Source organism: Cajanus cajan, chromosome 6 (assembly GCF_000230855.2).
Source record: "Cajanus cajan strain Asha chromosome 6, NIPB_CcT2T_4, whole genome shotgun sequence".
NCBI lineage: Eukaryota > Viridiplantae > Streptophyta > Magnoliopsida > Fabales > Fabaceae > Cajanus > Cajanus cajan.
The window spans coordinates 18,366,093-18,438,181 of record NC_138522.1 but is presented as its reverse complement, the minus strand read 5'-3'; the positions used below and the strand labels follow the sequence as shown (position 1 = coordinate 18,438,181).

General features: G+C 34.1%; 2 protein-coding genes across 8 annotated transcripts; one reads left to right on the top strand and one right to left on the bottom strand.

Annotated features, from left to right (window-relative positions):
* Nucleotides 1-28,182: 28,182 nt before the first annotated feature.
* On the bottom strand, nucleotides 28,183-46,932 carry LOC109805933 (protein argonaute PNH1). Of its 7 annotated transcripts, XR_002240359.3 has the most exons (25): nucleotides 46,607-46,932; nucleotides 45,254-45,383; nucleotides 36,309-36,580; nucleotides 35,891-36,099; nucleotides 35,359-35,505; nucleotides 35,126-35,259; nucleotides 34,910-35,019; nucleotides 34,180-34,286; nucleotides 33,953-34,091; nucleotides 33,759-33,875; nucleotides 33,446-33,553; nucleotides 33,281-33,352; nucleotides 33,051-33,173; nucleotides 32,349-32,508; nucleotides 31,941-32,062; nucleotides 31,645-31,782; nucleotides 31,428-31,570; nucleotides 31,016-31,078; nucleotides 30,862-30,925; nucleotides 30,643-30,778; nucleotides 30,357-30,430; nucleotides 29,049-29,143; nucleotides 28,935-28,966; nucleotides 28,502-28,737; nucleotides 28,183-28,418 (listed from the first exon to the last, which is right to left on the bottom strand). XR_002240359.3 is itself a non-coding variant. In XM_020368229.3 (24 exons), exons 3-24 carry the CDS (start codon nucleotides 36,564-36,566, stop codon nucleotides 28,571-28,573), a joined length of 2,718 nt encoding a protein of 905 aa, XP_020223818.2. In that variant the 5' UTR covers nucleotides 36,567-36,641; nucleotides 45,254-45,383; nucleotides 46,607-46,932; the 3' UTR covers nucleotides 28,183-28,570. The 7 variants fall into 7 exon arrangements, 6 of the variants coding, with proteins under 6 accessions (XP_020223818.2, XP_020223817.2, XP_082932969.1 ...); XM_020368229.3 differs by having other exon boundaries at nucleotides 28,183-28,737; nucleotides 36,309-36,641; XM_020368228.3 differs by having other exon boundaries at nucleotides 28,183-28,737.
* A 16-nt stretch (nucleotides 46,933-46,948) lies between these two features.
* Nucleotides 46,949-52,792, top strand: LOC114916403 (uncharacterized). The gene is made up of 3 exons (XM_083076844.1): nucleotides 46,949-47,619; nucleotides 48,338-50,839; nucleotides 50,944-52,792. The coding sequence occupies exon 2, from the start codon at nucleotides 49,884-49,886 to the stop codon at nucleotides 50,808-50,810; it is 927 nt and encodes a 308-aa protein (XP_082932970.1). The 5' UTR covers nucleotides 46,949-47,619; nucleotides 48,338-49,883; the 3' UTR covers nucleotides 50,811-50,839; nucleotides 50,944-52,792.
* Nucleotides 52,793-72,089: the final 19,297 nt, after the last annotated feature.

Here is a 72,089-nt window from a genome sequence, read left to right as displayed (position 1 = left end):
TGAAGTAGTTTTGTAGCTCAGCCTCTCCAAGCTGGACTGATATTCTAAGGCTTCAGTCGGCCTCCTCTAAGGTCAGGTAACCCACTTTTTTGTTGAAGTAGTTTCGTAGCTCAGCTTCTCCAAGCTGGACTGATATTTAATGCTTCAGCCGGCCTCCTCTAAGGTCAGGTAACCCACTTTGTTCTTGTGCTAGTTTTAGGGATCTAGCAACCCTTTCACTAAGGTCAGGTAACCCACTTTGTACTAGTTTTGGGGATCTAGTAACCCTTTCACTAAGGTCAGGTAACCCACTTTGTACTAGTTTTGGGGATCTAGCAACCCTTTCGCTAAGGTCAGGTAACCCACTTTGTACTAGTTTTGGGGATCTAGCAACCCTTTCCGTGTTTGTACTTGATGTCTTCTTGTTGGTGTTGTGAGATGAAAGTCTGCCCTAGGTGGATGGGCAGGAAATGTTTGATGTGCCCCTATGTTGGTGGGCAAAGATAGATGGATGACAAGGATTCTAGTGTTGCCCCTTCCATGTGAGTATTATGACGCCTCTCCATGCGTCTTCATTGTGGGATGGTTGGTAAGAGTTTGGTTTTGTTCTTGTCAAGGTGAGTATTTTAATGCCTCTCCAGGCATCTTCTTGTTGTAGGTTTTTTTCTTTTCATTTCTTTGTTTAGCTTCGGCTTTTTCACATTTGAAGCTTGCCTTTTTCTGCTATTTTCATAAATTGCTTCGGCTTTTTCAACATTTGTGAAGCTTGCCTTTTTCTGATGTTGTTTTTGCTTTTTTATTGTCATCACTGGTGGAGAGATCTATCCCCATGATGATGTTATATGCTGAATCTTTATTGATGAGTATTATTTTGGAAGCCACTCCTGGCTTTGGTAAGGAAACCATTCCTAGTCTTGGCATTCTTTTGGATCATCCTTCATTTAGTTGAGGAGTATGGCGCGATGGCCTCTTCATGCTTACAGACTTGCTTGTTTGATCGATTCTATTCTATTCCACTGTTGATATGTCTTTTCTTAGTGGGCACATAGAATCACTTGGGGTTGCCATTTGACACCGCTTCGACTCATGCTTGGCTATTGAGCTTTTACAAGTGCTTTGTCCTGATGAGTCTTCTTGACCCATAGCAAGTAGAATGCATGGATGCATGGATGCAAAGAAAATGCAAGACAAGAATGATTCTTTTATTTTTTTTGTGTAACGCCCTTCCATATGCCCCTAACTCATATGCATGCGATACAGTTTATGCTTGTGTTTGTTCCTAAAGATGCAATTCATTTTTTTTATATCGGGAAATTAACCTGTACGTGTTAAGGTTAATGATGACGATTCCTTTTCATTCATGTCGTTTATGATCATTGTTGGGATATGTTCTTTTGAACACGAGCTTCAGTGGCTCCTTGACTTTCCAGTCGATGTGTGGTCGGCCTTCCCTCTGTGAGTATTCACTGTGCATTTTCCGTGTATCTTTTCAGTGCTATTTTAATGCCATAAGGGTCAAGAGAAAAGAAGAAAAGGGATGTTTGTTTTTTTTTCCAAAAGGTTGTTAGAAGGGATTTTTTTTTCAAAAGGGGTTTTTAGAAGAATGGCTGGCCAAGGTAGGCATTGGTGTTTAGGGTTATTAAACAAAACGTAATTGCTACAAAGAAGCTATCATTGTGTGAAGTGATGACTCGGGGTCGTACTTTAATTGGATGATTCTTCTGAGCCGCCTTTGAGTTTTCAACTCAGGTTGCTGTTTTAACGTCCTAACTTTTGCCTAGGTCACTTGAGATGTGTTTCCTAGCGGACATTTTTCTTTTGATCTTTTTCTTTTGCCTAGGTTACCCATTTTTACTTGTGGATTGCCTAGCAGATCTTGCCCTAACTTTTGCGCAGCCCCCTTAGTGGGTTTCGTGCCGGGCCTTCTTTTTCGCAGCATTTGTGTGGGACGACTTTATTTTTATTGAACCCTAGTCATGTTCAGTTTTCTGATTGTTCTTTTGTTATCCTTTCCATGCTATTATCGAGTAACATCTTTGTCGCAAATATATTTTGTTTACTAAGGGTTGATGGATGAGGCCTAGAGTGAATATTTTAAAGGGAGAAGAGAAATGAAAGAATGTTATGGCATTTAAAACAGTACTTCCAATTTACACGTGCCCCTTTAGCAAAGCTCGGAGGCCCGGGCATGCCACGAGTTCGTGATTCATACACAGAGAGATTAACTGAGGTTGCCCCCTAGAGAGGCATGGTTGACGATTGGTTGAACTGCATTATGAATGCATTCCCACTTGCTTGAATGTGGGTGTTTCGACTTCGGAGTGAAACCTTTATGAATTCTTTCTTTCTAAAGGGAATACTCAAGTCGCCTTTCGTTTTTTAACTCAAGTAGGCATTAATTTTTTTTATTATTATTTTTTTATTTTTATGTATCCCTAACTTTTGCATAGGACGTATCCTATCGGGATTTTGATTTTTTTTCTTTACCCTAATTTTTGCCTAGGACACCCTTTACAGGTTTTCATCCTAGCGGGTTTTTGTCATGCAATGCCTTTATTCTTCAATTGAGTTTTGTTGTAATTCCCTAGAAGCAAGGATTCATTCATTCTTGATTGTTCCTCCTATCCCAACAGTTGTCATTTCCGCATGGGGAACTCTTGGTGTTTGAATCGTCAATTTGGGCGTGTTATGCCCCCCAGTCTTCTTGCACAATTACTGGTTTTTAAGTGCTTTCAATTTGATGTATCGAGTTTGCACTTGACTACCAGTGATCTCATTATTTGATTAACACGCACATGTTAGGTTTCCCTTTTTATTCTTATTTATTATTTACAAGGAAGACATATTATCTATATGAAGTGCAAAATAGGATGCAAAGATGATTGATAAATTCAACAAATATCATTCTCATTGATTTATTTGTTTAGAGAACATTCTTTGTACAAATATTTTGGTGCACTTTGATGATGTTGTTGAGGCTACAGAAGCTCATGCTTGAATGATGTCCCTATGGACATGCTTGCTCGTTCGTTGATTTGCAATTAGTTCTTGTTTCTTCTCAAATTCTCTTCTTGTTATTCCCATCAGAAGTAACCATCAATAGGATCTTCAAGTTCACCACTATTTTGGTGATTGCCAAAATTTTCATCTTTATTGACGAGGTTGATGAGTCAGAAAAGAAAGATGCAATTTGGAGTGATTTGATAACGAATTTGAGGATTAGGGGAGCTTATCATCAAAAAAAAATTTTCGCTTCAATTTCTTTTTTTTTTTTGCGTGCCTCCTTTTCGAAATTTCAAATAATCTCCTATTTGAGTTGAGGAATGACATCTTTTTAAATCGGAAGAAGTCTGAGAAGATGTAGACTTTGCCTTCTATTGAAAGGATGACGAGAGTCCAAAGCCTATTAGGCCTCTTTAGTGTGTGCACACGATTCTTGTACTTTAGAATGTTCTCCTTTCTCAAAAATCTTTACATACTATGTGTCTTCCATTTTCTAATGAATGTATATGCTAAACTAAAAGATGCATGATATTTGTTTTCTGCCTAAACTTTATCATTCATTTTTTTTACTAAAAGGAAATGATGCATGATTTTTGCTATATATTTATCTTTTTTTTTTAAATAAACTATCCTATATGATGCTTTGAAGTTTGGGTATATAGAAGGGAGTTAAAATTTTATCATATTTTTTATTAATATTTATTTGTTTGTAATTCTTATCTATTTGAAATAAATAAACACAAACAAATGCAACACACATATGCTCAAACAAATGTACACCCGCGAACAATCACGTTTAAATTCTTGGTCTGTGGTCCCTGCAAGAAAAGTGCATTGTATAGGATAGTTCTAATCTCGCTGGTCTTAAGGCCCCCAAGGTGCCCCCATTATAGGGACCCAGTATCTCTGTCGCCGTCACCTGGCAAACTCTAAGGTTTGTCGCAGTATTTCGGGCTAGAGTAACCGGTTATCACCTTGAGTGTGATTTCCGACAAGGCTCGCAGGCTCCAAGGCCAAACTTGGGCCGGTCGTACGTCAACCACTCCCTATGTTTATTACCCTCATGCCCCCGGGTGTAGGGGGAACTGTTGTGTGCAAAGGATTGTGTACAATTTTTATTTCAAACAAATGCTGAATTTAAAAAGGCAAACAAATATTAAAGCCAAACAAATAAAGCAAACAAAGTAAAGGGGAAAATATTTAAATTATTATTTTTATTTTATTAACTTCATCAATTAAATGGGCCTGACCCTCTTTAAACGTCCCCAGTGAAGTCGCCATCTGTCGCAACCCGAAAATTTTTGATCTTGCGACTAATGGTTTAAACATCCTTTTAAAGATCTCATCAATTAAGGAATGCCCGGACACCAGACTAATCCTTAATCAATGGTTTTGAAAATAAGTTCTATGGAGTCGCCACCAATGTTTTACTCAAAAACATTGGCAAAAGAAAAGATTTTTTTAAAAGATCCAATAATGGCCTTGATAACCAGAATTGGGTTCGGGGGTCGGTTACGTGTAAGGAAGGTATTAAGCACCCTTACAACGCCCTAAATCGGTACCCTATGATGAAGTTAATGCGATAAGAAATAATAAATTAAATATTATATCCCCTTTTATTGATGATTATTTACATGATTTAAAATTTAAATTAACAATTGACTCTAAAATATCTACATGATTGCTCTTATTATAAACAATATTTACAAAATGTAAGAAATAAAATAGAGAGAAGAAAATTGATTTGAATACCTCTTGAACGAGCTCTATTAATCTTCAAAGATGGAGATTTGGGTGCTTTTTGGCAACCCTTCACACTACAATGCCTCACAAAAATCTCAAGAAATACAAAAAAAGAGGGGAAGAGAGAAAAAGAGAGAAATTTCGAGTTATAGGAAGTCTGGACAAAATTTCTGGGTCCTGAGAAATGAGCCCCAACTGTCTATTTATAGATTTCGGGAAGGGGGTCCAGAACGGCCCGTTCCAAAATCAGAACGGCCGTTCTGGATATGGCCGTTGTGGGATAATTTGGACCCTGGAACGGCCCGTTCCAAAACCGGAACGGCTAGTTTCGGGGAACCAGAACGGCCCATTCTGGGTTCCAAATTAAGCACACATGATTGGTCTGGAACGGCCTTGGAATGGCCCGTTCCATTTTAGGAACGGCCCGTTCCAGCCCCGTTCCAAATAAACTTTTACCCCTTTTTGGAGGAGTTTGGAACGGCCCGTTCCAATATTGGAACGGCCCGTTCCAATCTCGGAACAACCCGTTCCAAATTAGGGCTTTTTGGCCTTTTAGGAGCCTCGGAACGGCCCGTTTCGGACCTTGGAATGGCTCGTTCCGATTTTGGAACGGCCCGTTCCGGGCCCATAAAAATATTTAATTTGTAATTTTGTGCCCTCTGAAGTCCTGTCTTCTTGTTGGCATGTTTCAGGAGCTCCTTCCCTTCGTAACAGAGGTCCATGTCCTTGTTTGTATGCCCCGGACGAAATTGGGTGTCTACATTAGGTACACCACCTTTGACGCAAGCCTTATAATCCTTTTTCGTTTAGGCTGAGGTGGTTCGACAAGTGGTGGAGGAGCCGTTCTTTTCAAAGCCTTCCCAATGGGTTGGCTGTCTTCAACATCAGATGTAGAGTCTTTGTCTGAATGCAGGATTATCCTCCTCTTTGTTGGTTATGCAACAATAACCAGAGTTTCATTTTCTTTGTGAGATGAAGGGTGATGGCGCTATCTTGTTGAGCACGTCAAAACTTGTCCTTCTCTGATCTCCTCCTTGACTTTTAAGGCTACTGTGGGGTTAGTAATTTTGTAGCTAATAGACATCTTCCCTAGGTTAGCCTTTCCAAAAACAATGGGTTACAATCTCTTGTTTCGTCCCATTGCCAATATCTTTTGCTTCTGACCGTCTTCAAGAGAGAAGAGTGTGTGATAGACATTGTGGTCCTAGAGGATTTTGTTGAGGAGCATGGTATGAACCACAACATCCTTGCAGTCCTTCAAGAACCCTCTCTAGTGCTGATAAATAGTTTGTGGTAGATTGAAGGCTCCCCCAGTCATCATTTGAAATAGGCAGAATTTATGCATGTCGGAGATGCTATCCTTGGCTCCCACTTTATGAAGAATTAACTTGTTTAAAATTTGCTAAAAGATTTTGGCTTTGTCGTCAAGTTTCCTGTAAATAATGGGTCCTTCATCTCCCTCCTTGTGAATTGTCTTGGTGACGTTGGTTAGTCCACCGGCATCAGACATTCATTCCTTGTGATAGAGAAGACTCGTTCTTTCGCACCCAATGGCTTGTGCGATAGAATTGGGACAGACTCTGACCTTTACTCCAAGCATGGTTCCCTCAAAGAATCCTGGAGATGCCCTCAGGGATTCATAGAATAGTTTTATCAGACCGGGGTATACGACCTCTTTAATGTTGAAGTAGCCAAGGATCCCACAATCAGCCAGGTTTTCATAAATGGGTATTCTCCATTCCTTCATCTGCTCAATGTTGAAGTGGTGTTCCAGGTAAATGACTGGTTTTTCCTCCGTAGAGAAAGTGTGGGTGCAGGTGGTGGCTTCACGCATTTCATCAGGAATGATGATAGATGCGACTCCTTCAGCTTGAGTGGCCATTGTAGTGAATGGGAAGGATTTGCGAGAAAAGGTTAGGTTTTAAGAAGGAGAGAGAGAGCTTGAGAGTTCAGGGTTCCAAAATTTTAAAGCGTAGATGATACGATAATGAGCGTGAGAGAGATGTAGTCTCTTAACACAATTTTTTATTTTAATTATCTATTATTGTTTATATGACGTGGCACCCTTTTTTTTGTGTAGAGTGTCGTACGGCTCACATTTAATTTTAGGGTAAAGGGTCTGTTTTTCCAACCCGAACCCCCAAATGATGGTTTTGTCATTTATCAATTTAAGTATTTTATCTTTTTAATGCAGAGAATGTTTGTCTCCGACTGATCTGCGTTCATTAATGACAATGTGACGAACTAAATTTTTAGACGTAAGAGAAGTAATTTCGTACTTCATCTAACGAGGAGTCTTAGACGCTGTAATTTCTTGCAGCATCCTTAGGGATATACAGACGCAATTATTTACTCTGTTTGTTTTTACTGCATTGAATGGTAAATGCATATGAATATTCTAGTATATCAGATGTTATCCATTCTAATGTAGCATATAACATGCTTCATTTAATTAAATAAAATGATACCTGTTTTACCTATACCAGTTGTTCATTTTTCTCCCTCTTCAGCTTTACTTTGTCCTTGTTCTTCCATGGATCGTTCTATACCCCTGAATTATTAGATGCTCAACCCAAGTGATTACGCTCTGATACCAATTGAGGTTAGATGAAAAATACATAGAAGGGGGGTTGAATATGTGTGTGTGTGAATAAGGAGAATTTTTAGAAAATTTTTCGTAATAGATAATTAGATTCGTCTAACAAGGTTTTAAAACATTAGACGATTATACAAGATTTGCCCAACTCAAGGTGTTAGCATCTGGGAGTTTTGTCGTCTGCTTCCAAAAGATGTTTCTTAAGGTGATAAATTAACATTGTGCATCTCCCATTCAAAGATAGTTGAGTTTTGAAAATGAGCAGTAAACGAAACTACAAGTTTGATAAATAAGCTGAACAGGGTTTGCGTCTGCATAAAAAAAATTGGATTCGATGAGAAATAAGCGATGGATGAAATTTCATAATGACAGTTAATTTGCGTCCAAAATATAGACAAGTAGTGCAGACGTTTTTATACTAGTTCACTCAAACTGAGCTATGTCTAGTCTCCTTTAACCGAAGGGTTCCACTAGATATTAAAATGAAGAACATTTGAGTATTATCATCCACTCCTGGACCTAAGTATTCTCGACCACTCTTGACCCGTCGACTTCACTCATTAATGCTAGTATTCTTAAACCAGTTCTGGTTCCCCAAGTATTCTTGACCACTCCTAGCCTGCCAACTTCACTCACCGGCGCTAGTATTCTCTTATCAGCCACTTCTGGCTAGCAGTGAGTATTCTTTGACAAGCCCCTCCGGGCTTTACAAGTATTCTTTGCTTATCCTCTCCAGGCTTCATAAAAAACTTAAGCTTTGACTTGAGTGCATATATAACTCTCACAGAGAGGGTTGGGAATTTTCTACACTCTCTAAGGTTGCTACCTTAGTCTTACAGAGACTTGTATTTTAGTGTTTGGGTTACTCTCATGGAGAGGATGCATAGGTTTATAGTACTCACTAAGGTTTTGTTCATAGCTACCATTTCAAACACCTTAGTCTACAAAGATAAAAATACAATATTACGTTGTACATATGATTATGAACGCTCATCTCTGGTCTCTCTATCTTGTGGGCTTGATATCATTTTCTTTTTTAAAACACCAGCCTTTTAAGGTTTGGGATAGTCATATATATATAGTCTCGTAGAATATGACCGTTGCTTGATCTTTAAATATATCTGTTGAAGCGAAGCTTCCTTTCGCAGGTGTCCGTTGCGATAGACATAGTCGTGCAAGATCAATTCATTTTGCTTATTTAATGCTTGAGCTCTTACATTAAATGTTGCTTCCTGTGATAGACCCTGCATGAAGTCTTCTTTGTCTTGTTAGCAACTATGTTTGCATATAGCAGAGACCTAGGAATCTTTTTGTCCTTTCCTGGTCACGTAGCTTGTAGAATGTTGTCCTTAACCGAAAAAGTGATGTACTTTTTCTAACACACGCATGCTTTTACTTCTGCACTTGATTTTCTTGTTTATTTCTTCTTCTATTTTCGCGCATTCACTTTAAAGTCCTTGTTTTTGTGTGGTTGTAGATAATGCCTTGATTTGTCCTTTGAGACTTGATTCTTCATATGCTTTCATGGTAGTCTTCGTTTGTGTCTGGTAGTCCTTGTGATGGACCATGGGTCAAGAGCCCAATTACTAGAGCTATGGCCAGGCGTATACAGGAAGAGTTGGACAACTTGAAGACTAGTGGTCTTTCTAAGCCCAAGGTACTCTTCACTTGGACTACTCTATCATGAAGAGAAGGCCTAGTTCTAATTGTATATAAAATATACATAGTTTCTTTGTATAGGCTTATTTTTGCCTTTGTATTTGTGAGGCACTTTATTTGCTTTTGTTTTTCATTGTATATTGTTTCTAGGGTAGGTTACTTGGAAACTTTGACTCCATTTAACCTAACCTTGAAGTACATTCTTTTTCTATTTTTCAGTAGTAGAAGTGGGGGTGGCAATTAGCAATGCTTGAGGGTGTGATTAGTAATTGGGCCAAAATTGGGCCTAGGCAAAATTTTACATATTAGACTAGTTTTGCTACTAATTTTTCAAGGATTTGATTTAGCTAGGTCTCATCAACATTAGATGAACCTAACTAAACCAAATCAACATTTTTTCAAAAATCGGATTTAAGTTAAACAAGCTAAATGGCCGCCTAGCTTAGTTCACCTTCTTGGCCGAGTTTCTTCTTCACTCTCTTAAGCTTGAGAAGCTTGTGCTACAAGCTTCTCCTTAGCTTGCTTCCCAAGCAAGCTAAGTGAGAAGCTTGCTCCACAAGTTTCTAGACCTACTTGGACGGTCAAGTGACCTTACCATGGTTCCTAGTGAACCATGGTTAAGGTTATCTTGCTCCCTAAGCTACCTCCCTATATATTTGTAACTCTCACCTATTACCTCACTTTTGATGAATGAAATAAAAAATTTGTCTTAGAATTCTCTTTTCTCAAAGTCACCAAAACCGTAGAGTTTCTTCTCCTTAGGTTTTCTCTCAAAGTTTCTTCAACCATTGAACAAGGGTTCCTCAAGCTTCTTCATCTTCTTAGAGTGGTCGAACCTCCTAACTGCTTCTCCACCATTGAAGACTTCTTCAAGGTGTTTCAAGCTTCTAATCCGAGTGTCCTCAAGAGTGAAAAGTCTTGGATAGATTGAATATTGAAGAACAACAATCCTCTTCAAGTTTCTTCCATCATTTTTGGTATCTAGAGCCTTGGTGCTCTTGAGGTTATGTGTTCTAACTTTTCTTCTTGAATCCGTGTTGTTTCTTCCTTGTGTATGTCACTTCTTGTGTTTTCTGAATGGATCTAGTTCTGATTTACATTTTTGATGGATCCTATATGTCACATGAGAGTTAATTGATTCATGTTTTGCTTGTTCCTATTTCCTTGAATCAATTCAGTTTGGTGCTTTTAGGTTTCATTGTGCTTGTGCATTTTTGGTTTTGTTTGAGTCTCTCTATTCCTTATAACATGAGTCCGTGATTGGACATTAATATTGTGTAGTATGAATTTTGCTTTTGAATCATATGTTTTGTCTAGAGTCATGTGTAGTCCTTTGTATGTCATAAATTCTTAAACTAACTTATTGAACGTTTTTGTTTTTGTGTCTACTATGTGTTTGAGTCTTGTTGAATTTTGTTTGATGCTTCTTGACTTGTCTATGTGACGCTTTCGTCTGTCGTATTGGGTCGTCTGATGCGTATGTTTGTTTTGTCGGATCCTTGTTTTGCTTGACCTTGCTTATTGACTTTCTCCTACTCTTATACATATCTGAAACACTACTACACTTTTTGTTAGTAACAATAATATGTATTATATATTTGTCTCATTCAAAACCTTGTTGGGAAGTGCTTTGTTTTTGTTTGACTTAACAAGAGAACCACCTGGAAGCAGGGGGGAGAATTACCCATAACGATGATCAAGTCAGATCACACCCAAGCACCACGCCTAGAGAGGCATCATAATACTCACCGGGTGAGAAAAACATGATTATCGCCACACACACATGCTCAGGGAAGACGCCTAGAGAGGCATCACAATACTCATTTTGGCAAGAACAACACCAAATTCTTCCCAACCATCTTACAACGAAGACGCTTGGAGAGGCATCACAATACTCGCATGGTAGGGGCAACACCAGAATCCCTATCATCCATCTATTTCTAACCACCAACACAAGGGCACATCAAGCATCTCCTGCCCATCTGCCTAGGGGTAGTCTTTCGTCCCACAACACCAACGAGGAGACACTATCAGAATCCTCTAGTACAAGATCGAAAAAGGTTGTTAGACCCTCAAAACTAGTACAAGATCGATAAAGGTTGATAGACCCTAAAAAATAGTACAAGATCGGTAAGGGTTGCTAGATCCCCAAAACTAGTACAAGATCGGAAAGGGTTGCTAGATCCCCAAAACTAGTACAAGATCGAAAAAGGTTAATAGACCCTCGAAACTAGCACAAGATCAGTAAAGGTTTCTAGACCCTCAAAACTAGTACAAGATCGGTAAAGATTGCTAGACCCTCAAAACTAGAACAAGATCGGTAAGGGTTGCTAGATCCCCAAAACTAGTACAAGATCGGTAAGGGTTGCTAGACCCCAAAACTAGCATTGGGCCGGCTGAAGCCCTAAATGTCAGTCCAGCCTGGAGAGGTTGAGCTTAGAATATACTCCCTTTTTAACAAGCTTTAAATAAAGATCACACTACCATGAGACAAGCAGAAGCAGCAGGAGGCATCTATACTAAGATCAGAAGCCTAGATGTCTCAGTTTACCATCATTGAACACCCGATGGGTATACAACCCAACGCTCAGTTGCCCCAAAGGACAAGGATACCGGTAAATGTCATCTACCCAAAGGAAGCAACGTAGAAGCGCTGGTACAAGAACACGAAGAGAAGACTTGGATAAAATGTCTACGTCTTTACTTGCCTTTGGAGAAGCAACACATAGCTATCCCAAAGGACAAGTAAAGAGGGGTAGTTGTAGACACCTAATTTTGTCTGGACAAGTAAATTGAGAAATAGACTTCTATTTTGTGAAGAAAATGAGCTCCCAAGCATGGAAACAGCGAGACATGACATCAGAAGGCCTAAAGCCCAACAAAAGCTGACTTAGTAGCCCAGAACGGGTTGTTCCCAAGCCAGAACGGCCCATTCCCAAATTGGAACGTGTTGTTCCCAAGCTGGAACGGCCTGTTCCCAACATGTAACGGGTCGTTCTTAAACTAGAACAGGTCATTTCAAACTACTAAAAAGGGTATAAAACCCTAGTCTGGGATGGGTCGTTCTAGCACAAGTAGTTATTTGTAAAACTCAACTCTAGAACAGGCCATTCTGGTTTAAGAACGGGCCATTCCAGATACTAAATTAACACATAACGCAAGGGTCCAGAATGGGCTGTTCTGGATCTAGAATGGGCCGTTCTGGCCACTTCTAATGTCTATAAATAGCAGACTCAGGCACTGTTCTTGGGGTCAGAAAAATTGATCTAGAATCCCTGATATCTCGAAATTTCTCTTCCTCTCTCTCTTTTGTGTTTCTGGAGATCTGTGAGGTATTTGTGTAGTGTGAAGGGTTGCCATAAAGCACATATCTCCATATCTATTTGAAGATTCAATACAGCTCGTCTAAGAGGTATTTCCATTAATTTTCCTCTCTCCTTTCTTTTATTTTCTCATATCTAATAACATCATTTTGCTTAAAGAAATCATGTAGACGTCTTAGGAACAACCGCGTAATTTAAGTTTTAAGAATTTAAATAACCATTAATAAAGGGGATTAGATATTTAATTATTTAATTCCTACTATGCTAACTTCATGAAGAGGGTACTGATTAAGGGTATTGTGGGGGTGCTTAATACCTTCCCTACACGTAACCGACCCTTGAACCCAATTTTGGTTATTAATGCCATGATTGGATCTTTTTTTTTATAAAAAAAATCATCCTTTTCCAATGTTTTGAGCAAAACATTGGTGGCGACTCCATGAACTTATTTTTCAAAATCATTAATTAGGGATTAGTCTGGCCTCTGGGCATTCCTTAATTGATAAGATTTTCAAAAGGATGTCTAAAGCATAGGTCGCAAGATCAGGAATTCTTCGGGTTATGCCACCGAGCTAATCCAAAAAGTGGGAACAAGACAGAAATAATCCAAGCTTACATCCAAAATTGGATGTCTGACTCAAATAAAAAAGTTTACTTAGCTCCTTACTTTTCTAAGTAAGTCTATTTGTATATAATTGATAATAAATTTTTAAAAAATGTATTTTTTATTATTGATAGTTTCTTAATGCAGTGCTCATTAGCACCTTTTGATTATTTGTCCTATGGACAATATATCTATATGTATTTGTTCGATGCACAAACCTCCTCCTACGGACTTTAAACAATTATTAGATAACTAAGTTGTTTTGAAAAAACTACTTTATTTTATTGATCATTACATTTCATTTTAAAATATAATAATAATGTCATCTTATCATTAGGACTATGGAAGGATACCATATACTTAAAGGTTCAAAGTTGAATAAAAAAAATGCTTTGGGTCTCTCATAAAATAAGTTATTTTATTTTAGTAATGATGTTTTTTCTAAGGTATTTTATTTGGAATTACCATTACTACTAAAATTAATTTTTATTCTTTTTGTAGTCTCATAAGCAAAAAGGAAACTATGAGTATTGGATACTATATAATGAAGGCAATGCATACTATTATTGATTGACAAATAGTATCTGGGTGAGCTGAAGTACGTTTTAGAATTTTGAAAATTTTTATTTTAAGTTTGCATTTTATCATATCTTTTATGAGTTACTTCTAATTGTTCTTAACAAATGTTTATAGATCGATCACCATTGTCGCTAGTAGACATAAACACCATTAGAGAGCAATGAGCTACATTTTTCATTGAAACATTGACTAGCTAGGACTTATGTTTATAGTTTTACTCATTTTGTAGTTTAGGATGCACAATAATTTGTAAGTTACTTAACTTATTATGTACACATTTATGCATTACATGTATTTTAAAAACATTTTGATTATATATATGGTTGACATTTACCAACTCTTGTCATTTGTATGTAATTTGGTCCATTGAAAACATATGAATTGTCTGGTATTTTATTAATTTGCAGGTTTTGTTCAGGGATCCTCCTAAAACAAGTCAATTATTTTAAAAAAAATTAACCACTTTTAACATCGGTCATGCCATAAATGATCTTGAAACTTGGACTTTTAAAATCGATTTTTGCGTGACCGATGTTAAAAATCTAAATTTTAACATTAGTTAATGATCAATGTTAAAAGTCCAGCTTTTTAAAATCGGTCAGAGAACCGATTTTAAAAGTAAAAAATGATCGATTTTAAAAGCGGATTTTTCACTAGTGCTTCAATGACTTTGAAGTAACAAAAAGATGTTGTAACCAGGTTAGGGTCTTTAGAAGTTAAGAAATCTTGACTCAACCACACCATAACCCCATTATGTTGCATTATACTTTTGAGATCTTCCTTTTTTTGGTAAAGAACCTAACATGTGACATCAAAGTTAGGCTCTGGTGCTAGCCATTTCAATGTTTCAAAAGTTTTATTGTCATTCTCAATTTGGTGTTTGAACCACTTTGAGAATGTTCTATTATGCTCATTAATCAACCATTTCTTAAGTATTCATGGATGATTTGTTTTGCAATGTACTTGTGAGTAGTTAAGTAAGGTACAACTTCATCAGTGTTATTCAATGTATAGAAATGTGCCTATAACACTTCTTCTCATGTGTAACTCACAATCTTCATACTTCGTAAACCCTTACTAAAAATTCTTCCTATTCTTAAGTAACCGTACAACTTCATCTTCCGAAAGATATTTGACACAAAACTCAATAACTTCCTCTACAATTGTCGCAACCCAAAAATTTCTGATCTTGCAACCTATGGTTTAGACATCCTTTTAAAGATCTCATCAATTAAGGAATGCCCGGACACCAGACTAATCCTTAATTAATGGTTTTGAAAATAGGTTCATGGAGTCGCCACCAATATTTTACTCAAAACATTGGAAAAAGAAAAGGTTTTTAAAAATCCAACAATGGCCTTGATAACCAGAATTGGGTTCGGGGGTCGGTTACATGTAGGGAAGGTATTAAGCACCTCTACAACTCCCTCAATCGGTACCCTATGATGAAGTTAACATGATAAGAATTAATAAATTAAATATTGAATCCCCTTTATTAATATTTATTTACATATTTAAAATTTAAATTATACGACTAGCCCTAAAATATGTACATGATTGTGTTTGTTATAAATAAAAGATAGAGATAAAGATGAGAAAAAATAAAAGATATAGAAGAAGATTGATTAAAATACCTCTTGAACGAGCTCTATTGAATCTTCAAATATGGAGAAGGTGTTTTATGGCAACCTTTCACACTACAATATGCCTCACAAATCTCAAGAAATACAATATGAGGGAGAGAGAGAGAAATTTCGAGCTCTAAGGAGTCTTGGACGAAATTTTGTGGCCTTGAGAACTGTGCCCAAGCTGTCTATTTATAGGCATCAGAAGGGTTCCAGAACGGTCCGTTCCAAAATTGGAACGGCTCGTTCTGGATCTGGCCGTTATGTGTTAATTTCGTATATTAGAACGACCCGTTCTGAAATCGGAACGGCCCGTTCCAGAGGTGCGTTTAACACATAATTGCTATGCTGGAACGACCTGTTCCAAATTAAGATTTGAGGCCTTTTTTGTCACTTGGAACTACCCGTTCTAATTTGGGAACGGCCCGTTCCAAATGTAGGTTTTAGCTTTTTTTAAGAGCTTGGAACGGCCCGTTCCAAACTAGGGTTTTAGGCCCTTTTTGTAAATTGGAACGGCCCGTTCCAGTTTTGGAACAGCTCGTTCCAGGATACTAAAAGCAACTTATTTAGGCTTTTAGCCTTCTGATGTCATGTCCTGTTATTTTCATGCTTTGGGAGTTCCTTTCCTTGATAATAGACGTCCATTTCGTTGTTTGTATACCCCCCAGACGAAATTGGGTGTCTACAACAATATATATATATATATATATATATATATATATATATATATATATATATATATTTCAACAATGGATGCTTCTGGATGATGTTAGTTCTTCTTTTACCCTTTTAATATCTTCATGTATCGTTCAATTGGGTACATCTATCATAAGAACACTAACCACAAAATCTAACTTCTCTAACTAAATGTACAATTAAATGAACTATGATGTCAAAAAATGATGAAGGAAAATATATCTCCAATTGACACAATATAAGAATTGCTTTAATTTCTAACTTATCCAAGTTTTTAGGACCAACCATTTTACTACAAATTGTATTAAAAAAGTACATCTAGTTATGACATATCTAACATTCTTAGGTAATATGTGCTGTATTTCCACATAGAGCAGCTGTTGCATCAAAATGTGACAATTGTGAGACTTTAAACCTAGTAATTTAAGATCTTTAATTGAAACAAACCTCTTGACATTTGAAGAATAACCATTTGGTACCTTTACACCTTGTAAACACTCACAAAAACTTTTCTTTTCTTCTTTAGACAATGTGTGACATGTTGGGAGAAAAAGTCCACTTACCATGAACTCGCGGAGGTAACTATTCTTTTATACCCATGTCCACCAAATCTAAACGAGCATTTAAACCATCCTTTGTATTCCCTTGAATGTTAAGAAGCATTCCAATAACACTGTCACACACATTTTTCTCAACATGCATGACATCTATACAATGTCTAACACCAAGCATTTTCTAGTACAACATATAAAAAAAAATATTGACCTTTTCTTCCATATGTTTTTCTCAATTGGTTGTTTTTATTCTTCCCAAGTATCTCTAAGTCCTCAACCAAGGGGCTAAGATAAACATCAATATTGTTTCCTAATTGTCTTGGATCCGAAATCATCATAGATAGCATCACATATTTACGTTTCATGCATGACCATGGAAGTAAGTTATAAATCACTACCAACACAGGCTATAAACTATGTTTACTAGTTAGGTTATCATATGGATTCATTCATCTATAACAAGTCCAAGCCTAAAGTTAAAATAATATACTAAAATATTTCATTGAAATAATGTATTTGAAAGACCATATTTTTGACACTTAATAAAAAAAGATCACATTGACAATATATAAAATCAAAAGACAAAACTTTTTGTCCATTATAATTTTTTTAGCAAGTTTAGTTTTCCTTTGTTTGTTGTAATTAAAATATTTGATAGTTTCAATTTGTTTCTTTGAACTAAAAATTATTACATCAGTAAAAAAAAGTATTTTAAAAAAGTTATATAGTTCAAACAAATGTTAGTTTGAATTTGTTTTATACTAATTGTGGATGATTGCAATTTTTTTATGTCACACTAATATTTTAAGACTTCACCTTAAATTAATTTGGTTCGATCAAGAGGTAAGTAAAGATTGACCAATGATGTTTCAGCCAAGGATCAAACTCAGGCACTACCCAAACAAGTAGATGATTGTAATTGAAGAATTATGTCATTGTCATTTCTTTAACTCTATAGAACATATGACAGTTATGTGATACTTCAATCTTGACATTTATCATTTTTTGAGTTCACCATAATATTGTGCCAAAGTATTGACTACCTTTACTAGTAAATAAGTTTTGTTAAGAAACTTGATTAAATACCTTAGAATCTCTCTTTCTATACATGTGTTTTTAATTCACAAAACTCGAATTCAAGCCATTAAATAAGAATTGCGAATATAATTTCACTTAAACTATAAACATAGTTAAACAATATTTTTAGCACATATAGTTACATCATTAGTTATTTACCCAATAAAATTTAAATCGTTGATCGACATCTACTATGATAATATAAGAAATAACACTTCTTGGTGTCCACAATTTATTTCCCATTCCCCCTTTAACTTACTACAATAAAAATAATTGTACATTACAAAAAAACCTACATATCATTTAACTAAAAAGAATGTTTCTCTTGAAGGCACTATTAGAAATCTTCATTAGAAATAGACTTTGCTGAAATATTGGTCTGTTAGTTTTTTTACATTTAATAAGTTATTTTTTTTAAGTTGGATAAGTATCTGAATTATTCTAGTTTGTTAGGTTTATTATTCCTATATTTTCTCTAAGGTTGTTTACATTATAGTTGTAAGGCTTATTTAAAGTCATCAGGGTTTGCATTTCAATATAATAAAAAGTTCCTATCACTACTTATACATTTCGCATCAAAGCTTCGCCATGGGGCCTGATAGAGTAAGTGAACTACACATGTTTGAGAGGAAAAACACGAGTAAGTGAGCTAAACACGAGTGTTTGAGAGGAAAAACACTAGAGTGAGTGAAGGAAGGGAAATTGCAAAATTAAGCAATTTCACCACACCATGTGTGCCCAAATTTGATAGCGACTATGATTACTAGAGTTTACTCATGTAGAATCTATTTCAATCAAATGAGTACTAGAGTGTTATTGAATCTAGAATCAAGGAACTAAAGGAGAATGAGTTGTTCAATGCATCACAACAGAAGGCATTGGATGAAGTAAAGCTCAAGGACTTGAAAGAAAAGAACTATTCATTTCAAGCCATTGATAAATCCATCCTCAACACTATTACTCAAAAAGAAACGACTAAATGACTATGGGAGTCCATGAAAGTCATCTACCAAGGAAGCACTAAGGTGAGACGCTTGCAGTTGCAGAGGTTTCGACAAACATTTGAAATATTAGAGATGAAGCCAGGTGAATCAATAAATGATTATTTTGGAAGGGTGATGGAAACAAAAAATAAAATGAGGAATTGTAGAGAGGATATGAACGATGTGAAAATCGTTGAGAAGATACTTAGATCCTTGACAAGCAACTTAAACTTCGTTGTATGCTCAATTGAAGAGTCTAAGGACATTGATCTCTTAACTGTGGATGAGTTGTAGAGTTCACTACTTATTCATGAATAAAAAGTAAGAGAGAAAGGGACTGAAGAACAAGTTCTGCAAGTTAAGCATGGCACACACTATGGATGTGGGAGAAGGAGAAACAACTCTCAAAAAGGAAGTAGCAGTTATGTGAGGGGACGAGGAAGAGCCAAAACATTTGTAAACAGAAATTTTATATGTTACCGGTGTCAAAAACAAGAACACTACCAGTTTGAATGCCCAAGTCTAGAAAAGGAAGAAAACTATGTAGAGTTTGATGAGGAAGATGAGCTACTCCTAATGAAATATGCTAAAGTTTAGGGTACTAAGGACAAAGGGATATGGTTCCTCGATTTTGGTTGTTTGAATCACATGATAGGAAATAAAAAATGGTTTGTTGAACTAGACGAAAGTTTTAGACATACTGTTAGATTGGGAAACAACTCGATAATGTTTGTACTAGGAAAAGGAAGTGTTAGGTTTGAAGTGGAAGGAATAACTCAAATTGTGAATGATGTTTACTTTGTGCCAAACCTAACCAACAAATTATTACGCATAGGTCAACTCCAAGAAAAATGCATGGTTATCCTAATAAAAGAAAGTACATGCAAAATTTATCATCCTTAGAGAAGAAAAATTGTAGACAGCAAGATGACCATGAACCAATGTTTGTGATTCATGCTACATTCAAACCACTTTCAAGGAGATGCTTAAAGGCTGAGGAGGAGAACTTGGAGGATTTATGGCATAAAAGGTATGGTCATGTAAATCATAAGTTCATTACTACCATGCAGAAGAAATAGATGGTGAAAGGGCTACCAAAATTCAAGGAAGTTGTTGGAGTTTGCAAGGTGTGTAATATTGGTAAGAAAAATCGAGACAAAATACCAAAGAGAAGTCACTGGAGAGCATCAAAAAAACTTGAATTGGTACATGGTGACTTGTGTGGTTCGACTTCTCCTATCTCTCATAGTGGTAAGAGATACTTGCTAGTATTTGTAGATGACTACCCTCGCAAAACTTGGATTTATTTTCTTGTGAAAAAAGGTGAAATGTTTGAAATATTCAAATGCTTCAAGAATCTGGTTGAGAAAGAAGCTGAGAAAGCAATATGTTTTTTACAAACAGATAGAGGAGGAGAATTCACCTCAAACAAGTTCAATTGGTTTTGCATAGAGCATGGAATCAAAAGGTAGTTAACAGATGCTTTCACACCACAACAAAATGGAGCAACTGAACAAAGAAATTGAACGATTATGAATATGGTGCGTTGCTTACTCACTAAGAAAGAGATGCCAAAGATCTTATGGGCAGAAGTTGCGAAGTGGACCAACCATGTGATCAACAGAAGCCTTACCAAAGTAGTAAAAGGGATGGTATTGAAAGAAAGATGGAGCGGACTGAAACCCAGAGTTGACTATTTCAGGGTGTTTGGATCCATTTCCCATGTCCATATACCTGAGCAGAAGAGAACTAAATTGGACAATAGAAGTCAAAAATGTGTCTTACTTAGAGTGAGTGATGAATTTAAGGCTTACAGGTTATATGATCTAGTGTTGAAGACAATCACAGTTAGCAGGGATGTCATATTTGAAGAAGGAGAAGAATGGAACTCACATGATGGATTCTGATGACAAATTAGATGTAGAAACAGAAGTGAGTAATGCTCAACCTTAAGCATACATTAGAGCCTGAGGAACAACCAAGAAGAATAAGAAGAACACCTAGTTGGTTGTAGGACTACGAAATTGGTGACGGCCTCTTTGAAGAGGAACAAGAGGCAGCTATGGTTTTGTTCATGTCAAATGATGATCCCTCAAATTATAACGAAGCTATGAATGATGAAAAATGGATAGAAGCAATGAAACTTGAAATAGATGCCATCGAAAAAAACAAGACATGGGAATTATAGTGACTCTACCAACACATGCAAAGAAAATTGGAGTGAAATGGGTTTACAAAACCAAATTGAATGAAGAAGGGAAGGTTGACAAATATAAGGCCCAACTTGTCGCAAAAGGGTACACACAAATTGATGGGATAGACTATAATGGAGTGTATGCTCTAGTAGCTCGATGGGACACATTTCGGATTTTGTTAGCTATGACAGCACAAGAAGGATGGAATGTGTACCAATTGGATGTGAAAAATGCCTTCTGTTGGTCAAAAGTTGCGGTGCCAACTTTCCAACTTTCGATGGCTCAAATTTTCAGCCAAACTCGGTGCAGCTTTCTTTGAATACAACATATTGTGTTCACACACATTTTCTTCATTTGTTGCTTGATTCTCGGTGCATTCTTTGCCTATAAAAGGCACTCATTGCTCACCACAATACACACCGAAGTTGAGAGAAAAAGGAGAGTTTTTTACTCATCTTAATATCTTTCTAGTTCCATTTGAGAGAGTATTTTTAGTCAGAAAATTTGAGAGATCATTTTTGTTTTAAGTCTTCATATTATTGGGGATTTATTAACTTTCTGTTCTCATCATATTAGAGAACTTTCTTGTACTCTCCTTTTTACATAGTGAAATAATTTTGCTCTCGTTCTTCCGTGGTTTTTCTCCAAATTTGGAGTTTTCCACGTAAATATTGTGTGTCAATATTTTTGTCTCTCTACTTCCTTCTCATTATCTCCAATTGACGCGATCCAGCGCTTCCGTATCACGCTGATTTCATAACAAGTGGTATCAGAGCTGCTTGTTCAATTGGAGATTCAAGATGTCTACAGTCACCAAATTTGACATTGAGAAGTTTGACGGCAAAATTAGCTTTTCTATTTGGAAAGTCCAAATGAGAGCCGTTCTTATCCAGAACGGATTAAGGAAAGCTTTATATGGAAAGTCAGAAAAACTGGATTCCATGACAGATGAGCAATGGGACGAGTTGGATGAAAAGGCGCTTTCAGCAATCCAATTATGTTTGTCGAAGGAGGTTCTCCGTGAAGTAGCCAACGAAACCACCGCTGCTGCTTTGTGGTTAAAGTTGGAATCTCTATATATGACTAAAAGTCTCGCAAACAAACTTCGTCTCAAAGAACGACTATACACACTCCGTATGATCGAAGGTACTCCTATTCAATCTCATCTTGATGAATTTAACTCTATTATTATGGATCTGGAAAATATCGATATTAAAATCGATGATGAAGATAAAGTTGTTTTGTTGGTTGTCTCTTTACCTTCTACCTATAAACACTTTAAAGAAATTATGTTGTATAGCAACAATGATACCTTATCCTTTGAAGATGTTAAATCTAATTTATTGTCTAAGGAAAAGTTTGATCTTGATATTCATTCTGAGGACAAGGGTGAGGGATTAAGTGTCAGAGGTAGAACTCAAGAAAAAGGGAGTACCAGTAACAAGAAGAGCAGATCCAAATCTAGAGGGCGTAAATCCAACAAAACCTGTCACTATTGCAAGAAATATGGGCATGATATCTCTAATTGTTTTATCTTGAAAAAGAAACAAGAAAAACAAGAGAAAAATAAACAACCTGCTGAAGCTGCTAATATTGAAACTGATTCTGATGGTGATGTTATGTTCTCTGTCTCTTCTGATAAGAGGAGCAAAGATGAGTGGATTCTTGATTCTGGATGTACTTTTCACATGTGTCCTTATAAGGACTTATTTACCACTCTTGAACCTGTTGATAGTGGTATTGTCTTAATGGGTAATGATACCCAATGCAAGATTGCAGGAATTGGTACCATTCAGATCAAGACTCATGATGGCATTGTTAGGACTCTTTCCAAAGTTCGCTTTATTCCTGACTTAAAGCGGAATCTAATTTCTCTTGGCACCCTCGAATCACTTGGGTGCAAGTATTCAGCTGAAGATGGAGTACTAAAAGTATCTAAAGGTGCCCTTACCTTATTAAAAGCTAACCGTGTTGGTAGTTTGTATATCTTGCAAGGATCTGTAGTGACAGGATCAGCAGCTGTTTCATCTTCTATGCATGATAAAGATGTCACCAAATTATGGCACATGCGCCTAGGCCATATGAGTGAAAAAGGCATGCACCTTCTGAGCAAGCAAGGTCTTCTTGGTAATCAAGGTATCGATAAGTTGGAGTTTTGTGAACATTGTGTCTTTGGGAAGCAGAAAAAAGTTAGCTTCTCCACTGCAACTCACCGTACAAAAGGTATCCTTGATTACATTCATTCTGATCTTTGGGGACCTTCTAAAGTTCCTTCTTATGGAGGACGTCGCTATATGATGACCATTATTGATGATTTTTCTCGAAAAGTCTGGGTTTATTTTCTAAGGCATAAAAATGAGACCTTCCCCACTTTCAAGAAGTGGAAAACTCTTGTTGAAACTCAGACATGAAAGAAAGTCAAGAAGCTCAGAACAGATAATGGTTTGGAGTTCTGTGAAGGTGACTTTAATGAGTTCTGCGCAAATCATGGTATTGCTAGACACAAAACCATTCCGGGCAAACCCCAGCAGAATGGTGTTGCAGAACGTTTGAACAGAACTATCCTTGAGAGAGCTCGTTGTATGCTCTCAAATGCTGGGTTGTGGCATCAACGTGAGCTGTGGGTTGAGGCAGCATCCACAGCTTGCTACTTGATCAACCGATCACCACACTCCTCACTTAACTTCAAAATTCCAGAAGAAATTTGGTCAGGTAATCCTGTTGATTATTCTAATTTAAGAATTTTTGGATGTCCTGCATATGCACATGTCAATGATGGAAAATTAGCTCCAAGAGCTATTAAGTGCATATTTCTTGGTTATGCATCTGAATCCAAAGGATATCGTTTATGGTGTTCAGATCCTAAGTCACGAAAAATAATTCTTAGTAGAGATGTGACTTTTAATGAGGATGCATTATTATCTTCTGGGAAACAATCTTCTGTCTCTTCTTCTAGTACTAATAATCTACAGGGTACTAGCGAGAAGGTGGAGTTGGAATTGAAGTCTGCAGCTCCTAATGTTGATGTTTCATCTTCCTCTACCACTGAGTCTAGCACTGATGATCATATTGATGATCACACTACTCATCCTATTCAACAACAGGATGATTATAATATTGCTCGAGATAGGCCAAGAAGACAAATCAAAAGGCCAGCTAGATACACTGGTGATGATAATTTGACTGCTTATGCATTGTCTATTGCACAAGAAGTAAATGATGATATTGAACCTGCCAGCTATACTGAAGCTGTTTCTTGTGCTGATTCGTCTAAGTGGCTAGTGGCTATGAATGAAGAAATTGAAAGTCTTCATAAGAACAACACTTGGAGTTTGACAAAGCTCCCTGAAGGCAAACGACCTCTAAGGTGCAAATGGATCTATAAAAAGAAAGATGGTATTCCTGGTGTTGAAGATCCTAGATGCAAGGCACGATTAGTTGTCAAAGGCTTTTATCAAAAGGAAGGCATTGACTTTAATGAGATCTTCTCACCTGTTGTACGTCATACCTCCATTCGTGTTTTGCTTGCTTTTGTTGCTCTGTTTGATTTGGAATTGGAGCAACTTGATGTAAAGACAGCTTTTCTACATGGAAAGCTGGAAGAAGAAATTTATATGCATCAGCCTGAGGGATTTGTTGTTCCTGGTAAGGAGCATCTTGTTTGTCAATTGAAGAAATCTTTATATGGACTCAAGCAAGCTCCTAGACAATGGTACAAAAGGTTTGATTCCTTTATGCTTCGGCAAGGTTATTCCAGGAGTCAATATGATGACTGTATATATTTCCAACAATTTTCTGATGGAACTTTCATATACTTGTTACTTTATGTTGATGATATGTTGATTGCATCACGTGATAAGTCTTTGATCAGGAAATTGAAAGCTCAACTCAACAGTGAGTTTGAGATGAAGGAATTAGGTGCAGCTAAGAAAATTCTTGGCATGGAGATTCACAGGGATCGTCAAGCTGGTAAATTGATCTTATCTCAACAAAAATATATTGTGAGATTGCTTGACAGATTTAATATGAGCAACAGCAAACCTGTTTCCACTCCACTTGCTGCACATTTCAAGTTATCATCAGACCTTTGTCCAGAAACAAAAGAAGAGATGGAGCGTATGTCACACGTTCCATATGCTAGTGCAGTTGGCAGTTTAATGTATGCTATGGTGTGCACTAGACCTGATATAGCATATGCTGTCAGCGTGGTGAGCAGATACATGCATAATCCTGGAAAGGATCACTGGAGTGCTGTCAAATGGATTTTTCGGTATCTTAAAAGTACTACAGATATTTGCTTGGTATTTGATAGATGCAAAGCTACAACCAATGATGTTGCAGGTTTTGTTGATTCAGATTATGGTGGTGATCTTGATAGAAGAAGATCTCTTTCTGGTTACATCTTTACTCTCTGCAATTCTGCTATTAGTTGGAAAGCATCACTTCAATCTATTGCTGCATTGTCAACAACTGAAGCAGAATATATTTCTGCAACAGAGGGTGTGAAAGAGGCTCTTTGGATTCGAGGTTTGGTCAATGAACTTGGTCTCACACAAAAGGTTCTTATTGTGTTTTGTGATAGCCAAAGTGCTATTCATTTGACCAAGAATAGTCGTTATCATGACAAGACCAAACACATAGATGTAAAACATCACTTTATCCGAGATATTGTTACTGTTGGTGAAGTTGTAGTAAAAAAGATTCATACTTCTGATAATCCAGCAGATATGCTTACTAAGCCACTTCCAAATGCTAAGTTTCAACATTGTTTGAACTTAGTTGGTCTTTACAGCACTTGAATATCCTTTGGGACTTTATCTGACGATGAGCAACTTATCAAATTTGAGCCAAGGTGGAGATTGTTGGTCAAAAGTTGCGGTGCCAACTTTCCAACTTTCGATGGCTCAAATTTGGAGCCAAACTCGGTGCAGCTTTCTTTGAATACAACATATTGTGTTCACACACATTTTCTTCATTTGTTGCTTGATTCTCGGTGCATTCTTTGCCTATAAAAGGCACTCATTGCTCACCACAATACACACCGAAGTTGAGAGAAAAAGGAGAGTTTTTTACTCATCTTAATATCTTTCTAGTTCCATTTGAGAGAGTATTTTTAGTCAGAAAATTTGAGAGATCATTTTTGTTTTAAGTCTTCATATTATTGGGGATTTATTAACTTTCTGTTCTCATCATATTAGAGAACTTTCTTGTACTCTCCTTTTTACATAGTGAAATAATTTTGCTCTCGTTCTTCCGTGGTTTTTCTCCAAATTTGGAGTTTTCCACGTAAATATTGTGTGTCAATATTTTTGTCTCTCTACTTCCTTCTCATTATCTCCAATTGACGCGATCCAGCGCTTCCGTATCACGCTGATTTCATAACACCTTCTTATATGGAGAATTGAAGGAAGCAGTATATATGGATCAATCTGAGGGCTTCATCAAACAGGGAGAAGAAGATAAGGTATATAAGCTGAACAAAGCCTTGTACGGGTTAAAGTAGGCACCAAGAACATGGTTTAGCAGAATTGAAAGTTATTTCCAAAGAGAAGGATTTATAAATAGTAGTCATGACTATATACATCAAGAGAAGAGAAGAAAGACTAATCATGGTAAGTTTGTATGTTGATGACTTGATATATACTAGGAATGATGAAGAATTGTGTTCAAGGTTTAAGAAGTCAATGAAGGAAGAATTTGAGATGACAGACCTTGGAAAAGTGAGGTTCTTCCTTGGAGTTGAATTAAGTTAAAGTGCAAATGGAATCCACTTATCTCAAAAGAAATATGCAAGAGAGGTTCTGGTGAGATTCAATATGTGGAACTATAATCCTATAAAAAATCCAATAGTTCTTGGAACTGTGTTGTCAAGAAAAGGTGGAGAAAATGTCGATACAACCTTGTATAAGCAATTGGTAGGCAATCTAATGTACCTAACAGCTACACGTCCAGATATGATGTATGTTGTGTGTTTGATTTCACATTACATGGCTAATCCAAAGGAGGAACACATGTAGATTGCTAAAAGAGCCTTAAGGTACTTAAAAGATACACTGAATTTTGGTTTGTTCTATAGAAGAAGAGTTTCAAAGCTTTTGGCATATACTGATAGCAATTATGCAAGAGATGTGGATGACAAAAAGAACACTTCAGGGTATGTCTTTTTGTTCAATGAGGCAGCAATTTGTTGGAGTTCAAAGAAACATGTCATTATTACATTATCTTCTATAGAAGCTAAATATGTGGTAGCAACCTCATGTGCTTGCCACTGTGTTTGGGTGAGGGGTGTTATGGAACAGACTAGAGTTAAAAATTGTGAGTGTATTGATATTTTTTATGACAATAGTTCATCAATCAAGCTCTCCAAAAATCCAGTGATGCATCGGAGGACTAAACATATTGATATTAGATATCATTATTTACGTGATCTTTCAAGTCAAGGAGTGATAAAGTTAGTTTTCTATGGAACACAAGAACAGGTTTCAAACATTATGATAAAGCCAATGAAGCTAGACTAGTTTACGAAACTTCGAGGGCTACTTGGAGTACAACCACTTGAAGATTAAACCGAATGCTCAATGAACATTTTATTTTAAGGGGAGGAATTTGTTAGCAATCTTCATTGGAAAATAAACTTTGCTGAAATATTGGTCTGTTAGTTTGTTTACGTTTAATAAGTTTTTTTTTTTTTTTTTAAGTTGAATAAGTATCTAAATTATTCTAATTTGTTAGGTTTGTTATTCCTAACTTTTCTCTAAGGTTGTTTACGTTGCAGTTGTAAGGCTTATTTAAACCTATTAGAGTTTGCATTTCAATATAAAAAAAAGTTTCTATCACTACTTCTCGAGCCACATAAGGCCTTCCTTTCCTACTAGTTATTCAATATTATAAATAATATAAAAAAAAATTATCCTATTTGGTGTACACGTTTATTTGGACAACTTTTTCTTGTAAACATATTTCAAACAACACCTTAAACTATTTTTTCTCTCCACCATTTTTCAAAATTACCTTCTCAAAAACTTATTATTAACCACTCAATTTTTTATTTAGGTTTTATAAAATACTCAGGTGAAATATATTGTTTACACTAGTTATTAATAAGTTTATGCATTTTGTTGAACAATTTTGTCCTTATAATTGTCTCTTAAATTACTCTCTCTCTACTACTTTATTTATTTATTTTTTTTCACTTTTCAAATTTGTTAAAAAAAACTAACCTTATAATTACAACTACTCAAAATTGGTTTACCCTCATGTTGTTAACTTTTCACTTTTATTTTATTTTAATTTTTAAAAAAATACACGGACCTTTTTTACACTAATGTGTATAGTTTTTATATTAATAATCACTTTTTATTAAATAAAAATAAATGCTTTTGATTAAAAAAATGATTATTTCCTTCGAAATAGTTAGAGCAAACATACACCTTCGATTCAAGAACCTAATTAGTATTGTTGTTAGATATGAAAACACCAACTTGTTAAAGGCGTCCAACATCACTGCCCTAAAGACATATCTAAAGTATCCATGAAAGTTGCTCAGGATACAACACTGCCCAAGACTTCCGAAATGTTCATGCAAGTCTCTCATAGATACAACAAAATTGTCATAAAATACTACAGTTAGAACTTTAGTACACATCATATAAGGACTGGTATAAAACTAAGTGATATGCATTCTCAGGGCCTTTTGATTGAATGAGACCCCAATGCTTGGAACATTGACTCATTCTTGAATTAAATTCTCCAAGGCAACCGACCATATTTTCAACATTGCATATATTACCTTACCTATGGCACTACACAGAAAACATAGACTTTAAAGATACATTCAAAATTTTCCATGCAGAATTTTTAATATGAACACGGACAACATTCTCACCTCTAATTAATTTCCATTCACTATATATGTTGTTGTTTCTCTACTTGGAAGACTCTTATTGCGCCTCATTCAACAGTAAAACATAACATTCTTCACCTTCTCTTTCAGAGCAGGTAGTGGCCGAACAGGCCCTTCTTTTGATCTTGTACCTCGCAGTTTAATGATCTCGGCAACATCAGGTTCCATGTAGAATCGTGCTCTGTATGCTGCCAGATGAGCATAGTATGCTGGAGGCACTGCACACACAATATAAACTTTATGTTTGATATTAAGGGTAACTGATATGATTCAAAACCAGTTAGTTTGTGAGAAAATTTCAATGTTTGAACAAATGTGTCTAAGGATTGAATAACGAATTGTTTGTATTTGAAACTAACATTACTTATTGGCTGATTATAAGAGTTTTTATGTTTAGAAAGAGCAAGAAAATTACCTACAGAAACAGACCGTGTACACCTTGCATAACTGCAACCAAAATATTAGGACGGTTATGTAATCTTAAAAATAGCATAACAAATTTGAGATTACGAATAGAGAAATCATTTACGTGTAGCATAAATTGTTTGTCAGAGACTGAATCTCATCTGCAGTGAAATTGTTCTCATCCCAGAGAACATGATAGTGTGCTGGTCTACTTGTACCCTGTAAATTGCCAATCTCCAAGGTTAATTTGATGCTACTACATGCTAGACATTTTAATGGTTTACTGCAATGAGAGGCTGATTGCAGCAATTCACACAAGTTTGTAGTTCTTGGCTCCTTGCTAATGTAGCAACTACTTTAATTTGTTTCACTTATCTATATCTATATCTGATACAGCTACTCGTAGCTAGTTCATTTGTATAAGTGTCTAACCCTATAAAAAAATTATGAAAATCTAATAAAACAACAAAAGACATAAGCATCTATAATATAGAAACAGAAATATTGTTCCTTGATGAGCCAAAAATGGAAACTATCCTGAATAAGTTAACTTAAATTAACTCCACCCAATAACTTATGTTTTATGTCAAATTTTAACGATCTAACTATTAAATTAAAAGTTTTTAATGCATATCAAGTTTGCAAATTTTAAAAATAATTGAAAACTATTTGATGTTTCCTTTCAATAATTCAAATCAACGTATAAAATATTTTTATAATTATCCTTCAATTTGAATTAATGAAACAAAATATTAAATAGTTTTCAAATTTTTTAAGATTTTACAGATTTGATCTATGCATTAAAAAAATTTAATTTAACAGTTGAATTATTAAAATTTGATGTAGAACATGAGTTATTGAGTGGAATAAATCTAAGTAAACTTATTCTTGAAGTAAGTAGACTCCTCCTCTCTCTCTATATATAGATAAATATGGATATGTGTCTTACAAGTGTTGTATCCTATATTTATAGGATAATCATATTATTGGGGTTATTTTATGGTATTTGTCTGAGAGAATATTTTATAAGAGTTATTTTTATAAGGTTATTACACAAACATACTCCACAATGATGAGTTATTTTTACAAGGTTTTTTTAAAATTAAACAATAATTTCAAAGTAAGACCCATTGCTTGTCTCTTTGGGAGTATAAGGAACACTTTGATATATAAAGGCTCTACACTTGAGTGATTCAAGCATTGTGAGACTATTTTCTTTTGAAATATCATATATGTGCAACAGATGTTTCTCTCTCTATTGGGGTTATTTTATGGTATTTGTGTGAGGGAATATTTTATGAGAGTTATTTTTATAAGTTATTATTTTTTCTTTTATTTTATCGATGTGGGACTTGTTTGTATCCCAACACATATCTCATACATGTATCGTATCCATGCATCATAGGCAGCATCATCGATACCATTACCATACCTGAATTCCCGCATGACTGCATAAGTAGAAGTCGAATTCCGAAGGATGACAGATCTTAGTATCTACCACAGTACCTACATTGCAATCAGACCAATCGCTCAACTCTGGAACCGTTTACAACACAGGTTAATGAAATTGGAGAATGAGCAGAACCACAAGACTTTTTTTATGTCAAAGTAGTCTTCTAAAATTGTAATTGAATACATCTTCCAAGTACTTGCACATGGATATCCTTAAAATTGTTACAAGCACTAAGTCTAGCAGCTGGAAGAAGCAAAAAACATACCAGGTAAGATATTCCCACTCTTATCAGTGCTATTTCTGTCATAGTGATTGTTTGCAAAGAGTCTAGTGTGATGCCGTTTTTGAACAACTACAAATGTTACTGGAGGTTGGTAACTAGGTTCCAAAGACGCGCAAGCCTTTACACAATAAGAATATAAACATTAGAGAATGACATAGTAATAAAAAATGATAACCATGCTGAATTGTTATCTCCAAATACCTTGCGTATGGCATCAAGCTCATATAGCAAAACCTGGTAAAACTGTCCTTCACTTACCCCATCCCTGAAAATATATTGTACAACATTATAATTAAAGTAACTCCACATTCTTAACTTCTTTACAAGAACAATATCAGAAAGACATCACTCCTACCTGTAAAAGATTATTCTCAATGGTTTTTGTCCAGTTGCCTTCTTAAATGATAGTAAGAGCTCCCTGCAGTTTCACAAATTAGTATGAACTAATAGGCACGCAGATGTTGGATAATGTGAAATAATAAATGCTGATAAAACCATTATGATTTTCCTATTGGCCAACAATTGAACTCAGCCATTCTTTAAATCACAACTCTGAATCCAGAAAGGCTGTGACTATGTGATACTTTGATATTAGGAAATTGAAAAAATGCCAACCCAAGACATTGCAAGGCTTTTAAAGAAAAAAATCAGGTCAAGACAACAGTGGGGCCTATATGAATTTGGATCGAAGTATAAAATTTAACAAACATATTTCACAGACGCAATATGCACATGGTTAGAACTTAGAAGAGATGCTAGTCAAGTACCTGATCATACCACCATAAACTACACCCCTCTGTGGATCTTTCCAACTTCTGAAAAGATCTTGAATGAGTTCTTCTCGATGAGGCTGAGCACAAACCAACCCTGCATACTTTGTTACCTCAGGCCAGTCCTGGGATGCTACAACCTGGATTTCCTTAATCAGTATATATCAAACATAGGGCATCTGTTAGTTGAATATAGGAGTTTGGAAATGCTTACAGCAGCAATGGATGGACAAGAATCCTCTCCTGATTCTGGATGAGTTACATCAGCTCCAAAAATTATTGTTGGAATATCACTAACCAGTGGAATCCTCCAACTTAAAGCATCCAAAAGTACTGTGTTTCTTCCTCCCATCTACAAAAATAAATCATTTATTTGAGAAAATGAAATAAAAATAATAAGAACAAATAAGAAAATGACTTATGATATCGAAGTGAACATTTTAGTGTAGCATGTAGTCATCCAGTCACTTTGGATTGTAAAGTATGATTGAACATTTAATGATAACAGACCTTGACATTGATTTTTAGTGCCACATTAGCCAGGTACTGTCTATTGACCTTGAATACATGTTTTGTAAGGCAGCATTGAGAAATCAACCCCAGATCTGTTTCACAGATTCTTTTGAGATCACCTGAATGAAGAGTTTGTTTCTTTAATGCAAAAGTGAAATAATTTTCTCCACAGAAAAACTGGAATAAAATATAGATAATGAGAGAAGTGCTGAAGAAAAAAAAATTATATAAGCAAGAGGAATGAGGCATTACCATTTTACAGGCATAAAAAATAATTAAGAAAAAAGTGAAAATGAAGAAACATCAAGGTACACTATTACCTCTAAAAAATTTTGTAATTATAAACCAATACCATCTTAGCTATGATTCTGAAGTAATGCAAATGGGAGTGTCCTAGAATCATACCATACAGAGAGCCATTATTGTCTGGAAGAATGGCAATCAGCAACTCTAGCTCTTTCCCCTCAAGCTTGTCTATAGCAGCAGAATGTACGTACTTTAAAGCCTTCTTTACCTGTTCTGGTCTTGCCGAATATATAGGAATTGCAGGGTCATGACTGAATTCCTGTTAAAGATTAAAAGAACAATGTCATTGTCAAGTGCACATTCAACAATTACCGAACCCTTTTTCCAACAGGTGGGACAGGTTACGAGGATTAGGTGAGACCATACTATTATGCCATGAATTTCATGAACCAACTATTCCAAAATCCTGTTATGTGAACATATCCAAGCAGTTTTATATTGCATATCTAACATGCCCTCTCAAGCAAGAGCCCTTTCAGTTTGAAGTTTGGATAAATAATGATGCACACGTCCACTTTATGTTGAAACTCTACATTTTATGGGAAGAATGGGGATGATAAAGATCAAATTTTAAACCATTTGGTCATGACTGCGCTGATATCACCCAAAACTAAAACTTTTAGGTGAAGACACAAGAATGGTTATAGATTACATCTTTACAATGAATGTAGTTGAGTGTTGATGATGATATACAATGGAACATGAGTAATTATAATTTGAAAGAGTATCTAGTACAATTCAAATAAATAGTCTCTAAAAACAATTCAGCGAACAAGGCATAACCTAAATTTGAAACTTTACCATGCCTGAGATTTGGCACATCTGAACTAACTGTTGGCAAAATCCACGAGCTGTATTTTCCTGGACACTTCGTGAGAAGTTGATGCATGCCCAGTATCTCACAGTACTTCCATTTATAACTTTCTGCGTTAAAATTACCAGAAATACAATCAGTTTGGAACAAGTAAATTTCCTTGTCATTTATTTTAAGGAAAGAGCTTCATCTATTATCTGCTGATGTCTGAGCTGACCTTGTTCATCATATTCCACTGACCAACTTGTGGCAAATATTCTTTCTCTCTTCCTGTCTCATGATATTTCAGCTATAGGGAAAGGAAGAGCAAAAATATAATATCAGCATAATGGCAAAAGCAAACAACATTGGTAAACAATTTAATTAATTATGAGAAAATTACCCATGGAGGTGGAAGAACCCGAGCCTCAACTGATGCAAGCTTGTTGTCTATGCTGATGCCAAACTCCTTTGCATAGGGATTATTCTCGTAATTGTTTTGTTGAATTGTCTGCAAGTAAATAGAGAAGTTCTAGATAAATAAAACAGGCCAAACAGAACTTTGTGTTTGAAGAGGAATAGCTTACATGACTATAAAGGATGAAGTTACCATGATTGCAATTAATACATGGAAAAGACCTACATAAACAATATAATGTCCAATAGACTCAAAAATAAAAATGGATCAGAAAAGGAAGGATAGAGTTTGGAATGACCTGTAAAATGTCTGTCTCTTGTTCGCGGGGTCTCTGGCATGAGAACTTTAGCAGAGAAGTTATCTGTTTTTCATTTAGTCCTTTTGTATATCTCTGACCACCAACTATCTTGCATGCCTGGGACAAGATTCACATGAGTTCACCATGGAAAATCCAGAAACAAGTAATTTGATTAAATTCATAGAAAATATTACCTCCATGGGCAAATAGTTCACCTTCCTTTGACTTCCTACTTGAAGACAAGGTAGATGAGAATATTTGATTGTAAATCCATACATTTCTTGGAAATAATCAACTACTGATTTCATGTTCATTTGATCATCAAGAGGGAAACTGTTCAGCGGCAAAAAGAGTCAATCATACAAAGGAAGACATGTCTAAAAGGGATAAATTCAACCTGCTAAAGTCAAAAAAGACATACATAAGCTCCCTTGTAGGCTGTGAAGTTAGTCCTGATATTCTATACTTCCTCCGAAAATTTCCTCTATGTGTAACTTCAACTTTTACACCTCTTAGAGCCTTTTTGATCTGCTTGCCAGTGACAACACAAAGTTTTATTGGTTAGATATTACTTTAATAAGATAATTGTTTCTCTAAATTTGAGAGCTAAAGTTGTCACCATTTAGATTCTTCAATAACTGAGAAAGGAACTTGATTTCAAATATTTAATCATGAATCTCAAAATTTTGTAGGTACACTTGAACAAATTATGAGTTCAGGTCATTTGGAAGAAAGAGACTTTCAATTTGTTTTTTAGACTTTCAATGTGTTTATGCAAAGGACTTTTGACCTCAGAAGATTATGCCAAAATCTGTGATTGAACATCCCAGTGCAATTCAAGTAAGAGCATATCGGCGTATTAGCAATGACAACATAACTTATGATCTAGTTCTAAATTGTGGTCGCAGTTTTATTACAATCCTTAATATTGCAGAATATTGCAGACAAATGCGCTAATGTGGCCACAATTGCAGTCACGGATGGACCATATGTTAAAACCTTGCTTATGAGGCTTTACGCAAGTACATCATTCATTCATTCTTGATGAATCCTATAGTGGAACAATGAATGCTGAGTTTCCAAGAAAACAACATTTGTAGTGTTTTAGAACAATGATTGCAAAGTTTCAAAAAAAAAAATAACAACCATACCTTGACACGATCTGCATCTGACAATGGCTTTGATTGCACATCTTTTCCCAAAATTTGTGCAACAAAGTCAATCACAGGAAGTGGTTCAATAAAGGCCATTGATGACATATCTGAATGCAATCAAACATGTTGGAAGAAACATCAATGACAAAGGAGAATGGAACAAAGAAAAACGAAGAATTGCATCTAATTAATTATTATTAGTTGAAGTCTAACCAATGTTAAGTGACAATCCCATCTGAGTAGGCCTTATACTCTGGTAGAAGCCCCTCCATGATTCAAGGCCACCACCCAATTGCTGTGGTTTTCTTACATCTGGAGAATAGAGAAACCTCCCAATTGACACGAAACTACACATGCACATAAGAAACATGAAAAATAATCAGAATCAATTATTCAAATGGAGGAAACAACACATAATTTTCAAAGAAGAACAACCAAAAACACACCTCTGAGCCGCAAGCTCCCTTAACACAATGTCGAAGACACTTAGCGCTTCTTGTGGATTGTCCACTTGTTTCCCACTAAGAAGCTCACGTAGTTGATGCATGCTAACACGGGTTGCAAACTTGATGACCACCTTGAACTCCCTTTCCCTGTAACAAAATGGAAGTTTGGAAACTCGTTAGAAAGCAAAGAATCCCGTCAATTTAGCCCAAAAACGTGAAAGCTACAACAACTAATTAACTTCTGATTAAACATGGAAAATCACATCATGCAACCAAACACGCTAAAAATAATCAAAACTCCTTAAGACACTCAAAGCATGTTTGGACTTTGGATTCACATCAATTTTGGTTGAATGTAGATAAGAAGAAGCAACAATTAGTTCCTTTTGTATCAATTTTGATGTGATTCTTGTTCAATGGTGACCATAGATGTTGAACCAAACATGCACTCACATTCCACCAACCCAAAACTTCACTTGCAAATTCAGAAACTAATTACTCTTGTAGAAAACATGATAACTCAGACAATTACCTGGTACCACCGATAACATCATCATCCTCACTCAATGTTACATTGAACTCTTTGTACGTAAACGGAAGCAAACCAGCCGTGTAAAGGTTTCTTCCTCCATCATACACAGGGAGCCTCGTGGCTAACTCAGTGTTCCTATGAAGCCTCACCAACTCTGCTATGATAGCCTTGCATGTCTTACGAGAAGTGACTTCTGGGGTTATTTTAACCTTCACAAAAACAAGCACAACAAAACATAGCGAGTAAAAATAATAATAATTCCCTTGAATTTCATCATTCAAAACAAGATTTAGTAGCAATTTGGGGGTTCATAGATTTTGATGGAGACAATGTTCTTTTAAGCACTCTCAAGAAGGTGACAAGAAATTTTTTTTTTTTTCTTTCTAAAAACTGAATTGGACCATCCATGCAGGCTTACATTGTAATGGGTCAAGTCCGAAACTGATATATCTGCAAGAAAATGGTTGGCTTTGATGAGACACTTAGTCCCGAGTTGGCCATAGCCAGGCCTTTGATGAAACACAAGACTCTTGCAAGTGGCTGAGGAACCATGTTGTGAAACAAGTTCTGTTTCTTGCAACTTCTCTGGCTTGCACTGACTCCTTCTCCTGCACCTTCTTCTACGTTCTGTGGGCTTCTGGACACATTTCACCTGGTGCTCCTCTGGGTCCTTCATTTTGCAGTGTAGTTCTGTGGAAAACAAACACAACCCAGCTTCACTTATTTTTGTCTTTTAGGTGACAGGTTCCAGCTGGGAAAGAAAAGAAACCGAAAGATTTATATGGCACAACAAATTCCAAGTTTTCACTCACAAACAAAACTATTCATTGGCTTAATAAGCAAGAGTGCTGAGGGAAGAGAATAATGAGTGCAAGAGTGGGAAAGAAAGGAAACTTTGTAACGGCTGAAAAGCTGAAAAGAAGGGGAAAAAGAGGAGGGGAAGGTGGCATGACATCAAATCTAGACAGTGTTTCCTCTTCCCCTAGGCGCTGTATATTCTCTGAAAAGATGGGGATGATAAATAAAGTGACGTGCATATATATACATGCAAAACCAGAAATGGCCTATTTATATACTTTTCTAACAATAAAACAATTCTCAATTTTATTTTTTAAAACTAACGCAATATATATATATATATATATATATATATATATATATATATATATATATTAAGAAATTAATAGAAATAAATAATATATGTCCCATAAGTCACCAATGAGCATTTTGATTTCCCCATATAAGATTATTTCTGATTAATCAATACTTTCAAGGTTTAAGTTTGTATATTTGTAATTGTTAAATACTAAGAAAATGTCATCCATAGTAATTACTTACTCCAGGCTAAAGCAAAATTGCACATGTAAAAAATATCATGGTCTTACTAAAAATATGTGCACAATTTTTTATATTATTATTTAATATATGATATGTTAAACACTTAAATGTGATTTTTTTTATTGATCGAGAATGAATACATATTCAACATAATAAATGCATTTTGAAATTTTGAAGGTTATTTTTTGTTTTTGTGTGAATTAGGATATCTTTAATAAAAATTAAAGACTAATTTTTCAAGGATTTATTTGAAGTCTGATTGCTAATATATATATATTTTTTTACTCACTATCAATTATTCAAGGTTATGCATGCAACTGTAAACAGCCAATTTGAGAGTTTTGTCTTCTAACCAGGTACAATTCTAATGACCCCCACAAACCATTGGAACTCGGTATCAGTTACTTTGTGCCTAATTTGACACGAAGTACAACTACTTGAAATTTTTCCATATGCTCCATTAGCTCGCGAACATAGGTTGCACACATAGGCCATAGATGTAGGGTAGAAACAAAATGGCTGTGTGTGGTGGCATGGTTAATTATTTGGGATGTGGGTTCTATAGTTGGGAGCCAAAGGACCCTTTTTATTATTATTGTTGTGTTGGTTTCATTTCATTTAGTGGTCCCAACGGGCATGCTTTTGAAATTTACTCTACTCCAAGTTCTTGGAGGGACAGCATGTATAAATCCCTTTTGCAGAAACCACAAAAAAAACTTTAACTCCTTCCCAAGTTGAGTTACAGCGACAGAACAAGGTCTAAAGCAGTCACCACTACTAAGACAAGAGACTCAAACAAAATGTGAAAATGCAGGGCATGAAGTTGCCACAATCAATGGCTCTGGCTGCCACCAATAACAATAACAATGTCAGGTTGTGTTGTACGTGTGGCTATAACACTGTAAACTTTGTCATGCCTGGCCGAAAAAACAAGGATTTTGGCACTGTTCTCTTTGGCTTTGGTCTTTTGGATGGGAACTAATGTGGAGCTGAGAAAAGTGGAATTGACGGTAACGCTTATCAACTATTGTTTGGGATCATTACAAAGACATGAAGAACAATCATGTGTCCCGTCGCTTTCTGTGGTTTCACGGAACAGACAGAACATCCCTAGAAAATCATTCACCAAAAATAAAAGTTAAAGTTCCCAATTTTGAATGTAGACTAGCTAGTAGTGTACGACCCTTTGAAATTGATCACTTTTTGTAGAAGGGATCTTTATTCCACAACCAAACCCACATTGTTTTTATGATTAATTTCCTGGTGAGAATTTATTTATTTTTCTCTTTATTTACAAATGGGAGGAATTTGGAGGATTTCCCATATCAATGGGGAGGACACCAATGAATGACATGCAGACTGACTCACCAGAAATATTATTATATAAGCTTAAAACTGCAATGCTCAACTAGTGCTAACGAGAATCTTGTTTGTGCCATATTTTTAGGACACTGCATTTATATTGTACACCCAGTTTTCAAATAAAATAAAATATATTTAATACGTACTATATATTGAAAAGATAAAATAATACATGCATTTATAATATAAAGTATTTTTTTCACATTGGATCTGAAATTAATTTTACTCAGTATACTATAATTTTAGTTGACTTTCAGAGGTTTTACACACAAATGAACAAGATTGAACAATAAGTCTTCCATAAATAAATCGATCTCACAATATGTGACAGTGGGCATCTAATCACTATGCTAATATATATATTTTTAATATTATTTAATCACAAATTATGATGTACAGTAAATTTTTTTACTTTAACAAAAATTACCTCAAAAGACATTTATCATAATTTTTAATAAGTTTATTTTGTTTATATCGATAGTATACAGAAATTAAAATATTTTTTAAAATATTATTAAAATGTATTGACGGATATATTGTTTTTTACATTTTCACTTAATTATAAATTGTCATATATAAAAAAAATAGTAAATTTTATTTAAAAATAATTTAATTAATCTTAAAATATGTGTTTGAGTTTAACTAAATCATACAAAATTAATATATAAAATGAGAGTTATTTTTCACTTATACACTCTAATTTAATTTATTATTAATTGATTCAAATTTAAGTTTTTGCCCGTTAATTAATCTAAAATAAATTTTGATATATTTTTAAATATAAGTTTGAGCTTAAGTTAATTTTATAAAATTGACTTTATAAGTATTTTTCTCTAATTACATGCATTATTTTGAATTTATCATACTCAAGTTTTTTAATAATTATTTAAAATTTATGCTGTTAATATTAGGGGGTGGACAGAAAAAATTTAACTAGTGATGAATTAAATTGCATTATAGAAACTCAACTATTTGTAAATAAGCTAAACTGAAATGTTTTTTCTTTTAAAAAATATTTATTAAACAAAACTATTTTTATAAAAATTAAAGATATTAAAAATGGTTTGTCTCAATGAGACTCGACGGTCTAAATTTAAAAAAAAATGATTAAAAAGAAAATGTTTCAATGTGGTTGGGCTCAGTAGGTAAACTAGATTAGGTTAGGTCACAAATTTCTAGACTTAAAACTTACCCAATCTAATCTAATTTGCCTGATATTTATAATATTTTCTTGTTATATTTAAATAAATAGGAAATAAAATAAAATAGACAAATTTAAATTGTATTAGACTAACAAATCAAAACAATCGATTGAAAGCACCAAAACAATCCGTTCAATTTGAATTACATTAAAGCTCAAACTTTTAAAGTGAAAGAAACAAAAATAATACATCAACTCAGTTCATCTAAATCATTTTATAGTTCAAACAAACTTTTTTAAATTTAATGTAATTTTTATAAGCTGAATTCATTTTGTCCATCTCTAGTTAACATATGTAAGTTAAAATTTAAATTAAAAGAAGAGTTATAAGAAAAAAAATAAATTATTTGTAGCAATTATATATTTCTCATAATATAATATCAAATTCAATTGAATTGGTGCAAGGAACACGATAAAAGAGCCTTTAATTTGCATATGGTATCTGACTACTATTTTGGTTAGTGTGATTTCCTTCATATGGTCACATCTAGCTGAGAGTTTTCCAGGCCCCCCCTTCAAACGACTATGGTTTTATTCTTTGTGATCATAATTGAGAAGACATTGCACCAATTTTAATTTATTTTTATTTATTTATTGTAAGACAAGACTCCAAACAAAAGCACAGACCCTCTTGCTCAGGTCTAAAATGTACTCAAATTTTGTCTTCTTTAAAATAAATGGAAATTCAGATGTGAATATGTCACCATCATTTGATAATTCGTGTATCAGATAATCTGAATTGTTTACCCGATTCAGCTCTACATCTCTAACCTAAGGTGACCCTACTAAGATTATGGCTAACATGTAACAACAAAGGAACTAGGAAAATATTCGTTAAACCCAAGGAAAGGATGTGCTCATGTATATAACATAGGTTTTTTGTAGTTTTGTGTTGCTACAGAAAACAGGTGACCTTAGCATGGAAAAAATAAGGCATCTAAATATCAAGAATTTATTGATAATTAATAAACTAATTGAAAGTCAAAAAGTTAATTAAAAGTTAAAAAAAGTAATTTTAATTAAAAAATTATAAACTATTGAGCTAATTAATAAATGTAAAATTGTATAAAGAACATGTTAATACAATGTTCTTTAATTATATAGATTATATTTTATTTTACTGATAAAAATATATTTAAAGGTATTTTTTACAAGTGTGTTTAGTTAATGTTTAAAAATCAAATAGTTATTAAAATGAAATAAAAACATAAATAATTTAATAATTAAAATAAATATTTAATATTACACTTATTTTGTCCAACCTGATTTGTTCCACAAGTCAGTTTAGGACCCTAAAAGTAAGGCCCGAAAAGTCAAGCCAATTTGCTTTGGACACATAAACCATATTTTCTTTTTATAAATTTGTACATACTTTTTAGAATTTTATATTTTCTTAATCTATAAATATAATAATAATAACCACAAGATTTGAATATAAGATTATGTTCATATTATTTGAACCCTCATAATTAATTTTAAAATTTTATTTATTGAATATGCCTAATTTAATTTAATTTTTTATGTATTTTAATTAAAATTAATTTGACTTGTTAGCCTAACATAAAGTCATATTAGATCATTCAATTTTAAGTTTGAAAGGAGGTTGATTTGGTATAACCAAATCAGTCTAACCTAACGAGTTCAAACTGAATGACCTCATTTTCAAACTCTATTATTATGATATACTTTAGTAATGACTGTTAATTAAGTTTTTAGCTCATATTTTATTTTAAAATTTGTTTTTTAATTTTTAAATAAGAATTTTATTAGTCAAGGTTACTTAACTTTATTTAATTAAAAATTTTAATCTTGAACAAAAGTTCATAATTTCTAAACTTAAAAAAAAAAGTTAATTTTTAGTCTCTAGACAAAAAATTAAAAAATATTTTTATCTATTTAATGAGATATTTGGGCGTAAAAACCAAATTTTTAAAAAATTTACTAACGTTTGATCAAACTTTTGCTTAAACACTAAAAATCTTAATAGAAAAAGTTATTAAGGGACTTTTTGATGGTCAAAATTTTGTTCAGAAACTAAAAAAAGATTTACTTTAAAAAAAATCTAAATACATAATTAACCATGAGATTTAAAACGTATATGATATTGCAATATCGAGAGTTTTAATTACAATCACCTTAGTCAAATTATAAGTTATAATAACTAGCTTATATTACATTCTTTTGAAATATAACATTGAATTACAATAAGAGTTAAATAAAGTCTCTTCTAAAAATTCTTTAAATTTTTATATTTTATGATATTAAATTGCAAAGACTCATATAATTTAAGAAAAACTTGATAGTTTATTGTTTGATAAAAAAATATAAATAAAAAATATTTTTCAAAAATGTTCAAGAGTAGGATGTTTTCCTCAACTATAAATGTATAGCAATTTTAATTTTAATTTTAAGCTATTTTTTAAATAATTAAAATAAAATAAAATAGTCAATGTGAAAAGTCTTCATCGTAATATTAATATTTGATTACTCAAATTAAATTTTAATATTTTAAAAAATCAAATTTTCAAGCCTCTCTATTATTTTATATTTTAATTTAAATATTGTTTAAATTTGAAGTTTATGTAATGTAATTTAATTTATTGATAATAGTTAACATCAATTTACATTTGGTTACTATTTAATTAATGGAAACTTGGTTTTAAATATTATAAGCAATATTAAAGTTTCTTCAATAAGTATCATATGTTGGATATTTATATATTATTATTAAAATAATATTTACTTTACTAAATTAAAGTAAATTTTAATAATTTTCAAAATATTTATGCTATACAAAAAATATTTGTTAATTAATACATCTTTTATCATAATTATAAGAAACTCAAACCTATTTTCACGTGTATTAATTGTTAATTTTTTTTATTCTTAATTAATTGTAAAGTCAATTAATGAGTTTTTTTTTATGCAAGAGAATGTATTCGGTAACCTATTAATAATATAAATCATACTATTGGTGAAAAAAATTAAGTCTTGAATGTTAAAAAAATAATATAAAATAAACTTTCTTGAAGTATGAGAAATATTGTTAAGGGAAATAATACCTATACTCTAATATTCTCTTATAAATTCTTACCATCAGTTAAAAATCACAAATTTGTTACATTTCGTCACTAAATTAATTAAAAATTTTCGTTGAACAAAATGTGAGACTTACAAAAAAATTATTTTTAATAAATTTTAATTAATAATAATAAAATTATTAAAATAAATAAAAACTAAATAATAATAATAAAATTATTATATATTAAAAAAAAGTGTTAGCTAGAGACAGTGTAGCTAGTATTCCTCATCATTAAAAACAAACTTCACTCACTATTTTATTATATGTATATTTTTAGATTGAAATTTAATTTTATAATATTTTCAATTAAATGAAAATAAATGAACTATTTTTATTGGTATTATTGAATTAATAATCTTTGGGATAAAAGTCGTAATATTAATCAATTATTTTCACCCCTTTCTTTTGCAATTATCTTTAAATGTTGATTTTTTTTAAAAAATTACAATGTACACTTGGAGTGAATATTTATATTTGTTTTAAAATATTTCTTACAATTTTGTTTGTCGGAAACACAAACTAGCTGGTTTATTATACTACTGCTATAGGTACACAATACACTGTATTAATTATTTCTGTCACCATCACCCTTGTATGTTATAATATTGAATTGCATATATAGATACGTATTAAGAACGCAAGAAACCAACAATATAGTGAAACTACAAAATAGCTAGAAAAGGGTCAGAGTAATTAATAAACATTCATACACTAAATTAAAGTTATAATTGAATTACGCAATTACTACTTTATGGAGTAAGTGACAATATGCAATCGTAATTGCAAATAATTAAGATGTATTTATATACAAGTTCTTTTATATTTCTCTGTGTTTTATTCTTTTAGTAATACAATGAATCTTTAAGTCTTGTGTTTAAGTTTATTAGGATAAAAAGTTTACTAATTAACAATTTCATCAAATAGTAATTATATATAAAAATTGTAACATAATGAGATTTCTATTATAATTTTATAAGAATTTAACAATGACTTAGTATAAAAGATTTTACACTGTATATCGATTTAAAATTATTATTTTTATAACTTTTAAAATAATTATTGTACAAGTTAATAACTTACAATCAATGAAAATGATAATTTGTGTGTGATTGGATGAATGTATAAATTTGTTTTACTATGTGAATGTATAATTTATTTTCCTCATATTTTAAATAGATTTATTCCTCGGATTGTAGTTATAAAAATTATTTACTCAGAATAGTAAATTATTGATCGATTTAAGTACAATTATTAGCCACTAAAAAGCAATGGGACATGAGAATTTGAGTACCTTACCTCCTCATTAAGTAAAAATAGAGTGAAAAAGAAATAAAAAGAGACGAGATAAAAAGAAATACTAAATTTTTATTATTTATTTGAGAAGAGAAATAGAAATACAGAAAAGCTATTTAACTGAGACTAAGTGAAAAACCGTTTTTGTTTTTGCAAATTAAAATGAAACAAGAGGAAAATTTTCTTCTTTTTTATTAATTTTTTTTAAAATTTTTACAATATTTTAAAAGATAATAAATAATTTATATTAAAAATATTAGATTAATTTTTTAATTGGTATAAAAAAATTGTATTTTTTTATATTATTTTCATTCTCTTTTCTATTTTTCAAACAAAGAAATTTTTATATGTGATGTTTGATTACCCGTTTAAAATTTGTAACTTAATTGATCTCACACACAATACTTACATCTTTGACAAAAACAAACATCTAATTCAATTGAGTGTAAATTATAAGTAAATTTCAATTGAATTAAAAGTTAACAGAGTATTTTTTTTTAGTTATTTGAAAATTTAAGTTTAACTTAAATGAATTTTGTAACTATAATCCATTCATATACTCAGTCTTTAAATCTTTTAAAAAAGTGTCTTATTTATTATATCATTGAAAAATAAAAAAGGACTAAAATATATGAATTTTTATAGACTAAAAAGCTAAATAATATTTTTAGAAAAATAAATTAAATAAAGTAAGTGTGATTTACCGAGCAGATTGATATGAAAGTTTTCCTCAATTGGAACGATGTTTTGTGTCTTTTTGCTTTTTACATATGTATTTGAGTCTGGAAATGGCCGAAAACAACAGTGGCCAGAAACCCATATCGCAATGATGACGAAGTGAGACCCATCTCATCCCAACCACACCACAAGCCATCACAAAAAACATTACACATCCACGAGATCATACATACATAAACACACCCAAAAGGAGAAAAGTACACTTACTAATTACTGGGGTATTAGGCTGTTGTAGAGTGTAAAAGCTAGGCGTGAATAAAGAGGCACAAAAATGCAAACTAAAACTCGTTTAAATTGAAGAAAAAAACACTAGAACAGTTTAACTTTGAAGCAGTTAATGGAAGCAAACCTTTTGCTTTACGCTATGTGGTGAATTAATGCCTCTGCTGTGACTGTGCCTCCAAGCCAACTATATGATCAGTAAATATTAAATATGAAATGTGAACTCAAACTTCACTTTGTTACCCCTTCTATTCTCCCTGCACACAAAGGTATATTACTGTTACTGCAGGCTTTCAATTTAGGATTAAAGACATGCATCAACTGCAGCTAGCTAGTGGGTAATTAATACACCTATAAATATTTCTTTTACTCTAGAGTGGCTACATGCACTAATAGAGGTTTTAATTTTTGTTGCTATATGAAGTACTAACTCATCATGTTAAATTTTTCATGACAAAATCATGGTCTACCTAACTGCCATTTTAAAAGCACAGACAATAATAAGAAAGGATGGTGGTGTGGTGAATAACAGACAATACATATTTGTGTGGTAGCAGTTTAGTAAAGTTGAAATTAAAACATGAAATTTGGCTGGTTTCAGTGAAACATAAGTAGAACTACACACAGGAGTAAGGTTCTAGATATGCAGAATTTAGAGCAAACCTCAAGAGTCAAATTTTTTAAACTAATTTGGCTGGGAAGGGAGGAAACACAGGCTTCATCATCATGCATGGCCTTGACCAAGACCAATTTTATATGCCAAATTGCAAAGGAATTATGGAGAAAGAAATTGATGAGATATTATAATGTTGTTTTGGAGGGGAAACAAAGAAAGAAAGGCGAGTTTGGCAGGAAGCATGAATATATGTTATAAAGGAAGAAGAAGGAAAGAAGCACAATCGAAAATAACATGGAATTATTTAAGGATTAAGTTCGGTGATTTTGGTAATGATCACATGCATGAGACAAGACAATTAGGTAAAGTAATCTTTTGGTATTTAACACAACTACATGTTTAAGATTCTAATTTGAAATTACTTAATTATTAACATAACTGTATGTTTAAGACTCGATCTCAAAATTATTTATTAAACTGAAATAATTTTTTATCATTTAGAAAATACTTTTTAACTATGGATTTCTAGCATGGAGGGCTTCTCTTTTGTGGTATTATTGATAAAAACATTAAGGAAAGTCGATGGAGCAAGCAGTGTTCAGAAATTGGTCTTCACTGCCTTTAAGAAAGGAGCTTTAAACGAGAAACGAGATCTAAGAAGGGCTTTAGGAGCACGAAAGCGTGCCACTTTGATTATTTAAAAGGGTAAAAAACAATGAAGCCTTTTTATCTTTTGGGAACAAGGAAAAGAAGCGCCACATATATTAATGTACAATTGCAGAAAGGAGCATTTGGATGCATAGAGAGCAATGAAAAAGGAATTGCAGAGAGTATATAGTAATGCAAAGGTGTGAGATTCCATACATTGATAGAGAGAGAAGTGGTGCTGTGCTGTGCTGTGCTGTCTGGCTCTGGTGCAAAGCTTAGTATCAGTAATTTTCAGTGCATTTCCCAGCAGGTTCCGTAGTTAATTTGGCTTTGGAGAGTAAAGAAATAATTTAAGGGAAAGAGAGGTTGTGTCAGTTTGTTAGACGGAAAATATGGTGGAAGAGAGTGTGTAAGTGTGTTATGTATGTCAGTTAAATGGAAAAAGAGAGAGAAAGAAAGCAGAGGAGTTGTGGTTTGTGGCGAAGCATGTGTAATGTAGGGAGGGGTCAAACTTTTATAAAGCAGGAACGAAGGAGGGCACTCCCTACGAGGGCCTCATTCCTCCCCACCCTACTGCCTTGTACCTCTACGTTTATTTTACAACTATATCTCTTATTTATATAATTTTTTTTTTCTCTTTTTATTACATCAATTAAGTTTAAAAGGAACAAATACAAATAGGTTAGACATGAAAAAAGAAGATTCAGACTCTCATCGAGTTTTGTGTCATTTTTAATAGTTTGTTTTTTTTTTTATATATATATTTTTTATAAATATTATTCTTAATTTAACATTGTATTTTTTATTAAATAGTGTAAAATTTTATTTTTTTGTAATTTTTATTTTTATTAGTGTATATAGTATTTTAAGAAAGGTGTAACTAAAAAGGATATATGAACAGGGCCAGATCTTTTAAGGGACCGGGGGGGAGCCACGGCTCCCCCAAACTTTTCTAAAATCTGATATATATTTTAATATTATATTTATATATTATTATATTATTAATTGTAATAAAATTAGAAGTTTGAATCTATTCTCTCTCTCCCGGTTAACTTCTCAAAGAAGCCTCCAAAGTTGAAAGCAGAAGCCGAAAAGCCTTTTCCTTGAATCAAGAATTCTCTTTTAATCACTCACTCACATCCATGGCTTTCTAGTCCTCTCCCCTCCTAACATTATCAACTAACCAACTAGAACTTCTCTTCTCTCCGATGCCTTCATCCTTCACATTGGTATTTTTTCTATACCATTTTTCACTTATTATTTTTCTTCTCTTATTGTTTCTCTGCCAGTGTGTGTTTTGTTTCCCCTTTTTCTCATTTAGCTATGGTCTTTGTGTTTATCATTCCTTATGATGTGCAAATGAAATCATATAGGCAGTGGCGAAAAATAGAGAAAAAAGACTTTTGGGTTGCGTTGCAAATTTGAATTTGCATTGGACTTTTTGGTGAACTAAATAAAAGCTCATTTCCCTTTTTGCTAGGATTGACTTTGGTTATCTTAGGACACAAAGTTTAGTTTATTTTTTAAATTTTCTTGTCAATATACTTCCACTTAAAAGTTGTTTTGCTCTCAAAGTCTCTTTATTTATCAGAAATGGTTTTGGAAATTATTATTGATTTTTTATGTTTTCCTACTTTCCTTGATTATTTGGTTTATTATGATTTATAAACATTAGTTCCTCGCTTAAATGCAATTGTATATGGAATGAAACAAAAATTTTACATATGTGTTTGTTATGGTGCATTGTTCTATTCTTGAAAAAAAAAGGATAAAGATAAAATTTACTAGCAAGCATTTTAGTTAAAAGCTCTGAAACAGTATTTTGCATTGTGATAATTGTGAAGATAAATTTTTTTCCTTTTTCCATATAAGTGAAAGACTGAAAAGTGATAAATATATATTAGAAAAATTATGATAAAGAGTAAAAGAATTGATTCTTTTTTCAAGAGGAAGACTTGTGAGAAAGATGAACAAAAGGCAACTTGTATGTCAAGTGAACTTGAGAAATTTCCCAAGAATCCAAGAATTGAAGAAAATGAGAAACAACTCTCAAAGGTTCCTAGAGTTACATATAATGAATTTGAAATTCTTTGGAACGTGATCCGGGGAAACGACTTCAAATTTGGCAATACCTATCAAATCAAATGGATGAGGTACGAAGGGCTTATCTAAAATGGGGTCCATATCAAATGCATTTAGAAAATTATCCTTTTTCTGGTAAAGATGATCATCCAAGGAGATTTCAATACACTTGGTTTAGCATATTTGCTTCATGGTTAGAGTATTCACCTTCAAAAGATGTTGCATATTGCTTGCCTTGCTATCTTTTTAGTAAAAAACCAAACGGACGCCTTAGTTCAGATGTTTTCATTGCTATAGGTGATTGAATTTGAATTCTAATTGCCCATGAGTTGATTTTCATCAACAAGTTTTCACTTTATTGATTATTTTCTCTACAAGTTTTAAAAGTTGGAGGAAAGTTAATAATGGAAAGAATTGTGCTTTTCTTAAACACATTGGGAAGGATCCTTGCTCACCACACAATAATGCAGTGAGAGCTTGTCAAGACTTGTTGAATCAAAATTGTCATATTAGGAATGTTTTTCATGTGCAAAGCTTAGATCAAATTACGAAGAATCGTTTGCGTCTCAAGACTTCAATTGACACGGTTCGATATTTATCACTTCAAGCTTGTGCTTTTAGAGGTCATGATGAAACTAGTGAATCAAGGAACCAAGGTAATTTTCTTGAGATGATAAAACTCATAGCATCATACAATGATGAGGTTGCAAAAGTTGTGTTGGAAAATGCTCCATATAATTCCAAATATACTTCCCATAAAATTCAAAAGGAGATATTGAATATTCTTTCTAGTAAAGTGAAAAATTATATTCGTGATGAAGTTGGGGACTCCAAGTTTTGCATAATTGTTGATGAGGCTCGTGATGAATCAGAAAAGGAATAAATGGCTCTTATTTTGAGATTTGTTGATAAAAAAAGGTTTTATACAAGAGCAATTTTTTGATATTGTGCATGTTAAAGACCCTACGACATTAACTCTGAAGAATGAATTATGTGTTGTACTTTCTCGACATAATTTTAATGTTTCTAATATTCGTGGTCAAGGGTATGATGGTGCTAGTAACACGAGAGGAGAATGGAATGGATTACAGACATTATTCTTAAATGATTGTCCTTATGCATATTATGTTCATTGTTTTGCTCATCGGTTACAACTTGCCTTGGTTGCTGCATCAAGAGAAGTTATTCCAATTCATCAATTCTTTTCAAAATTGACTTTTATTGTGAATATTGTTTGCTCTTCTAGTAAGCATCATGATGATTACAAACTTCCAAGTTAGATAAAATTGCATATTTGTTAAAGATTGATGAGCTTGAAACTGGTAAAGGAGAAAATCAAATTGGTACTTTAAAACGAGCTGGGGATACTCATTGGAGCTCCCATTTCTCTTTTATTTGTAGCTTAATAAATATGTATGATGCAACTTGTTCTGTTCTAGAAAAAATTATTGTTGATGGATCTACTTATTCTCAACATGGGGATGCTGATAATGCTTACAAAAGCTTGACCTCATTTGAGTTTATATTGATTTTGCATTTGATGAGAGAAATTATGGGGATAACAGATGTTCTTTGTCAAGCTTTACAACAACAATCTCAGGATGTAGTTAATGCTATGCATTTAGTTCGTTCTACAAAAACACTTATTCAAAACTTGAGAGAAGGTTGGGATAAGTTATTAAAAAATGTGACATCCTTTTGTGAAAAACATGATATTGAGGTTCCTCAACTTAGTGCTTCTTATGTAGCAAGGCAAGGGCGCTCTCGTCACCAAAAAGATCATATCACAGTGAAACATTATTTGAGAGTTAAAATATTCTTTGTTTTAATTGATAAGCAATTACACGAGCTAAATTGTAGATTTAATGACCAAGCAATGGAGTTATTAACTCTAAGCTCGACATTGGTTCCTAAGGATGCTTATAAAGCTTTTAATATTGAAAACATTTGCACTCTTGTAGACAAATATTATCCCATGGATTTCAGTGAGCAAGAGAAGATTAATTTGCATTTCCAACTTCAACATTTCATTGTTGATGCTCGTCAAGATTCAAATTTGAAGAATTTATCAACAATACATGAGTTGTGTACATGTTTGGCAATAACAAAAAATTCAGAAGTTTACTACTTGATCGATAGATTACTTCGTCTTATCATGACTCTTCTAGTTTCTACAGTTACAACTGAAAGATATTTTTTTGCAATGAAAATAATCAAGACCAGGTTGAAAAATAAGATGGAAGCTGACTTTTTAGCAGATAGTATGATCGTCTATATTGAAAGAGATATTGCAACAAGTATTAGTTCTGACTCAATTATTGAACATTTAAGTCATTGAAACAGCGCAGAGCAGCACTTTAACTAAAGGTAAATTCTACTTATGTTTATATTATTTTAATGATAAACCTTATGTTAGGCTTGCATTTAAAATTTTAGATATATATACTAATGTCAATATTTAATTTATGCAGCCACTCCTGAATTTTTGTCCACCTAAAAATAATTATTGGCTTTTGGGTGGTTCTTTTTGCTTGACTTGCATTGCACAATTTTGGGTATGTCGTGTGTAATTGATACTATACAATACAAATAGCTTGGGCTATGTTAGTATATTATTTTGGATCTTATAGGAGAAAAGTGTACAACTTATTTTGGAGTTTACTTCAATTACTTTGGCTTGCTTCATTCCAGGTAACCTTTAACATTTAATAATAATATTTTATGATTATTTTATGAAATGATTAGTGAATGATAATACTTTTTGATGCAATAACACTAAGGCCAAGAAGTCCAAGAGGTGATGTATTGAAGGAAGCAAAAAGAATGGGTTAGTGTTGAAAAACCATAGGAGGAGTGAGGCCACTTTTGGACCTTAGCTCCTAAGTTTTTATTAGCATAGCATTTATTTTTATTCCTATTTTGCCCTTGTCTTTGATTTCCTATTTTACCCTTGTATTTTAGGGTATCTTAGACATAGGATCTATTTTACTTGTATTTCTAATTTTACCCTTGTATTTTGGGGTATTTTAGTCATAGGGTTTATTTTCTTTTTTATTTCCCATTTTACCCTTGTATTATGGGGTGCTTTAGATCATAGGTTTTTATTTTTGGGCTAAGGTATTTGATTAGGGTGGGAACAAAAACCTAGACGTACTTTTGTGGCTATTGGACCTATTTTTGGTGTAGAAAGGCTTAGGCCCAAGTGAAGGGCAAATGTTGCATGGTCTTATCATGCACCTAGATGTAGCCTAACTAAATCCAAAGATTCCATCCTTGGCCACCAAGTTGCATCTAGGGTTCATTTGAGTTTCATTTAGTGTGCATTTGGCATTGTGAATTTTGGCCAATGCAACCCTAGATGCCTCACACTCCTATAAATACCCTAGGCTATGCATCATGTAAATACTTTGGAAATTGAATATAAAGAGAGCATTTTGCCTTTATATCATCCTTAGTCACCTTGGCTAATTTCGGCCACCTCCCATCCTATCTCCACCTTGAGAGATAAACCCTAGAAGTGGCCTTCATCTACCTTGAAGTGAGCCAAACCCTAAAGTGCCCTCTCAAACCTTTCATCAAACACTTCACCCACACTCTCCATTTTCGTCCATTCTACCATATTCCTCCTCTAAACAAAACGCCTCCCTTGAAGGACTTGATCCAAGGAGTCAAGGTGTCCTCACATTGATCAACCAAACCATCAATGCTAGCAAGGATGCCATCACTTTTCTTGGATTTTATTATTATGCATGTTTATTTTGAGTAGAAAAATGAGGAATTTTATTATTTTTAATTAATAAAAAAATAATTTATATATAAAAAATTAATTTGGTACCCCAAAATTTTTTATTCAAGTTCCGCCACTGTATATGAGTTTGTTAGGCCTAAATTGGCCCACAAGAACATCTTGGACGTGAGATCCACTTAATTGGTCAATCACTTTTAGTGGATAAGGTGTTCTCATGACTAATTTAAGTCTCCAACATATCACATGATCTTGTCTAGTCACACTTTTAGTACCTTATCATATGGTAAGTTCCTATTGACTATTCTAGATCTAGGATATTAACATGAGTCACATTTTATTGTACCTTGCCATGTGACAAGTTTCTATTGGCTTTTTTAGATCTAGGATAGTGATATTTTTATGAGAGAAAATTGAAATTTCAAATTATGACTAGAGTTAGTAATCTTAAGTACAAGTTAACTTAACTTAGGTTACATGTAACCTAAGTTAGCTTAACTTGCACCACAAGTTATCAAACCTTATAAATAGATCCTTTCACATCTATGGCCCCAAAGAATAATCACATCAAAAGACATAACCAAATACTCAAAGTGTCCATAGCGGGTCCTACAAATGGTCTTTGGAATATCCTCTGACCTCACCTGGATTTGATGGTATCTTGTGATACCCTCTGTACATCATAGTGTACTAAATAAAATAAAACAGAGAATTTTTTAAATAATGCTACTAATTGAAATAAAACCTCTAGGACAGAAGTATCACATTAAATCCAACTAATCAATAAGCATAACTAAGTTTGAAAGCAATTACAAGGAAATAAAATTTTCACACTACAACAAACTCAACTAACGATTTAAGTCCTAGAATAAACATAACCAGCAGAATATTAACTCCTATCTATTGCACCGATGTCACATCTTATCAACACTCCTAACATATGATCTAAACTTTGTCACCAATCACATCATTATCATAACTAGATTCATCTACAACCATACATAAGAAACATACCAAAAAGAAAGGGGAGTGAAGGGTAAAGTCATTCACAAGATTAAACACTTAAAGGATAAAGCAAATTACTATTACCACTCGAAAATTGTATTTTTGCAACTTAATCTTCTATGATATTGTATGGTCCAAATACTATATCTAGAGCTACATACATTATATAACGTTGATCTTAATTTTTTTTAATAAATCCAAGCCAATTATATACATCTTCTATGTTAACCTCAAGAGTTAATTTTGTGATCTACTATTTTTAGAAATTACAAAATTGTAACTTTTCAGCCTAATTCTAATAGTTTGACCTTTACTCACTAATTTGATCATAACTTGTGTCAGAAATCATTTTTTTGGTGATTACAATGTTATTAGAAAACTAAAATCAAGAGATAAAACTATCATGAAGATTACAAAAACTAATTCGACTATTTAAGTCTCCTTGCAAGGGTTACAACGTACACAAGTTACATTTTGTGGACAATAACAATAGGTTCATATTCTAACTCGCATAACTCAATCATTCCTTAACAATTTTATATGATTCATGAGTCTAAATTGTAACCCCAAAAGTCTACTTTTTAACTTAACAATCGAAACTCAATTTGGTCAATTAGACACAAAGAAAACACATAAATACCAAGGTTTCATATCAAAATTTTCAAAACAAAGCACAACTCACTCAAACTCATTTCTCCAGTCCATAAGTAAAAACATAGATTAAAGCCTAAAACTACTATGTTATATTATCAATTACTGAACTCCAACATTAATTATACTTATTCATATTCATTACCTTTATTTATTTATTTTATTCCATCCTTAGGATTCTCTCAAAAAACAACAAGCACTCATAGATTCACAATTATAGGCAAGTATATAGATCAAAAACGTGATTTTTACCTATTATCACAACTAAAATACATAAAGATCCATATATAGCACATATTCATAATTACAATAAAGATTGAGATTTCTCCTTCGTACATCACACACAAACAAGATGAAATTGAGGGTCAATCTCACTACCTAGTAGATAACTCACACATTGGAGTGAGGTTCTCACTCCCCTTACCTCGATGGACATCAAAAGTTGGGTGTGGATCTCTGAGATCATCTCCAACTAACGAAATCATGCCAAGCGGTGTGTCATCCAAAAGGAGTCAAGAAGAATAGGCTAAACTACTAGGACCCAAGAGGATTGGGCCCATGTTGAGGTTAGTGGGCCTTAGCTCATCTTATGTTGTGTTATATTATCCCAATATCTTCAAGATGTTTGTATATATTTTCTTTAGTTTGGGCCTTGTATTTTAGACCAAGTAGTTTAGTTGTTTTAGGTCTTGTATTTTTGGCCAACTAATGTAGGGACTTTATTGTAATTTTCCTTCTTGTGTAATTTTGTGCCTAGGAGGTACAACTTTTATTTGTGTCTTGGACTAACATTTGAATTGATCTGATCTACCCATGTGATTGGCCAAGTGGGAATGACACACATGGATAGGATAAATCAAATTCAAATTTTAATCACATAGCATTCAAATTAAGTCACACCTTCTTTCTTTGCCACATGGCCTACTCTCATTGGTTATTGTGCATCTTAGACCAAGGAGCTCTGAATGATCTTAGAGGAATTCGGCCATGACTTCTCCAAGAGAATTCCATCATTTTGGTATCAAGAGCATTGGTTCTTTCATAAGATGTTGTCTTCTAATTTTTTCCTAATTTTTCTAAGTCAAATTTGTCCTTAATGTCTTGAAGTTTTAATGTTGATTAGATCTAAGTTTTTGTATCAATTTATATATATATATATATATATATATATATACATGTCTTGAAAAATATTGATTCATAAAATTATTGTTTTAGTGTTCTTGAATCAATTTTTGTTAAAGCTTTAGGATTCGTTCCTTATATGCTTTTTTTTAGTCTTTATTCATATTTACATGGTTTGTATTCAATATTTTCATAAAAACATTGGATGTTTCTAATTTTTGAATCAATTCAAGTTGTCTAAAGTCATGTATAATCTTAATGTGTCATATGCTTCTAGTGATACCTAATGTTCTTTGAATTTTCAAAATTGATGCAAACATGTGGCCAAATTGTTTGAGCTTTTGTGTTTGAGTTCATATTCATCATTAGATCATTGGATAATTCATAAAATTAGGATTCTTTTATGTCTTACTAGTTGTCTTAAAATTTTAAAAATATCCTAAATCTTTTTTGGCTCCAAAACTTAAATTCAAACTTTTGGTGATTTGAATTTGAATTTCAAATTTAAAAGTGCAGCACATGCATCATATAGAATTGAATAAATTGGTCTAGTGTTGTCAGACATGTGTGCATGCCTACATTGAAACACTAAATCACCAACTAATTTAATTTGAATTTCATTTGCTACTTAAATTGCAATTTTCAAATTTAAATCTATTAGAATTAATTTTTGCAAATATTTTGAATATTTTTTTAAAATGAAAGAAGTTAAGACATAGCTCAAAAAAAATGAAATTAAAGAGTTTATAAAAAAAATAGTACAAATTATTGAATAAAAAAATGAATGGAGCTTGAATTTAATATATATATATATATATATATATATATATATATATATATAAATTTAATTAAAATATTTGTCACATGAACTTGATTCTAAATTGCAATTATTTCATTGGAGATCTCTTGAGTCATTTTATTGATTTTGTCATCCAATCTAGAACCATTCTAGGAATTTCCTTTTTGAGTGTTAGCCTTTAAAATTCCATTAATTTTAACTTGTCACTTTTATTGGCTTTCTTTGAGTATGTCGTATCCAATTCCACTTTGAGTTTAACTTTTCTAATTTTTAAATTTTCTTGTTTGTCTCTTAAATTTCACCTAGTCTTTGGTGTGCTAACTTTCAATTGAAGGATATTCAAGACTACTTATGTAACACCTGAATTTTTGTAATTAATTACCTGTAAATTTTTTGTAAATTATTATATGCTTTATTGTAATAAATATGAAATGAATAATATGTAAGTTTATTGTGAATGAAATATATATAGTGTATTTAACAATTTTTTTTAATTTAATAACGTGCATTTTATTATCAAATTTAACTATTTTTCACACAACATTGTGAACAAGTTGTAAAATGTGTGAACTATATATGTTTAAGAAAATCTAAGTAATCTATAATCTAAATGATAATTTATTAAGTTTAGATTAAGAATATATATATATATATATATATATATATATATATATATATATATATATATATATATATATATTAGAATTTATAGAAATTTTGTAAGGATTTAACTTAGAAAATTTATTAAGCTAGAAAATCATGAAAAAATGTTCAATAGGATCCAAAGAATTTTATTGTAATTATAGTATGCAAAATAAAAATGTCTAACTAGGTTAAATTAAAACACAAGTATCAACCAATCAAATTATGACACATAAGCAAATTCTAATTAATTAAATTAAGATTGATTAGTATAATTAAGAGATGATCAAGAGACCTAATCATATGCTTTTGATGGTGAAGATTCTAATGATGATATTAGTTTCTTCAAACTATAATTAATTTGTAAGATACTTTAATAATTCTATAAAATTCTACAAAATGGACATCTAGAATGGATTAGAAGCTTAACCATCAAGATAACTAAATAATTCTACAAAATTCTAGAAAGTAGACACTTTATCACCATGTGATTAAAATAAATTGAAAGCTTGACCACTAAAATAACTAAATAATTCTACAAAATTCTAGAAAGTAGACACCTCATCACCATATAATGAAATAGATTGAAAACTTCACCATTAAGATACTTAAATAATTCAACAAAATTCTAGAAAGTCTTGTAAATATCTACAACATGGACACCTAATCACCATGTGATTAAAATGAATTAATAAATATCAAGAAATATCTACCAATCTAGAAGATTTGATAATGGAGGTGGAGGCTAGTATAAGAGGAAGAAACCACGCCAAAAAACTTACCAACAACCTTTAACACCAAGACATAAACTAAGACAAGGAAACACCAAAAAATACTTCATCTTTGCCACAACCAAGGAAGAAAACCAAGGAGTAAACAAATAAAAATTTAAGAGGAGAGAAAAAAGGAAGAAGATAGGAGGAGGAGGAAGAAGAAGTAATAAAAGAAGAAATCAAGGAAATTAGGAGAAAACTAGCAAGCTTGGAGAAATAGGTATGGATTATGACATTTAATTTCAATAATAAAACTTAGTTTAGACTTAGTTTTAGAGTTAGTTTTAATTCTCTATTTCATGGTTTAATCCATGGAACCTTAGGTTAGATGATATGATTTTTGATGATAATTATTGATACATTTGATGTTTTAAAGTTAAATATAGAAGTGGTTGATTATTTATAATTGGATGTTGTTGCAAATGTTTGAAATGAATTTGTAAAGTTTGATTTAGAATGAATTTTTGAAGTGATAGATTAATAGTGATGCATATTGCATATTGCATAATATGGTTTTGAGTCAAAATATTTTGGGGGAGGGGCGAGAAAAGAATCTATAAAAATATTTAAGTAAATGACTTTTATATCAAGGAAAATTGATAGAAAAAGAATGAGTTTTGAAATTTTGAAATGATTTTCTTTTGAAATTATTTTCTTTACATTTACTATCTGAGACATTGGTGACTAGATATTGATTATGATAGTGGATGTTGTTGAGGACAATTGGCAATATGATGATGGAGGAGGCCCATGGGCCAAAGGCCTAACTACTAGGGCTATGGCCAAGAAGATACATGAAGAATGGGCCCATGCTCAAGAGAAGCCCATAGTACTTTTCAGATGGGCTTTGACTCAAGCCCAAGTAGATTAGGTTGTAGAATAGGTTTGGGCCTTTGGGCTAGTATTTTTAGGCCTTGTATTTCGGCTATCTAGATTAGGAGTTTCATTTCATTGCCATGTGAATTTAAGGTTAATCTAGGTTAGCATGTGCATGTTCATTTGCATGTAATTAGTGTGCCATTTAGTATGCATTTCGGCCATGTGCACACATGCACATGGTGTGACCGACATGATGCCTAAATGCATACCAAATTACACTCAAATGGAGGGCGCACATGGTGGTGATCGGTTTGGCACCAAAATTTGAATTTAAACATTCAAATTTTGGCGCCTAAGGTTAGTTAAACCATGGTATGGTTTAACTTAACCTTAGGTTAAGCCAAACTTGTGCACCACACTTCTTTCCCTATAAATTCACTTATGGCCGGATTGTATAGCACTTTTAATGATATATGAGAATTTCCTTCTTTGCAAATTCTCCACCGAAAGTCACCCTAGACCTTATCCTTCTCTCCACTTGAGATCCTCTCTTTGTAGAGCTAGGAACCCCAACCTTCTATCCGGAATTGGAAGGTTAACCTAGGTCATCCTTGCTCCTTCTTCTAGCTTCAAGTCCTTGCATCAATCCAAGGATTCGAGAAGGAGTTGATTGTGAAGCATCCATGGAGTTTTCACCATTGAAGACTTCATCAAGTGGTATCTATAGCTCGGTCTTCAAGAGATAAGTATCTTATCTTTTGATTTGGTTGTGTTTGATCCATTTGATTTTGTGTCATTGTCTTCATTGAGTTGCTTCCTTCCTAGATCTAATATTGTGCCTTAAAATTGAGAGATCTAGCTTTCGGATGCTTGAATGATTCATAAAATGCATTTTGAATTTGTTACTATCCTATGAATCATGCTCTACAAATGTGCTTTAGGAAATTCAACTTTGGTGCTTTTATTTTCTTTGAGTCTTGATTACAAATTTTTGGTCATATGCTTGCTTGAGTCTTTAAATTTTTGAATCCTATGTCTAGAGTAATGTTTAGTACTTTGTATGTTTAAACTTCTTAGCTATGCTTGTTTTACTATTTTGTGTCATTTGTTTTGAATTTCTGGACTTGGCCGAATCCATTTGATTCTAGTTGTGCTTCATATTGTTTTGATTTTCCTTTGAGTTCATGAACTACTATTAGATCATTAGTAGTTTTCTTAGCTTTAGGTTTCCTTTGAGTCAATTTGTTTTCTAAAATTTCTTGTGTCAATCCGTGAGTTTAATTTTTGAAATCATAAATTGGTTGCTGGAAAATTGGCTGGACATTTTTGAATTCAAATTTTGGAGGTAAAACCGTGACAAGTGAAATGAGAAAAAGCATGTGCAAGTGCATCACATTTTAACCTAATTTGAATTTCATTTGTATTCAAATTGTGGAAGTGACCGAGACCTAATTTCAATTCAAAAATTCAAAAGGTAAAAGGCATCTCCTATTTGTCGCAACCCAAAAATTTCCGATCTCGCAACGTATGGTTTAGACATCCTTTTAAAAGTCTCATTAATTAAGGAATGCCCGGACACCAGACTAATCCTTAATTAATGGTTTTTGAAAATAGGTTCATCGAGTCGCCACCAATATTTTACTCAAAATATTGGAAAAAGAAAAGGTTTTTTAAAGATCCAACTATGGCCTTGATAACCAGAATTGGGTTCGGGGGTCGGTTACGTGTAGGGAAGGTATTAAGCACCCCTACAACACCCTCAATTGGTACCCTATGATGAAGTTAACATTATAAGAATTAATAAATTAAATATTGAATCCCCTTTATTAATATTTATTTACATGCTTAAAATATAAATCATGCTTAAAATATAAATTAAGCGATTAACCCTAAAATATCTACATTATGACGTTTATTATAACAAAAAAAGAGATAAAGATAAGAAATAAAAAGAAGAGAAGAAGATTAACTGAAATACCTCTTGAACAAGCTTTATTGTAATCTTCAAATATGGAAAAGGTGCTTTGTGGTGACCTTTCACACTACAGTATGCCTCACAAATCTCAAGAAATACAATAGGAGGGAGAAAGAATATAGAGATGCGACACAAATCTCAAAAAATATAATAGAAGGGAGAGAGAGAGAGAATTTTCGTGCTTAAAGGAGTCTTATTCGAAATTTCTCTGGCCGCCTTGAGAACTGTGCCCGAGGCTTCAATTTATAGGCATCAGATGTGGGCCGGAACGGCCCGTTCTGGATTCAGAACGGCCCGTTCTGGATTCAGAACGGCCCGTTCTGGATCCGAACGTTATGTTCAAATTAAGCACCCTGGAACGGCCTGTTCTGAAAACGGAACGACCCGTTCTGGTATTGGAACGGCCCGTTCCGGTACTGGAACGTCCCGTTTCGATATTGGATTTTTAGGTGTTTTAGTCACGTTGGAACGTCCCGTTTTGATATTGGAACGGCCCGTTCCGAGGTTTGGAACGGCCCGTTCTGATTTTGGAACAGCCCATTCCGGGCTACTAAAAAAATCTTATTTGACCTTTAGGCCTTCTGATATCCTGTCTTGTTGTTTGCCTGCTTCGGGAGCTCCTTTCCTTCATGATGTAGGTCCATTTTCTTATTTGTGTGCCCCCGGACGAAATTGGGTGTCTACAGCTGCCCCTCTTTACTTGTCCTTTGGAGTAGCTATGTGTTGCTTTTCCAAAGGCAAGTAAAGACGTCGACATTTCGTCCGGGTCTCCTCCTCGTCTCCTTGGTGTTGGCGCTTCTACATTCCTTCTTTTGGATAGGTGCATTTGTTCGCATCCTCACCCTTTAGAGCAGTTGTTTACTCTATTGGGTAACAAGGCTGACAAACTGTACACCTAGTCTTCAGTCTTTGAGTAGAAGCTCCGTTGTCTCTCTTTTGATAGTGAGGTGGAGATCCAGTTCTTCAGCCTACTGATGTTGAGTATTCTTGTGTCGGCCTCTCCGGGCCACCTGCTGATATTGTGAGTGTTATTGTGCCGGCCTTTCCAGGCCGCCTGCTGATATTGTGAGTATTATTGTGTCGGCCTCTCCAGGCCGCCTGCTGATATTGTGAGTATTATTATGCTTGGCCTCTCCAGGCTGCCTGCTGAACGGTGAGTATTATTATGCCTGCCTCTCCAGGTCGCCTACTAATGTTGAGTATTATTATGCCTGGCCTCTCCAGGCCGCCTGCTAATGTTGAGTATTATTATGCCTAGCCTCTCCAGGCCGCCTGCTGATGCTGAGTATTATTATGCCTGCCTCTCCAGGCCGCTTGCTGAATGTTGAGTATTATTATGCCTAGCCTCTCCAGGACGCTTGCTGAATGTTGAGTATTATTATGCCTAGCCTCTCCAGGCCGCCTGCTGAATGCTGAGTATTATTATGCCTAGCCTCTCCAGGCTGCCTGCTGAATGCTGAGTATTATTATGCCTAGCCTCTCCAGGTTGCCTGCTGATGTTGATGATGCGATTGTCCTTTTTCTATGGGAGGACGTCTAATGAAGACGAGGATTGCTAGTAGGTGGTGCCCTTGTGATGGTGGGCAAATGAGTAAATGATGAGTATTATTATGCCTGGCCTCTCCAGGTTGCCTGCTGATGATGATGATGTGATTCCCCTTTTCTTTGGGAGGACGCCTGATGAAGACGAGGATTGCTGGTAGGTGGTGCCCTTGTGATGGTGGGCAAAGGAGTAAATGATGGGTGACAGAGATTCTAGTGTTGCCCCTGCCATGTGAGTATTGTGATGCCTCTCCAGGCACTTGTTGCGGAGTTCTTTTGATTCATGGATGATTAATTATTGATTGTTGATGGATGGTTGTGGATGCCCCATGGTGAGTATGGATGCATGGATGCACATGAAAATGCAAGACAAGAATGGATTGGATTTGTTTATTATATTTATTATTTATTTATTTATTTATTTATTATTTATAAAATGAAGTTATACCCTTTTGTGCACGCTTGTGCCCTATGCATGCTATGCAATGATGCCTCTATGTTAATGCTTAAATGCATATTGATTTTACTTTCAAGAAATTAATCTATGCGCATTGATCAATGACATGGATTGTGGATTGTTAGCCTTTTAGCCGTGTCGGATTTAGCGCTGTTTTTTTGAACCTGAGGTTTGTGTAGTTCAGCCTTCTCGCTTGTACCGAATATGATATATTAGCCCTTAGATCAGGTGTACCTAGACTCTGTTCTAGGACACCTCCATCTTCTCTTTGTGAGTGTTCACTGTGCATACTCCGTGTATCTTTCAAATTTATCTTAATGCCATATAGGTCAAGAGGAAAGAGAGGAAGAGGATATATATATAAAAAGTTTTGGTAGAAAGAATTTTTTTTTCAAAAATGGTTTATAGAAGAATGGTTGGCCGAGGTAGGCTAGTGGTTTAGGCTGATGAACAAGCACATTCAAAGTGAGGAAATCATTTTCTGCGTTAGCTTATTATTTCCTTCAAAGTTAAGCGATTGACTTGGGATTGCATATTGATTAAATGATCTTATCGAGCCGCCTTTCGGTTTTCAGCTCGGGATGCTGCTTTGTCCTAACTTTTGCCTAGGTTATTTGAGATGTGTTCCCTAGCAGACATTTTTTTTATCCTCACTTTTGCCTAGGCTACCCTTTTTGTTTGTGGATCTCCTAGCGGACCTTGCCCTAATTTTTGCGCAGCCCCCTTAGTAGGTTTCCTGCCAGGCTTTTGTCTTTGCAACATTTGTGATCATTTTTCATTCCTTCATTGAAGGGGGATGCCCCTTGCACTAATTTCATTTGGACTTTTATCCACAAGTCATGCCCAATTTGCTTGATCTTTATGTGTTTTTATTTATTTATTGCGTATTAAGCCATTGTTTCTAATGACGTCCTTATTTCAAATGTACTTGTTCATTTAAGGTTTGTTGACGAGGCTTAGAGTAGTAGATAAGAGGAAGAAGAGAAACGAAGTAGAAAAATGTATGGCATTAAAATAGAATTTTTAATCTACACGTGCCCATTTAATGTAGCTTGAGGGCCCGGGCATGCCCCAAGTTCATGATTCGTACACAAAGAAAAAGGAGGTTGCCCCTTAGAGAGGCCTAAGTCATCTAACCGTAGAGTTAGTTCTCCACTTGCATGGATGTGGCGCTTCAGAAGATCTCGTGTAACAGGAGGGCACTTCAGAAGATCTCGTGTAGAGGGAAGTCCTTTGGCTTCTTTCTCATGAAGGTGTTGCCAACCCATATCCTGAGACTTTCCTAAGAAGTAGGAATGGGTAGAAACGATGATAGAGCTTTCCATGGAGTCTTGCTTCTCAAGAGGAACATTCAAGCTGTCTCTCGATTTTCAGCTCGAACAAACATTGTTTTTTTTTTTTTGCCTAGAACACCCTTTGTGGGTTTTCATTCTAGCAACTTCTTAACAAATAATGTTTCTCTCTTGTTGAAATCACTTTTCGAGAAAACTCTATTCACTTGCCTCGGTGTTTGAGGGATTCCTCCTCCTCAAGTTCTCTTTATTAACTCCTAGTCGTTTCTCCTATTCCGCTTGGATTTCCTGGTTGCACGACACGACTTTATCCTTTTGGGGCAAGAGTTGGCGTCCTTACTTTCCATTACTTTCGACTAACGCACATAAGTTAATTTCCCTTTTTATTCCCATTTATTCTTTTACAAAGAAGGATATGATCTAAGTGAATGTAATGCAGAATGCATAGAAAGTTGAGAATAATAAATATCAGTCTCATTGATTTATTTATCTATGAATGCTTAAATAGACATTGACAGTATTAAGCAAGAATCTATATTAGATTCTAAGAATACTTACTTTAATAAACATATCAAAGCAAGGGCCCAACTATAATATTTTTAAAAATTGATTTGGGCTTTTCTTTAGAGCGCAGATACTGTCGTATATTAGAGCATTCACTTTTCTTAACTTTCTATACATACGGCAACCTAATCCTCCTTAGCTAATAAAATAAAATGCATGAAATTAATGAGCTAATCTAGAATGCATGTCATTTTTTTGCCTAATTTTTATCATGTTTCTATTATCTAAAGGAGAATGATGCATGGTAAAGATGAGATTTCTTTTATTGATTTTTTTTTTTTTTACAAAAAGAAAACTACCTATATGATGTTAATGGAATGCTGACCTAAGAATGTACAAAGGGGTATAAAATTATTATTATTATTTTTATTATCTTTATTGTTTGCTTATTATAAAATTTCAATCCATCTTATTAGAACAAAATAATACAAACAAATGCACACACATATGCTCAATCAACTTACACCCACGAACGATCATGATCAAATCCTTGGTCTGTGGTCCCTGTCAAGAAAAGTGCGTTGTATGGGACGGTTCTAATCTCACTGGTCTTTAAGGCTCCCAAGGTGCCCCCATTATAGGGACCCAGTATCTCTATCGCCGTCACCTGGCAAACTCTAAGGTCTGTCGCAGTATTTCGGGCTAGAGTAACCAGTTATCACCTTGAGTGTGATTTCCGACAAGGCTCGCAGGCTCCAAGGCCAAACTTGGGCCGGTCGTACGTCAACCACTCCCTATGTTTAATACCCTCATGCCCCCAGGTGTAGGGGGAACTGTTGTATGCAAAGGTTTGTGTACAATTTTATTTCAAACAAGTGCGAAATTTAAATAAGCAAACAGATATCAAAGCCAAACAAAGAAAACAAACAAGGTAAAGGGGAAAAATATTTAAATTATTATTCTTATTTTATTAACTTCATCATTTATTTGGGCCTAACCCTCTTAAAACTTCCCCAGTGGAGTCGCCATCTGTCGCAACCCGAAAATTTCCGATCTCGCAACGTATGGTTTAGACATCCTTTTAAAAGTCTCATTAATTAAGGAATGCCCGGACACCAGACTAATCCTTAATTAATGGTTTTTGAAAATAGGTTCATGGAGTCGCCACCAATATTTTACTCAAAACATTGGAAAAAGAAAAGGTTTTTTAAAGATCCAACTATGGCCTTGATAACCAGAATTGGGTTACGTGTAGGGAAGGTATTAAGCACCCCTACAACGCCCTCAATTGGTACCCTATGATGAGGTTAACATTATAAGAATTAATAAATTAAATATTGAATCCCCTTTATTAATATTTATTTACATGCTTAAAATATAAATCATGCTTAAAATATAAATTAAGCGATTAACCCTAAAATATCTACATTATGACGTTTATTATAACAAAAAAAGAGATAAAGATAAGAAATAAAAAGGAGAGAAGAAGATTAACTGAAATACCTCTTGAACAAGCTTTATTATAATCTTCAAATATGGAAAAGGTGCTTTGTGGCGACCTTTCACACTACAGTATGCCTCACAAATCTCAAAAAATACAATAGGAGGGAGAAAAAATATAGAGATGCGACAAAAATCTCAAAAAATATAATAGAAGGGAGAGAGAGAGAGAGAATTCTCGTGCTCAAAGGAGTCTTATTCAAAATTTCTCTGGCCGCCTTGAGAACTGTGCCCGAGGCTTCAATTTATAGGCATCAGATGTGGGCCAGAACAGCCCATTCTGGATTCAGAACGGCCCGTTCCAGATCTGAATGTTATGTTCAAATTAAGCACCCTGGAACGACCTGTTCTGAAAATGGAACTGCCCGTTCTGGTATTGGAACGGCCCTTTCCGGTACTGGAACGTCCCGTTTCGATATTGGATTTTTAGGTGTTTTAGTCATGTTGGAACGTCCCGTTCTGATATTGGAACGGCCCGTTCCGAGGTTTGGAATGGCCCGTTCCGATTCTAGAACAGCCCGTTCCGAGCTACTAAAACAACCTTATTTGACCTTTAGGCCTTCTGATATCCTGTCTTGTTGTTTGCCTGCTTCGGGAGCTCCTTTCCTTCATGATGTAGGTCCATTTTCTTGTTTGTGTGCCCCCGGACGAAATTGGGTGTCTACACTATTAAAAAAAAGAAGAAGAGAAAGAAATCAAATCAAAAATCAAAAGAAAATTCAAAAAGAAATTTGATAAAAAAAAATGCAAACCTAATTTTCAAGTAAAAGCCAAAAAGGAGATCGTATTACTTGTTATGACTTCTCGGTTTTCCTGTGTAGTATGAAGTGTATGACATGAATTTTCAGCTTGAACTCTTGAGTCATTTTTGATTTGTCATTCTAATTCTAGAACTTATCTAGGAGCATTCCTTCCTGTACTAGCCTTGTTGTCTTCATTGTTCTTCTATTCTTCTACTCTATTCTTTTGTCTTGAAAGTTCACTAAAGTGTCTTGGCTGTTTGTGCTTGACATTGAATTCAAAGTGTGGCCTAGTGTTGACCTAACATATTTCATTAGAAACTAGTTCTACAAGGGTCATCAAAAGAGGACTAAGATAGAGTTGAGGAAAGGTGACAAGGGAGGACACTTTCGGTTGGCTACTAAAAAAATCAACAAACACTTCAAACACCTAGAAATTTGTGGCTGCTGCACCTTACTCCAAGCCGAGGAGATCAATTTGGAAGAAGCTTCAAATTTGTGTTGATTTAAAAAAAATAGAGTATTAGAGACGGAATTTCCGTCAGTAACTTGATTTTCCTTGCAAAATTGGTCTCTAATTCCATCACTAATCTCGGTGGCTGTTTTGTTTAATTGAAAGCCACATTGATTACTTTTCTGTTTCAGCACTTTGTTCTTAATTGTAATTGGCCATTTGGAGTGTCTTGGAAGTGTCTTTGGTACACAACAATCTCTCCATAGAACCCTAATTTGTGCTAGTCTTGGTGGAAGTGGTCCTTGATTGGTCTTTGGTACCTCTCAAGCTTTCACCTTAGGAATCCGTATAGATAGCTTTTAAATTTTGCAATTTACTTTTTCTTAATTACTTGCTTCGTCTAGATTAATCATCACATCAAAATCACAAAACAAATATTTTCATTGAAAATAGTTTTAGGTGAGGATTAACTACAAGGGGGATTAGTAATTTTTACTTGAAGAGACTTGGTTATTAAGTGGCTCTTAGTAGCTCACCTCCCTCCAAAGTTCAATTTGTATACTTAGTCCTCCAAGTACTTAGTTCAAACCTTCAAAAATTGCTTTCAAAAAGTCTTTTATAAAAGAAAAACTTTCACCTATAATGGAAGAATTTTCTATTCCTCATAGTGATAGTAATTCAAGTGACTACAATGACATTTCAAAAGTAGCACATGAGTTAAGATCACTAAAGGTTTGGAGAGAGCAAGAGGCCAAACATAGACTTAAAGAAAAACTTGAAAGAGAGGCCCAACTTGCACTCTTGGAAGAGGAAATTCGGCTATTAAAGGAAAAGGAAGAAAGATTACACAATAAGCACCGAAGTAGACATGGAAGTTCTCAATTCCATAGTTCAGCCTTAGGAGAGTCCATGCATGATGATAGCCTAGCCTTAGGAGATCATTTTCAACAACCTCCTAGAAGAACCCATAGGACCCCCAAAGTTAGGGAATCCAAAGTGGATCTCCCTTATTTTCATGGAAAAGATGATGTGGAGGGGTATCTTGATTGGGAAATGAAGGTTGAACAAATCTTCACTTGCCATCAAGTGAGTGAAGAAAGAAAAGTGTCTCTTGCCACCTTAAGTTTCCAAGGCCACGCCATGTATTGGTGGACATCCCTTGTTAGGGATAGGCGCCTCCATAATGATCCTCCAATTCAATATTGGAATGAGTTAAGGAGTGCTTTGAGGAGGAGACACATTCCCTCATATTACACTAGGGAGCTTATCAATAAGCTCCAAAGACTCCATCAAAGAAACATGACTTTTGAGGAATATAGACAAACAATAGAGTTATATTTGATGAGAGCTGGAATTAGAGAAGAGGAAGATATTACCATTGCTAGATTTTTGAGTGGTCTCACGTTGGAAATAAGAGAAAAGGTTGAGCTTTTACCTTATAGAGATTTGAATGATTTAGTTCAACTTTGCATCAAGGTTGAACAACAAGTTCTGAGGAAAAATTTCAAAGAAAGCACATACTTATCTTCTTATTCTAAGAAAGACTACAAGAGGGAGGGTAAAAATTTTAAAAAGAAAAATACTTTTGACTCCTCCAAAAATCTAGACAAAGGTAAAGAAAAAGAAAAAGAAAAAGAAAAGAAATACACCTCACACACTAGCACCAAGTCTAGTGAGATAAAGTGCTTTAAATGTCTTGGGAGAGGCCACATTGCTTCTCAATGCCCTAACAAGAAGGTCATGATATTGAGGGGCCAAGACATTTATAGTAGCTAAGATGAAGCTACTACTTCCTCATCTTCAAGTGAAGATGAAGAAGAAGCAAGTGAGGAAGAATCATGTGAGGTCACTTACCCTTACAATGGGGAACTTCTTATGATGAGAAGGGTCCTCAATAACAACCTAGTGATATACAATCCCAAAGAGAGAACATTTTTCATACAAGGTGTAATATTTCAAATAAAGCTTGTTCTCTAATTGCGGATAGTGGATCTTGGTGCAATTGTTGTAGCACTAGGATAGTTGAAAAGTTGGGATTAACTACCACACCCTACCCAAAACCTTATCAACTTCATTAGTTCAATGATGATGGGGATATAGTGGTTAACCAACAAGTGGAAGTAGAGTTTTCCATTGGGAACTATCAAGATAAAGTTAAATGTGATGTAGTTCCCATGGAAGCTTGTCATATTTTGTTGGGAAGGCCATGGCAATTTGATAAACAAACACATCATGATGGCCTAACTAACAAAATAACTTTCACTCATAAGGGTAAGAAGTTTGTACTTCATCCTCTAACACCTTCACAAGTAGTAGAGGATCAAGTGCAAATGAAAACCAAACGTGATCAAGAAAAAGGAGAGGAAAAAAAAAGGAAAGTAAAAAAAAAACTTCTAAAATTTAGGAATCAAGAGGATTCTAAAAAGACTAGTGTTCCCTCTCTAGAGATAGTTCAAGAAGAGAAACTTGAAACAAAAACTTTACAAAAAACATCTCTCTTGAACCATCTTCTTATATCCTCATGTGTAGAAGAACACTCACATGCACTGCCATAAAATCTTTGGAAACTTCTCTACCTTTTGAGATCCAAAATCTTTTGATTGAATTTGATGATGTATTTCCTAGTAAAGGCCCTATGGGACTTCCACCTTTTAGGGGAATAGAACATCAAATAGATTTTGTGCCTGGGGCTAGCCTACCTAATAGGCCAGCCTATAGGACAAATCCTCAAGAAACAAAAGAGATAGAGAAACAAGTCCAAGATTTTTTGGATAAGGGTTGGATTCAAAAGAGTCTAAGCCCTTATGTTCTGCCTGTTTTATTGGTGCCCAAAAAGGATGAGAAATGGAGGATGTGTTGTGACTGTAGAGCTATCAACAACATCACCATTAAATATAGGCACCCAATTCCTAGGCTTGATGACATGCTTGATGAGTTGCATGGGTTATCCATATTTTCCAAAATAGATCTTAAAAGTGGATATCACCAAATTCAAATTAAGAAAGGTGATGAGTGGAAGACTTCTTTTAAGACTAAGTTTGGACTATATGAATGGTTAGTAATGCCATTTGGGCTTACTAACGCCCCTAGCACATTCATGAGGCTAATGAATCATGTCCTTAGGGATTGTATTGGTAGATTTATAGTTGTTTATTTTGATGATATCTTAATCTATAGAAAAAGTCTAAGTGATCATGTGGATCACCTAAGACAAGTATTACTTGTGCTTAGAGACAATCACTTGTTTGCCAATGTAGACAAGTGCACTTTTTGTGTGGATAATGTTATATTTTTGGGATTTGTGGTAAGCAAACAAGGGGTTCATGTGGATCCCAAGAAAATCAAAGCCATTCAAGAATGGCCTATTCCTACTAATGTAAGTGAAGTTAGGAGCTTCCATGGATTGGAAAGCTTTTATAGACGTTTTGTTCCTAACTTCTCTACATTAGCTTCACCTCTCAATGAGTTGGTGAAGAAGGATGTGGTCTTTCTTTGGAATAAAAACATAACTTAGCATTCCAAGAACATAAGCAAAAACTCACTCAAGCACCTGTTTTAGCACTCCTTGATTTTAGCAAAACCTTTGAGCTAAATTATTCTTTCAAGAAGTGGATAGAGATGTTAATACTATAGTCTCGGATAGAGATGTTAAGTTCCTTAGCCATTTTTGGAAAACTTTGTGGGCAAGGCTAGGAACTAAACTTCTATTTTCTACCACATGTCACCCACAGACTGATGGGCAAACTGAGGTAGTCAATAGGTCTCTTGGAGCTATGTTGAGGGCAATCCTCAAGGGCAATAAAAAGTCATGGGATGACTATCTCCCTCATGTGGAGTTTGCCTACAACAATGTGGTTCATAAAACCACTAAGATGTCTCCTTTTGAGATTGTTTATGGTTTCAATTCGCTAACCCCTTTAGACTTATTACCCCTACCTGATGTTGCTTCTTTTATTCATAAAGAATGAACATCTAGGGCTGAATTTGTTAAGAACTTGCATGAGAGGGTTAGAAATCATATCCAATCCCAAACTGAAAAATATACAAAATACAATAACAAGGGTAGAAAGGAAGTTGTCTTCAATGAAGGTGACTGGGTTTGGCTCCACCTTAGGAAGGATAGATTTCCTTTCAAATGAAAGTCTAAACTTAGTCCTAGAGGGGATGGACCCTTTCAAGTCCTCAAAAGAATAAATAATAATGCCTATGTCCTAGATCTCCCCTCTGAGTATGGGGTTAGTCCTAGCTTCAACATATCTAATTTATCTCTTTTTACAGGACTTGCTGACCAAGAGGAGGACTCCTTGGATTTGAGGACAAATCCTCTTCTAGAGGGAGGGGATGATGGAGGAGGCCCATGGGCCAAAGGCCCAACTACTAGGGTTATGGCCAAGAGGATACATGAAGAATGGGCCCATGCTCAAGAGAAGCCCATAGTACTTTTCAGTTGGGCTTTGACTCAAGCCCAAGTAGATTAGGTTGTAGAATAGGTTTGGGCCTTTGGGCTTGTATTTTTGGGCCTTGTATTTCGGCCATCTAGATTAGGAGTTTCATTTCATTGCCATGTGAATTTAAGGTTAATCTAGGTTAGCATGTGCATGTTCATTTGCATGTAATTAGTATGCCATTTAGTATGCATTTTGGCCATGTGCACACATGCACATGGTGTGACCAAAATGATGCCTAAATGCATACCAAATTACACTCAAATGGAGGGTGCACATGGTGGTGACCGGTTTGGCACCAAAATTTGAATTTAAACATTCAAATTTTGGTGCCTAAGGTTAGTTAAACCATGGTATGGTTTAACTTAACCTTAGGTTAAGCCAAACTTGTGCACGACACTTCTTTCCCTATAAATTCACTTATGGTCGGATTGTATAGCATTTTTGATGATATATGAGAATTTCCTTCTTTGCAAATTCTCCACCGAAAGTTACCCTAGACCTTATCCTTCTCTCTACTTGAGCTCCTCTCTTTGTAGAGCTAGGAACCCTAACCTTCTATCCGGAATTGGAAGGTTAACCTAGGTCATCCTTGCTCCTTCTTCTAGCTTCAAGTCCTTGCATCAATCCAAGGATCCGAGAAGGAGTTGATTGTGAAGCATCCATGGAGTTTTCACCATTGAAGACTTCATCATATGAGATGAAAAAAAATATATACAGAGTACAAAAGAGCTTGATATGGTTATGAAAGTTTGACTAAGGTAATTTTTAATGCTACCTATGTCAGAAGATAGTAAATGGGGTTTGATTAGAATGGGTAAGATGGGACCCTTGATCTAGAGGGATAAACCTTTGATCCAGGGAGTGTTTAGGCATGAACAACCCCACAAATTCCCAATCTTTATTTGTTTTTGTGTCATGGTATCCTACTATGTGCACTAACACTCTGACTATTGTCTACTTGTTTGCATTTAGTCGAGGCATTGTTGAATTATTGGACATAGTAATGTTAAGCTCTAACTTCACTAAACACTCAAGGAAAATCTCCATGAAGTAATGAGTCAAAATCTTTTCTTTAAAAGTATTTTTGAGTCAAAATTTGCATTGAATAAGCATATCGCATAACATGATTTATCTTATGTATGAAGTGTT

Bases quoted from the DNA above. Each gene is read 5' to 3' on its own strand.
- LOC109805933 (XM_020368229.3), bottom strand. From the start codon at position 36,566: ATGAAGGACCCAGAGGAGCACCAGGTGAAATGTGTCCAGAAGCCCACA. The intron at 34,287-34,909 runs GTATGGTTGTTA...ACTGGCAAGCAG, and splicing joins CAGATGCAGATCGTGTCAAG to ATCAAAAAGGCTCTAAGAGG. The intron at 32,509-33,050 runs GTAAAGTTTCAA...AATCTTTAACAG, and splicing joins TGTGCCAAATCTCAGGCATG to GAATTCAGTCATGACCCTGC.
- LOC114916403 (XM_083076844.1), top strand. From the start codon at position 49,884: ATGTATGATGCAACTTGTTCTGTTCTAGAAAAAATTATTGTTGATGGA.